Raw genomic sequence first — 72,089 nt, 5'->3', positions numbered from 1 at the left:
AGTGCACGTCCAAGTTTGCGATAAACCTTGATAAACAGAGTGTGTATAATCAGCTGTGAGAGTGCTTCACAGACGCGTTTGCGTTCCTGCGGTAATGGCCCCGTCCGCTCGTTTAGAAGCTCCTCTCACCGAGGAACACGAGAAGTACACAATGTTTCATTCTTCAGCAGCCGAGAGGACGCAGAGAGCGATTGACTCTGGGTCTGAGCAGCCTCCTCGGTTAGGGACATGATACTGTCTGTTCAAATGACAACATTCAACATGGAGAAACCGGCGGTGGTGCTGACGTTTTTTCTGTGATTACCGCCGCGCTGCGACTCTTTTGATGATTGAATTCATGTGACAATGATATGACAGTGTGTTGGCTTTGTAGAGGGACCCATTCAGAGCTTATTACATATATTTTACCACATCATTTGTGCCTAAAGAGAATCACTGAAGCAGCTTAGAGACACATGTCAAACCTTTTTCAATCACTCTCTAAATCTCCCTAAATGAAAGAAGGCTAACATTTAGTCTGTAATGTTTTTCTGTCAAAGTTCAGCTTCCTGTAAAACTTGAATCCAAACATATGGTGACAAAAGATCATGCTATTCTCAAATGTTCTGGACTACTAGCATAAATAAAGTCTCATCTGAAAGTTAAAACTATATAGGTTCAGAATGTGCGCCACAGTGCGTGGTCTGACTGGCTTAAAAAAACGTCTTCCTGCTTTCAGGATGCGAGCATATTCACATTTTGAAAATCACATTGGCTACGAGACACATCGGCTGGATCTCTTACGGGTTGGTCTTTGTCCATTAATTGACCTTTTTTGTTTTGGGAGTGCTAATTTCTTTTCCAACCTTGGTATCACCTGTTTTTTGTCGTTCACAGTGCTTTCAGTTGAGAACATCCCCACACTTTTCAATGACCCTCACCAACAATTAAACCATTATAAATCAAAATGGGGTGGGAACTCCAAAGTGTGTCAACCCTAATGGAGAAGGAGAAGCTAATCCTTCGCTCGCACACTTTTTTATTTTATGCACCAAGACTCACTTTTTCCAGGGTACCACTTCAAGTCCAGAGTTGCTGCTAATGCCAGGCCAAGCTTTCATTCTCCTGCTCTGCGTTTAATTTGTAAAATTACCTTAAATGAAATAAAATACTCAGCATAAGGAACAATTAAAAACACTAAACTAGAGGTCACGTGCGCTGCCATCGTAAAGAAGATCGCCATTAAAGAACGCAGGCTCTGAAGTCTTTACTATCCGATCAACACAAAAGTGATTAAGCCTTTAACCCCTGGATAGCAGCACTTGTATTTGCAGTATTATTTTGTAAAATGGACCGAGTATCAAGTCAATTTCTCAGGAACAAAAATCACAATCAGTTACCCGATAGTGGTTTGTCAGAGATTAGGCAGAAATGTGTGTTTGCTTTCTCTGGTTGTTGCTGAATTGCAGGTAACCTGTTACTATGTGTAGTAGTTTAAAACAGCATTGAGTGAATTCAAAACAGTCAGTGAGATCTCTGTCAGATGAAGGTTCTCAAACACACTTCAAATTTACTGCTTCATGTCAAAGACGCTGCAACGAGACAAAAACTCAGATCTTTGAGATTTCTACTTTTAGACACAAAGGAATAAATGAAATAAAAAAAACCTAACGTCGATCATTTGCTTCAGGCTCTCGCTGGAAATCCATGACCAACCAGGAGAAGCAGCCGTACTACGAGGAGCAGGCCCGCCTGAGCAAGATCCATCTGGAGAAATACCCCAACTACAAGTACAAGCCGAGGCCCAAGAGGACCTGTATCATCGACGGCAAGAAGCTGCGGATCGGAGAGTACAAGCAGATGATGCGGTCACGACGGCAGGAGATGAGGCAGTTCTTTGTGGGGTGAGTTCAAGTGTGGGTGCTAAGGTTGTCCTTGAACATCCCAGATGACTTTCTATAAATTTGGTGAATCATTTTTGTTTTTTTAAATTTGAGCTGTTGGTTTAGAAAGGACTCTTCATTCATGAGGAAACCACTTAATCACAGTCTCACACTGAATAAGCCAAACTCTTGAAAGTTTGAAAACATCTACTAAAACACAATGATCGATTTATGAAAAGGCGTTCTCCGTTAAAACAATTTTTCAAGAACAAGGTTTACTTTCAGATTTAACATCCTCACCATACTCCTCTTCTTTGATGCATCGCACATATTGTTAGAAAGAATTCTGAGCATGTGTGAAGAGTGGGCCCCGTGTATCGACAGCCATGAGCCTTTGATCATCATTTTTTATTCTTCCTAAAAAAGAGATTCATTTCACGCTGTTCCCGTGACCTTTGACGTGCTCTTTCATGAACATGCCGCACTCTCTCACCTCTGGCCTGAGTGAGGATGTTACAGCGACGAGGCAAGACAAAGCCACAATGTGTTATCATCCAATGCTTTTTATTTTGACATAACGCTGCTTTGTAGGTTTGAAATTCCAAAAATCCACAAGCTGCGGTACAACACGACATCTTCAGATCCAGTACCTGCAGAGGAGCTTTTTTAACTCTTAATAAGTGCATAATAAAGTATTTATTAACCTTTATAAGGCATTAATATGAACCTAATAAAGTCTTATCAATGTCAATAAACATCTTATGAATGTTGATAAGTGGTCTATAAACAAGTTTCTTTGTGTTAACTAATATCGCACAAGCCAATTATAAATTAATTTATAGTTTAATTAACACTCATGAAGTCTTATTAATGTTTATGAAGGTATATAAAGTGTTACCCTCTTTTCTTAACCCGCAGAGGGCGCTACCTGCTTTTGGCTTCTCTTGTTTGACATGATTATCTGCAGAATAAACACTTGGCGGGCGTGCAGGTGGCGCAGTGGTTAGTGCCCATGTATGGAGGCTGTCGTCCTCAAATCGAATCCCACCTGTGGCTCCTTTCCCGCATCCTCATCTCTCTCTCTCTCTCCCTGATTTCTGACTCTATCCACTGTCCTGTCTCTACATTAAAGGCACAAAAAACCCAAAAATAAATCTTAAAAAAATAAACACATGGCGGAAGAGCGTGAAGATTCAGCAGCATTCAGCAAAAGTACCGTCTTGTTTCAAAGTGTAGAGTGTGGCAGCACAGAATGGATGAGACATAAACAATGTTTGTGCAAATAGCTAAAGACGGATGAACAGCACAGATAGCACAACTAACATGATGCAGCGTGGAGAGGCTCCAGACGCCAAACATTTCCTTGTTACATACGCCGAGAAGAAGCCCCCAGAGTTTCTTTTTATTGAGAAGTCAGTGCGGCGAGGGGAAAAACAGTGGCATTGTCTTAATGGGAACCAGCTTTGGATGTGTTTAAAGCCATCACAGCAGCCTGTGTTTGAGATGGATTTACCAGAGGGCTTTGAATAGGAGTGATTTTTAATAGCTTGTCATTTATTAAATTAGGACAATGGCGGGCGCTTGCGGGCAGTGAAATTGGACACAGACAGACATGGTGGAATATGAAATGTAAGCAGATGTTTGAGCCGGAGCGAGAGAGAGAGAGGTAGACGTCACATGCTGAACGCCACATTTACTGCGTGTGGTCAAGCAAATGTAAAAAAACAAAAAAAGCATACGATTCCCCCGGCCTGGACTTTCAATCACGACACAATCAAACGGATTCCGGGAGCCAGTAAACTACCAGTCTCTGAGCCCGTTCCTTATAGCTACAGCAGTGTTGTTTTTAAAGTGCTTAATGTGAAAATGAGTCTGTCAGAGCGTCGGCAGTAATTGTTTCAGGAGACGGAGGAGGGGAAACTGTTAGGTGAGAGAAGTGACAGCAGTTTTTCCTGTTTCATGTGGCTCATTTGAGGAGCCGGAGGGTCCCGTTTGAGTGATGTGCGTTTACCCTCATTCCATCTCAATCTCAACAGGTTATTTAGGTGCTGAGAGCTGGCAGGGAGATCCGCGTCAGGACATGCCCAGCCAGATGAAATGCGCTGCCGGTTTAACTGAAGTGGGCTGAGAATTAATGTTTTGTTTAAAGCGGTTTGTTCAAAGGAAGTTACATAAATCATTCCAAAACAGAATCTACGAGCTGTTGCTGTGACCAAATCATACAATTTCTCTATTACAAAACCATTTTCAGTTGGTCAGTTTACCATTTTGGTCCAGACATAAATATCTCTACTCCATTCAAATGACATTTGACTCACAGGCTAAAGCTCCTCCTCCTGCTCCTCCAGTTCAGTGATGAACGGCTGAGGCATGCACAGAGAGAGTTACAATAATCTGATCAGGAGAAGATAAAAGTGTGTATGAAACTGTGAAGATCTGAGTGGGAGAGCATTGTTCTGATTCTGGGTTAAGATAAAGGATATTTTTTACCATACCATTTTTTTAATTGGCTGCGTTTCTTCTTCTCTTCTTTCTCAGGCCTCAGCCTACGATGCCTCTTGGCAGCAGCCCGGGCGGTGTAGGAGTTTACCCAGGCGCCATAACCATGGCAACGACAGCCACCCAATCGCCACACCTGACCTCAGACTGCTCCAGCAACTCCGCCAGCCCCGAACCCGCCATCCCCGTCATCCAGAGCACGTACGGGGTGAAGTCCGAGCCCGGTGGGGGCAGCAACGGGGGCGGGGTCGGAGTGCTGGATCACCTGCCCAGCGACCCCACCAATGGAGACGACGACATGGACATGTACGAGGACTTTGAGGACGAACCCAAGTCAGACTATAGCAGCGACCACGAGACGCGGGAGGCCGTGAGCGCCAACTGAGAGTACTGTTGTAAAAAAAAAAAAGAAAAAAGAAAAAAAAAGAGGAAAACAAAACCTCCTGTTATACTCAGAGACACTTTTTAAAAACACAGTTTATTACAAAGACCTTCAGGCGGACTTTCAGGACATGTTGCGTCATGCACTGAGCGGACACGCTCAGTATGGTCTTAAACCGTGTGGCGATGGATGGTTTGAGCGAGAAGGCTGATGGGAAAAAATGTGACCTGAGAAAACAACCTGAACAGACTTTGAGAACCGACGATGAACTTCAGCTCCCTTCACTTCGACAATCTTAACAGGAGCGAGGAAAAAGGAAGCCGAGAGAGAGAGAGACAGAGAGAGAGAGAGAGAGAGAGAGAGAGAGAAAAGAGAGAGACAGAAAAGAGAGAGAGAGAGAAGAAAGGAGCGATGGACACATTGCTGTGTGGTGTGTAAAGAGCATGCATGGATTTTGAAGCATCAGGAGATGGTCTTCAACAGCTATTTGGTCTTAAATGTTTAAGGAGTGATTTTTGTTTTGATCATTATGTATTGACTTTTTTGTGGGTTTTTATTTTTCTCGTCTTTTGTTTCTATCGACTCTCTCTGACAGGTCGCCGCCTGTACAAACTCTGGACTGTCGGAACTTGAAATTTGAAAAAGTTTTAATATAAATCCTAGCTATTGTAATCTTATAGTCTTACTTTTGTTTCTTACCAATACAGTGCATCGACATCTTTTTCTTTTTTTTTCTGACAAACTGCTTATATTACATGACTGTTTTTTTTTTTTTTTTTTTTAAATATCCCAGCTCAGGTATGATGTGCCAGCTTGTGAATGTTTTTATTTTTCATTTTCATACAAAAGGAGTGGTAGGACTTTTTAGACTGTCGATGAAATAAAGGGAGCAAAATCCCTTATATACCATTATTATTATTATTATTATTATTATTATTATTATTATTGAGTGAGTGAGTACCCAGGCATTGTACAGATCGACTTCAAATGTGCCAAACCTACATTCACATTCACTCGGGATGTTGTAGTCTTAACTTCCAATGCTGCAGAAAGTCTTACACAATCAGCTTTATTTTTTCCACCTCATGACACGAGTTTGTTCTCGGTAACTGCTGGCTGCCCTCCTGGCAGAGCTCAGGGAGGGTTGTGTCTTCATCCTACACACACACACACACACACACACACACACACACACACACACACACACATACACACACACACACACACACACACACAAACACACACTTTGTGTGTCAACCCCTCCAGCTTTGAGGTGTAGTCAGACGAGCATCAGCGTCATTCTACACACGGCTCCGGTGCTTTCATGAACCACATCTCCCATAGTTCCCTGAGGCCAAACGCTGCGCTACAAACATCTTACATTAGACTTCAGAGTTGAGTCAGTTCCCGCGGTAACCAGTAGTTTCAGGTTGTTTTTACTAAGATCTCTACATTTCTATTCATGTCTTTATCTCGGGATAACTACATAGTTTTTCTGTGATGAGTCATTTCCTCTGGATCGGGGGAAAACGACTGAACGTACCTCATCATCGCAGGAAAAGCAGCGTTGTTATCTGGAGATAGCGGCATGAATAAGTGGAGTCCTGAGAAAACAACAGCAAAAGTACCTCAGGAAGAGTCAAATGAGACGTATGGATGCATGTCCTCTCATGACGTCTTAGACCTCCTTAATCTGGATTAAGATGTGTACATTATTCTGCTCGGACACTTTCAGAGATCATGAGTCTTAAACATTAGCTCTGTTAGTTCAGCATTAAAGGAAAAGGTTTGAGCAGCCCCTACTGTAGGAGGAGAGTGTCTGATCCCTTCACTGTATTTGAATTTGTTTCCAATCGGTACTAAAGTGTAAGAAATGTTGATATTTTTGATTAGCCTGTTCATATTTGTAAATGTCTTTGACGCGTAACCGGGGGAAACACACCAAACAGGATTTATAAAAGTGCAGAGCTTGGGTTTATTAGGTCCTTGATTTCAAAAAGGGTACGTTTTTCTACATTGCATGTATATTTTGAAGACGAGTAAATTATTATGAGACAATGGAAGAAAAATAACTCTCACTCAGCCGCACACACAGGTTTTTTTTTCCACAGCGAGATGTTCCTCTTAAACGTCTCGGCGGTCGGCACCATGCTGGTCGCTCGCACACGCTTTTTCCTCTGTTTTCCTCCAGTGTCACATTCTTTTTCTAAAGACGCATCATATTTGTCTCGTTTTCTGGGTGCTCTGTCGCTGTGTTTTTTCAGACTCCTGATTTCTCTTCATGACCACCTCGGGGTGTTTGGACTCTCTTCACAAGCTAGGACTGAACTTTGGGTTTTGCTTGCATCACCTGAAAAAGAAGCCTCATGCATAGACATTTCTGTTAGTGTCACACACATCCTAAGCACTGGATATAAATTCTATGTTTTTTTTTAGTATTAACTAATGTGAAGTTGTTGTTTGATTTATAAAATGATAATCTAGAGCAGTCAAACGTTTGGACTCTATAGGAAGCCTCCAACACGGGAGGCACAACGTAAATTGCCATTTCTATTTTTTAGAAACTTTTCATTCATTGAAGCGATTTCTTTTGGGTTGTTGCCGCAGCTCTCGTGCCGCCTGATGGGGGGAAAAGGGGGGGAGGGAGGGGGGGGGGGGGGGGGGGGGGTCACATCACCTCTGATCTCGTTGAAAAAGGTAACCTCATGCTCTCGTCAGCTGTGACCTGCAGGAGTAGAACACACACGTTTCCTGGTCACGCTCACATTTTTGTGATGAGTATTGTATTTGAAATTCAATTGTGCGTTTTAACATTTCATTGTATTTATTAGCCAGCTTTGGCTCTAAAAAGTGTCAGTACAACTTGGTGAGAAAGACAATCAAAAAAATAAAGAAATAAATCAAAAGTAAAGACTTGGGATTTTCCTCACACATTTGTTTGTCCTTTATCTTTTCTTTGTGTTTTGTTGGAGCAGTTGAATACTTTGTGCACTGATGGTGTTGTGCTTGTGAACACTCTGTGTAACAGTTACAGGTAGAGCTGCATGATTTTTTATTTCCATCACTCTCACTAGCGCTCTGACTTTCCAGGGATCTAATAATTTCCAACACAAGGCGTTCTGTTTCCAACGTAAAGCTGTTCCACTGCGTCTTTATATTTTTGGTGGCCCATTACAGTAAATGTGGCCTATTGTTCCATTGTGTGTGTGTGTGTGTGTGTGTGTGTGTGTGTGTGTTTGTGTGAGGAAACGCCACACATTCACACTGCACTGTGGTGTATACGCCACGGCGCCGGTGTTCGCTGCAGCCAATCCCAGATTTTTCAGAGAGAGAAACAGAGAGCTCAGCCACATGCAGCCACATCATAAATCTAATTGTAATTCCCAAATCAACTGTAGCGTCACCCTGCGAGGGGCGCCGGAGAGTTTATCACACACTCCTTTGTGTGCATGTGTGTGTGTGTGTGTGTGTGTGTGTGTGTGAGCAATTCAACAGTTTTTGCTTGGGAGGGGTGTTTGAATCATACTTGTGCTGTTGCCATGTTCATCTCGTTAAATAAGTCATCATAATTTACACTTCCTCTTTCCTCTCTGCAGGATGAACACTCAGCTGTTTGCACGTTGACAGATTGTTTCTGTGTGTGTTTGTTGGTGTGAGCGTACGCAAAGCTTTCAGCGCCTTTTGAAAAGAAGCATGATGTTTAGTTCATTACTGTGGAGTCATAGTGTTAGAGTGGGGGGTGGGGGGGGGGGACAAACGGTCATACATGCAGACTTCATCCATCGCAGAAGAATAATTTTGCACTCCACAATGTTCCCCTCCGGTTTGCAGGATGTCCTCACCGCTGAAGCTGCTGGGAACTTAACGCGCAGAATGTGTAACCTTGAATAAAACAAGTGAATGAAATGGACATCAGTTTGTGATCTCAGAAGTTTTAGTGCGGCGTGGGCTGTATCTCAGAGGAGAAACATCCATAAACCAATTTAAAGGTTTTATATTATGAAGAATGCACTTTCCAATGTGTCTCTAACACTCATATGTGTCCCTAGAGTCTGTCTACAAACCCCTTAATGATGAGAAAAGTCCATCCTCTCCGTCTTTTGTGCCATCAAAATAATTTGTGATGTCATACAAAAAAGTATCACAGGTGTAAAAAATTGCAGCCATACATTGCATATGAAAAATGGTGAATGGACTTCAGCTTGTGTAGCACTTTTCTACTGTCGACTTCTGACTACTCAAAGTGCTTTTTACACCGCAGGTCACACCTACCCCTTCACACACTGATGGCAGAGGCTGCCATGTAAAGTCAACCAATCATTATTTGTATAGTGTCAATAACAAAGTATTATCTTGTAGATGTTTTACAAAAGAAATAATGGGATAAGATGCAGGAAGGATTTCTCCTTTGTATTCCTTGCTTACTTGTTGTCCACACTTCCTTCCTGCTGAGGTGGAGGTCGGAGCAGGCCGTGTGTGAATGAGGGCGGTGGTGGTTGAGGGACGACACAGTGTGATGGTGGAGTCTGGGCTTCGGGTGGTGGTAGAGGTGGTTCAACTGCACTTTTCCCTCTTTGGGTTCAGGATGTGCACAAACTCCTGTTACAGTAGCTCCAACTTTTGTTTATTAAACAAGAAACTTCAAGAGAAATGTGAGAGTGAAAAAGTGGATTTTCACAAGCAGAGTCTGACTAGCTCCTGTGCTAATTGTTCTTCTGATGGGAGGGAGAATTGGACAAAGTGTTAAAGTGAGCAGAGATGACTCCCTCTTTGAGTTCACCTCTCTCTTCTTGTGGGTTCGGGGTGTGTGAGGATGATGAGGGATAATAAAACACTTTCTTCTTAGAAGGTTGTGTTCAGGCCCTGTAGGCAAATTCACGTTTTGATTTTTTACAAACCCTACTTGAAGAGTAAGGAGAACACATTTTTCTTTCTTTTTTGTGTCCTCACATATCAGACCTTAAGATCAAGAGAATAATAAATTGTTATTATAAGGGAGGAGCCGCCTTCAGACGTGTTGGAGAGGCTCTTTCACTGAGGCATCAAAGTGTCCTGGTTTCTGATCATAGAGGCTCCACTGCTTATTGAAGTGTACTTAACGGTCATGGTGCAGCAGCTCACTACTATCCTCTCATGATGCTTAATCACTGAAACGCTTTTGATTTAAAATGGCTTAATTGAGCCTTTCACCTCCATGAAGCTAATCACATTTTTCACAAGCACTGTTTGATTTTGAAGGCTAAAATGTTCTTATTTGTGAAAACAGTGAAAAGTGATTTTTTTTTTTTTCCAAATTCAAGGTAGAGTCGGTAACTCAAAATATAGATAATACGAAAGTGATACCTCTCAATCATCACCAATGGGCCTCCATACATGTGGTTGTGACCGTGTCTGGGCGGGGAGCTGGTGTGTTTCCCCCGTCAATGACAGCACACAGGTGAGTTAATGAGTGGTCAGCGATTGGACGCGATTCAAACCGGCTCATATAACAAACGCAGACATAGTGGCAAAGAAGAGAAATTATGATCACAGTGAGGCAAAACCCCAAGCAGATAAAGCTTGTTTGAAGACCAGGGGGAGCCTTGTGTTAGCCTTTGCCCACTGACGAGGAGATATCCTGTTCCCTGTTGGACACACAGGTGCTTAGCTTGTGCTAGCGTGTGGTAGCAGTGCAGGTACAGACAGTAAACATACACACTATGTCCTCTAGTGAGAGTGTGCTTCTGGGGCCAATGAGCCCAGGAGGAGGGGCGCAGAGAGAATGTGTTTACAGGCTGCAACAAACAATGTAACTGACTCTACCTTTAAGGTTTTTACGATAGCCAGCCTTACACAAACAAAAAACACGTTTCAATCATTTTTATTGCAGAGCTCAACTTTCCAACGTGGGAGTGATTTTATCAGAGTTCTGGCACACTCTTATCATCTCAGTGTTCAGTGTAAGGTGGCCATAAGTCGACCACATTGGATAGCATATATTATAGTTTTTAGTAACAGCTTGTTGTACACAACCATTGTGTGCACTACATTAAAAGGAAATAGTAAACCAGGTAGATAGCAAACATGGAGGCGACTCACAGAAGGAGAGCTCCTTTTGTTCTGTCTTCAGATCGTTTTTCTTCTTGGGAATTTCTACAAAACGCAAGAGGGGGGAAATCTGCACAGACATGTCACTGTATTGTCTTGTAAATATTAACCCTGCAAAATAAGCGGTCTTCAAAAAATCTGCAGACTTCAAAGTCTTGGAAGTCAAGGTTTTTTATTGTATGACGGGCACTGACTGCATCTCAACGTGAGGCAGGATTCATTGAGGTCATGCTAAGTGAATTAAAAAGAAGCTCATCAAAGTTGGGGTCAATTTAGATCAGGCACACTGTTTTTTTTATATCAAACATATTTCTGTTTACTTCTGCAGTGTTTCATATTTGGTCGCATTGTTTCTTCTGCATTTAAAAAAAACCTGACCTTTATCTTCATTCAACAAACACACGATAAATGCTGCACAAAAGAAAGACACCACTGCGACTTTGTACGTTAGAATCTTAAATAAGCGAGTCATTGAGGTCTCCCTCATTTACAATGATGTCTAGATACAAATCACAATTTTCTGTCTTCAAAGTTATCAAAGTACAAAGACAAAATAGAGCCGAGGCTTCTGCTAATGTCGTTAGTATTTTGTCACTAACCAAAGTGATTATGGCTCCAGATGAAAAGTCTTTGCAGGGGATCAACAAAGTTCTTCAAATTTGGGTAAAAAATCTGTCGGCACCAAATCTTCCTGTTAAACCATCTCTGAGTTGAGACATTTCCCTCACAACCACAAAGCGTCAGCGTCATGTTGACAGAACAAAGAAGAACAGGGATTATGAAAGTTAGTGGGATTGATCCTCGGGGGAGTAATGACTGTCAACAAAAAAAAACATGAAATCTATCTAAATATGTTGTGTTTGTAGCGTGATGGGCAGACACTGCTGTCTTTAGCGCTATGATGCTAGCATAGATTCTCTATAATAATGACATCTTTACACGCTATGCTGTGATAAGACATGATAAACCTATCCCAGCTCTCAAAGGGGCGTGGTGTATTTCCTCTCCCCATAAATATCTGGTTTGAAAGAACTTCAGCACTTCAACAGACAGAAGATAGAGATTCCTGATTTTGAAGACCGTGTGAAAATGTGCTGCACAGATCGAGACAGGTTTTGAACCATTTCATTTTTTCTTTATTCGGCCACCCCTGACATTAAAGGAGGGACGGGGGGCCTGGACAGGGGGGTGTCCAATTGGGTGGCCTGGGCCCCCCCATGAAATCTGATTGGCCACCCCATGTTCCAAGCCAAAATAATAAACTATTAATGGATTTTTGCCTTTTTTTTTTTGTGGATTTGTGTTAAAATCAACTATTCTTGGCTTTCAATTCATTTCTGTTTTTTGAAACTTTAAACTATGACTTTGGACAAACATCTTAAACGCTTAAGCATACGTCATCAAAGAAAAAAGACTAGAAAGTTACAATCTTGAAAAATATAATCAGAATATTTCATCTTTAAGATTCTTGATTGTTAGCATTTGAAGTAGATAGTAGTGGAATACGGCAAAGGGTAAATAATGTGATTGATTCCTGTGTTTGCACTCACACATACTTAAAGGATGTTGACAGTCTTGATGGTATTTCAATACAATTTAACTTGGGGGTGGGGGTAGGGGGGGTATCATGTCCCTCCTCCAATGAAGGCATGACAGAAAACGTTTGAGAACCACTAGGAGACAGCTCTAACTTTACGCTTTATTAAATGGAAGTTTTGTGCCTTCCGAGGGTGTCTGCCTCCCTGACTGGGAGATGTTTCCACAGGAGAGGGGCGTGAAAACTACAGGCTCTACCTCCCATTATACTTTAGATACTTTAGGAATAGTCCTGCATTCTGGAAGAGAAATGTTTTTAGTGGTGCCATTGTGAGAGATAGAGTCTGCACTAACATTGTGTCCTTTCTTAACTGGTGAAGTTGGACAGATATGCACAGACGCTTCAACAGGCTGTGATAAAAGTGATTTTCTAAATGCAGGAATTGTCAATGCATCACTTAAACGCATAATGTGTAACCATGGAGAAAAGGTTTCTACTGATGTTTTTGTCTTGATAAAACTAAAGAATCATTATTTATTAAATGTAATGCACATTAGCAAGTGTTTTATTAAACCTAACCTTGGACACATTGTTGGAAAGTTTTAGAATATGAAAATTGATAACAATTGTAGATCCAGAAGGGTCTTATTAATATTCTAAGGGTCAGCAGCCTTGGGAAGCATTAAACAATAACCCAAAAGCTAAATGCAATACCTGAATAAAAGAAATGAGAGGAGGAAAAAAAAAACCTTTGAATGAACTTGCTTCAGCTGTCTATGTGTTTCAATGTCTTTGAAACATTGCATAAAGGCCTATACTTCTTTTTTTTTAAGCAATTAGAAGTGAAGAAAGAATCTACAGCACTTTTTGGACTGGCAATGGACAAAAGGCCAATCTTTCCCCTTTTCAGGCGGAGTCCTTGGGTCTTTCTAAGTGCATTAGTCCGCTAATTAAAATATGATATGTTTAACGAAAAATGCACTTTGAAAAGCGTCTGGATTGTTTGACTCAAAGACACGGCTGCAGCCTTGATGAGCAGAACTGAGCGCGACCATGAGGAGGTAAAGAGCATTGTTGTCGGCCCTCTCTCGTTTCAACCCATCATCCTTTCTGCCGATTTTACAATCACATTCTTCTTTGTGCCCGCCTCAGAGACAAAGCACCTCAGACACAGTTATGCAGAGGGAAAGGACTCGTTGACATTGCATCCCATCCATTTCGCACAGTCTGATGTGCCAACACATTGTTCGCTTTTGGAAAAGCTTCAGGCTACGTTTGTTTACAAGACAAACACAGCAGCCTTGGGTTGAAACAACAGACAGTGAAAGATGGTGGATCAAATGGGAAGTTTCACAGTTATCTCCCAGCAAACATGAAGCATGTCAGTGAGTTTCAGCATTAACTTAAAGGGGCGATATGTAACTTTCAAAAATACTGTGTTTGTAATGATACCACATGGCCGTTAGGCGAACTGCACCAGTAACCTGTCGCTCGCTCTCCCTCGCGTGCTCGTCATACATGCTCGTACGTACACAAACAAGCATCATCATCGGCCGCAAAACACTGGATATTTACCGGCATAATGTTTACAGAGGAGGTAAGTGGTCATACACATGTGAAAGTCTGTGAAGGAGTCTGTGTGTCTGTATTCATTCTCCATCCTACAAACCACAGTCTCTGCAGGCACTGGCTGAGAGCAGGAATGTGTGATGAGTTTGTCCGCCTTTGAGAGCTCCTCGGGTGGATAGAAGTGTGTGGAAGGCGGCCTTTGGCTGTAGCGGGAGTGTGTGATGAGTTTGTACTGTTGATCTCTGTATGAGGAGCGGAGTGAGGAGGACGTTAAGAACGTGCATAAAATGTCACTTCCTGGAGCTTTGGTGGAAAATACGACTCGGGGAAACTTTTTATACAGGCAACACAGATAGACAGTGAACATCTACTTTTTCACATCAGTTAACCGTTTGCTTATTAACGGGAGATAAAAAACGATTTATACATATAAAAAAAGTTACATATAGCCCCTTTAACTATACTTCCATGTTCAAATCTCAATAGACTTACAGTACTGGTAACTCCCCCTTCAAACCCCTCTATGCTGGTCTAGAAGGTCTTCTAACTTTATCTCTGAATACGTATTGTCTGTGTAGCGCTTGTTAAATGACTCCATTTCCTGTTGGTTTGTTTTTTGCTGTATTGATGAAAAATGCAGTGGTTTGGGCATCAGCTCTAACCACTGCACCACCGTGCAGCCCGCATTACAGCAAGCAGGTTTCTGGTTCAAATCCCTAGTGCATGTGTTGGTGCTCTCTGGGTAGTCCGGCTTCCTCCCTCAGTCCAAAGACTTGCTCGTCAGGTTAATTGGTCACCCTAAGTTGCCCATACTGTAGGTGTCTTTTGCATTTTTGCCATATTGGCATTTTTTTTTGTCTTTTGTTCTGGCTTGACACAAAACCAGTCGCCCTTCGGGGACAAATAAAGTTGATTTGAGGTGTGAGTGTGAGAGTTTGTCAGTCTCCATGTGATTGTCTGGTGAGCAGTCCAATGCAAGTTAGGAACAGCTCCAGCCACCTTTGACTATGACTTTGCCAATATATTTTTAAATGTTATGTTGTGATGATGAATGTTGTATTTCAACTTGAGGGTATTACAGCATGTCACTCAATTTTGGTGGCTGTGTCTCAGTGGTAGAGTCGGTCGTTTCTCGAAGTTAGCCGAGTAAAGTTCTGCCACCGTGTTAACGTAATATAAATCACAACATTTCAAGAACATCAAGAAACGTTCCTGTTGGACACTTCCGGCACTTTGTCCATCTCCTTGGTTCCTCGTTCCTTGTCCATTTCTACTCGAGCAATAGAAACGAAAATAGAAACACTGCGTCAGGGTCAAAATGGCATGTGGCATCGTGCTGCTTCTAAGATTGGAATCTGACACCCGGCCGCTGCAATGAGAACTCGCCCACATAGCCTCGAGGATGTCTGGCACCCCCAGGACCTCCTGAATGAGTTTCATAGGTCTAACAACTCGAGAAGTCAGAATGGAATTTGTGTTAAGAATTGAAACTTTAGTTAAAGCTAAGTCATTGTTAGATGCCGGCCATGAGTTATGGGATTATGTAATGGTGGATTGCATTCCTCATCTTTTGTCCTCCACAAGGACTGTCAGAGCCTGAAACGCTAGCGAGGACTAGCCTCTATCCTATAAGTTTTATTGTCACTTGTTGTCAAGAATAAATATTCCATCTCAAGTGGATAAGAAGTCCTTCTACCTCATACATACCACATAACTTTCTCATCTCTAACTCGGATAAACTTCAAATTCCAGTGAAAGTAAAGTTACTAAAAGCTTCAGAGAAGCTACTTCACCTTGGACATGCTGATGCAATTGTTGTGAAAGTTCTCTCTGAAGCTGCAGCCTCTGTTAAAAGTTGATTAATTGTGATGTTCCTGGTTGAGGCTTTGGAAATATTGTGGTAATGGAATATACATATAAGTAGGCAAGCAACGCATTTTGTTTAAGTCTTGGAGAAGTTAAGGTTCGGGTTTGAAATAGAAAGATTCAGCACTGAGTTGAACTGAGACTCAAATTAATGAGCACCCAAGATTACATCGTACTGCAAAATGTGTGACTATGAAGATTTGCACACAAAAGGTAAAAGAAGACAGAGAGTCACAGGTAACCACATGAGAAAATCTAACAATGAACTGAGAACAGGAGGGAGGGAACACTGAGACTAATGCTGCATTCATGTGGTGTCGGACACATCGGAAAAACAAGTTTCCGAGTTGTAAAATGCACATATACACATGCTCAAGTTGGAAGAATTAGGTGCCCGACTTCCCGACTTGATATCAGAATCGTCATCAAGTGGGAGGGGAAAAATATGTTTTGTTAATGTTATCATACTTTTTATTAATTCAACTATTGTACATCAACTTTTTGCTCAAATATAACTTTTAACAGTTACATTTGAATGTTCTTCTTCGTAGCATCAAGGCTTTTTTGTGCTGTTGTTACATCATTCAGACTTCCCAAACTGAAATCACATGAACACACTGAAGTTGGAAGAATGACTTACTAACTCGTAAAATTGGACCACCCGAGCAGCACATGAATGCAGCATTAACAGACACAGGTGTGATCAAACACATGTGAGACTAACGACACAGGTGAGGACACTCAGGGCAATCAAGACCAGAGGGAAACACACAGAGGCAGCCGAAGAAGAAAGACAAGAAACACTGAGGACAAGTAGAAAAATAAATACACGAAACACTAAAGACACACAGAGAACTCAAGAATGTAACAAAACACACTCGAACAGAGAGACAAGAATAAGAAATGACAAAAACAGGAAACACTGAAGACCAAACTAGTAAAACATCAACACTAGGAAAGGTAACTAACAAAACAAGGAATGAGCTGACTAAACAGAGTAGACTATGACACACTCACATGCACACCTACAGAGATTTAGAGTCACCAGTATAAGCAATTTAAAAGAGGACTGGGGGAGGAAGCCGGAGAGAACCCATGTATGCACAGGGAGAACATTCTCTCTCTCTCTCATTCTCGTCCCTCCTGCTCCCTCTCTTTTTTTTCTGTATCAGGTATTTATTGAGTTATACTGTTTTAGTGTTGTATTGGTAACTTTATCTTTGAATCATTGATTTGTATTGTATCAGTGTGATGGCCTTATAAAATGATTTCTTTAAATCTGTTATCCCATAAAGAACGAGGCCATTTGAGGCCAGACATGAAAATAAAAGATTCATTCATTTATTCAAACAAACTCACACAGAAAGGCATCTGCCCAGCTGGGGACTTGAACCAAGTACCTTCTTGCTGCGAGGTGGCAGGTGAAGCACTAATTTGAATATATGCACACCTACATATTCACCTATTTTTTTCTGTTTGTCTTAATCAATTTGGAGGTGATTTTGAATTATTATTTTTAATGTTCTTATAAAGCTGTATGAAACGTTTTGTGTTTTCTCCGTGTGTGAGGCACTTCGGGCTGGATGAAAGTGATACATATAGACGGTTCAGGAACTCAGATTTATATTCAACGAGGACTTCATGAGCCGCTCTTCACACAGAATAGGAGAAAGCTCCGCCTTCAATAAGAAGTCGAGGATGCTAATGTATAGCTGCCGGTCTTTACAAATGACTGAGGCTTCACTGCCTGGAGCTGCCGACACTTTCTTTCATTGACATGAACACGCAGTGTGCTGAAAGGAGAAGTTGTGAGGTGTGTAAAGACGCTTTGACGGGCGAGTTCTCCTCGGGTTAGATTCAGAGAGAGGGGATTCAGGGACACGTGGAGTCTGGAAGCTTCTCCCATAAATCAAAACGTGCTTTCTTTAATTGGTAAGATAAACTAAATTCATCAGTAATCACATTTCAGTAACAAATGGAGAATTGTTCACACAGTCACATGCTGTTTACTGATCCGATCAGACCCAGCAGGTTTTCACATAGACCCGTTCACATACTATAGACCAGGACGCTGCTGCAGTCTTCAAGCAGGATCTTGAATTTCTGGCTTCTTTTCAGAAAGAGGTGTGGTCAGAATATTGCTATTAATATCCCTTTATTATGATTGACTCACTCTATAGGCCTTTTCAGGGGAAATATTTTGACATGTAAAAGCAAGAAAAACCCAAGTTAACCTCTATCCTATAAGTGGATGTTACCTCAGGAGCCAAGGTGTGCCAGTGCAGGTGGCAGCCTCACACACCTGAGAGCTTTAGTGAGGACTTTTCATTTGGTTTCCATCTTAGTGATCCCACATTTTCAGAAAGCTAAGGAACCAGGGGCCAGACAAGCGAGCCCACCACAGCAGTTTTTTCCATCAACAACAAAAGCTTGTGATAGGCTGCGAGCACAGGACCAAAGATGTTCTATTAAACAGGAGCGCTCTTATGTTTTTAACACTGTACTGTGGCAACAATGACAGTCCTTCACAAGTTTTCCCACCTTGTTTATTATTTATTTATTTTATAATTGTAAATAGAAATGATCCGCGGGCCAGTCTAAGGTCATCAGGGGGCCGCAGTTGGTCCATGGGCCGCCACTTGAATGCTGGCCTGCTGTAGACCAATCACAAATGTTATCTTTTTGCTGATCTTGTCGTGTATGTAAAGAGTATTGTGTAATGAAAAAATCCTCCTACTGTCTTTTTACAGTCACATGTGTCTCTGTAAAAATTTAAACATATTAATAAAAGTTGATACGTTGATTTATTGTGTTAGTGCAACAAAATCTGGACTTTTAAAATACATGTAAAGATGTCAGTCCAGCTGTCGTACAAAGAGTTTTTTTTTAAGTCTGACTAACTGCTAGTGAGGTTTGGGGTTTGATTTACAGGTTCCCATGCCAGACTTTGACCCGGAAGTGAAACATCTTATCGGGAGAGTCGCCAAGGAAACAAGACGAAGGTATGAACATGGAGAGTGCTAGAATGAGAACCATGCATCTTTGGACAGACGAGGAGACACAGTTCATGCTGTGTCAGCTGAAGATTGAAACATATTGAATTTAGGATGGAAAGAAAAATGAACTGCTATGTGGAATGAATAGGGCAACATGGAAAGGTAACATTAAAGGGGGAGTATCGCCACCTCGCAGAGTCAGACATACTGAGAATAAAGTAAACCCAACCGAGTCCCTGTTGTCATTTGTCTGTTTTTTTGCATTCATTCAATTGAGGGTGCAGAAATTTAAAATGAGGGCAGCCTTTTGCTCCCTCGTAGAACCTGGCTTAGAAAGGACAGTGGATAGAGTCAGATATCAGAGAGAGAGAGAGAGCGAGAGGGGAGAGGGGGGAGAGGGGATGACCTGCAAGAAAGAAGCCACAGGTGGACCATCTGCTAGGATCACCACAGCCTCCATACCTGGGTATGCTACAAGCTAGGAATCATTTTAACTGTTTTTTTTTTATTTGTGGTATTTAAAATGTGTTCTCTAAGTTTGAAGATCTTCAGTGACAGTTGAGTGTTTTAACAGTAGAGATTTTTTGCTGATATAAAAACATGATCTATTGTTTGAAATAACCATTAACTGGTGGCTGTACAAGAACCCTGGAAAGATGCCCAATGATCCCAGAGGCTTTATTGTCGTCAGAAGAAAGCTGATTGGCTAACTAGAATTTAAAACATGTAAAATCTCTGAAAAAAAAAAAAAACAATAAATTATAGAACATTAACACTCATCGGTTATATTTAAATACATATTGATGTGACGCTTAACACTTATTGGACCATTGATTTAGTAAACATTTTGAATGTGATGTTTAAATGACGAGAGCAGGAAGTGCTGTTTCACACATCCTGTGGCAGCGCTCCAATCAGCGGTGTGTGTTTGTACATGTGAGTGTATCAGCAGTGAACTGTATGATTTGTGGACAAAGTGAAATAAAAAGCAGCTTTGTAACGTTATTCCTGAGGACCGAGAATTCAACTAACCCTCTGCATGCTTAAGTAAATAAGCTGAAATGGAAACTTGTTTTCCATCAGATCTGTGGGGCTCACTGAAATAAGCATGCAAATAACCGACTTATGGCTTTTATGATCGGGCTCAGTTTTTGTGGCTTCATGCGACTCTGCTAAATGTGGGAACAATTAATGTGTTTCTGGCATGAGGCTGATCTCAAGATGCCAAATAGGCTTATCGGCATACTGACTGTGGTAAAACACATATTTTAAAAAATCACAGTGATTGCAGAACTTAAGGACTCACTTTGCAGCTCCAAGAAGAAACAAACAATGGGAGGCTCATTTATCTGCTTATTCTATATGCCTTCATTTCCAGCATGGATTTGTATTGTGTGACAAAGGAGGACAGCTGCTTCTGGTTTTGAACATTTCTGGTCCTCTTTCCTCTGATTCTAGCTCAACATCAGTCCAAAATATTCCTCTTTCTTCTCAAAGTAGTAGTTGAGTCGTGACATGGCATACCTAAAAAAGAGAGCAGAGAAGAGCAGAACATCAAAAAATAACATTTTATTTGTACAAATCTGTGAATCTAAAAGAAGTCTTTATAACAATCCACTGTTGCTAAACTTTCTAAGTAGTTTAAGTGTTGTTTTCTGTCATAATCCTGTCTAGCTTTATGTGTGGGGCGGCTGTGGCTCAGTGGCCTTCTCAACTGGAACGTTGGGGGTTCAATCCCCAGCTCCTGCAGCCACATTTCCGATGTGTACTTGGGCAAGACACTTAACCTGAAGTTGCTCCCGCTGCCTCGTCAGCGTTGTATGAATGCGTATGAATGGGATCAGTTAATGATGGAGACTTTCCATAGCAGCCTCTACCATCAGTGTGTGAATGTGGAGGTTTGACCTGTGGTGTAAGGGTTCACGCATCACCCATAAAAGTCCAGTTCGTTTGACTAGCGTATTGAGCATGGTATGGGACATCTGGGCCTAGTGTAAGTGAACCCTAAAAGTGCTTAGCGTAGTAAGAAAACTAGAGAGGCGCTATACACACTCAAGTCCATTTACCATTTGCCTTTCTGTTCGATTTTCAGTGAATTCAGGAATTAATTAAAGTCCTGTTTCTGTGAATATCACAGTGCTTTTCATATTAAATATTTAACAGAGAATTAAAAAATCAGGTTCTGTGTGTTGTTCAAAAAGTAACTGAGGAAAGCCATTGTAGTTTTTTTGACCTTGATCAAAACTCATGTTCATCAAATTCTTCTCTAAAATGCAAAATACTTTGTGCTATCGGCAGCCTAGATATGCAATTTAAAACTTTCTAAATGAATGAATGGAGTTGTATTGCCAGTGTCTGTGGCAGGCCCCTGAAAGAACAGAATATGATTTAAAAATCAATGTATGCACATTTGATCATGACTGTTAGCACTAGCCTCCTAGCTAACATTAGCTCCCTCTGCCTGGCTCCCATCGGCCTTTGGAGCTGACTGAAATAAGTTTGCTAACAAGTTTTCGTTGGGCCAGCTCCCTCCCTTTCGTCTTTTTCTTTTCTAGCCTATCCTAACTTTGTGCAGGTCCTGGAATGGCTAAACTCAACAGAGAGAACTCCCTTGATTCCCCTTTGTTATTGCTTTGATCGAGAGCCCCCTGGCGGTAGAATTTACATACTGTTTGTTTAAAGAGCGATGTCTGATGAAGGTCTAGGGGCCCGAGGCGTCACAACTGGTGATGAGTTACATTAAACGTTAATCAGAGCATCTTCTGGTGTGCGGACTTAGTCTTCCTTCTGTCTCTTAAAGAGCAAACCAGCTGTCGGAAATGTACTCGAGCATTAGATTCATAATGAAGTACTCTGTCTGTTTATGATGATTTCTTCAGGTCATAAAAGATTTGAGGTTTTCTTTGCTGCAGTTTCCCTTTACCTCAAAGTCATCCGGGAGAACTTTCTACTTTGTGAGGAGGAATATTTGTATGGCCATTGACATGAACCTTGCTTATTATAAGTGTCAAATGTTGTGTGCGCATCTTGCCGTCAGTGTCTTTAATAGAAAAGATGTAAGAAATAATGGCATACATTCAAAAAGTGTAGACGTATTCATTGTTTCCTGTGTCGTTGACAGGTCACACTGCCGGCCCCGTTAATAGCTCAACGTGGGCAGTATGTTTTCTTTTTTCTTTTTTCTTTTTTTTCATAACTTGCATAACAATAAAGCATTAAAAACCTCGTTTCAATTAAAGCGCACAGACTGAAAGCTGTGTCAAAGCCTTGTCGCGTTTCAGAACTTAACTGTGAGGAAAGTGGTTTTGTATTTGTTCAAACCATATTATCGAAGGCTTCAATAAATCTGATGTCTGAGTACGCTGCTGCCCTTGGCCATTATACTATCCCCATTGAAATTAAGTGAAGTTTCAAAAGCACAGGAAAGAGAGGCACAGAGAGGAGTTTGTCCTTTAATCAGTGCTTTTACTGAACTCCTCAATGCCAAATCGGTTTTCTCTCTCGTAGCGCGCACCGAGACAAAAAGATAATTCTGACACATGCCTTTTAGTTACTTGTGTTCCGTCGCTCTGTTCCCCACCTGTAGCTCTACAGCAAACCACTCTCTAATTATTGTGTCAGACTCTGGTGTCTGTTGTCTGCGCTCTGCAGACTTGTTTCTTTACACCTGTAGCTTGTTGATGGAGGTAGCTGGTGCAGAGTGTGTCTGATCACTGCCACTGGAAAAAAAAGTTGGGAAATTTCAAGTCCTCAGCGGTAGCCTGCAGACGTTTTCACAGCTTTAATCGTTGTTGGAGATACTCAGAGGACAAACTTAATATATGGAAAACCTCACGCATGCTGCATCTTATGATTGACAGCTTTCTAATAGCAACACAAATCTTTCCTTAGCTTAACACAATTAAAGCCTGGTTATCCATATCAGATGCTCTTTATTCAGTCCATTTGTTCAGTTTGACGCATTCTTGCAGCGTGCTCTGTTGAAAATTGACTCTGTGCATATTTGCGTCGTAATAGAGCAAAGTGGGACCGCGACACGTACTGTGGAAACACAAACATTGACAAGAGAGGGCGCAACTAGCCTCGAGCTCTCCGGAGACGGAAGGTGTTACACATGGATCCTCTAGAAACTGCCAGATTCTTTTCAAACCTTGCTAGCTTTCCAGAATTACCAACCCTGCCTTTAAAATACAGAAATAAATGTAACGTCGGCTTGTTCACAAAGCTCATGAAAGCAAAAAGCTGTCCATAGTACTTCGTGTTGTTAGTCTAATAATGTGTCAACCCACACTCTTCCTAAGTAGAATCATACTTGAGTATACGTCTTTAATAGAACTGCAGCCTTCACAGGGGATCCCATTCATCCTTATTTTGATTAAGAGTGACACCTTAAACTAGCAGGCTTAACATTTATCATCATCACAGATGAAACTGAGACGTTTTCCTCTTTAGCACAAGTGGGGGAAAGTGAACTCCCTCAAAAGCAGGTATTCCATTTCACAATGTGCTTTTGTGCACAATTCCCTCAATTTAGCAGTCGGGCTTCTCCAAACAGTGGGCCTCCTCCTTCTTCATTTCCTCATAATAATGTCTTTGTCAAACAGCCGCTCACCTCGCCAACACGTCCACAAATCTAAACCGCTGACTCGCAGACACTTTCAACACATGAATAAAATCATATAAAGAAAAGTAAATAATGAGCGCAGAGGGAGGGAGGCTTGCATTCCCCTTGTGGCTCCCTATTGTCACTTCTACATCTGGCTCTGGTTAGAGCACAAGGCCTCGACGACGCCTGTCACTCGTTGGGAAGTCGGCAAGGACTTGGCTCAGGGGGAAAACAGTGGGAGGAAAACATAAACACACACACGCACAAAGACACACACATATTTCCAGGGTTTAACTCTAACTTCCTATCTGTTGCCTTTTCATCACAAAAGCTTGAAATGCAGTGTGTTGTGTGTTCTCCCTCCAGTTGTGGAGAAGAAACCCCAGCTTGGTTAACTCTGAGTAAGGCTGTGGTTATGACAAGAAAATTATGGTTAAAGCTGAATTAATCATGATATTTAAACCAAATCAAATGACTGTGTTTAATGCCGAAAAATGTCTCTTGCAGTAATCAACCCACAAAAACAAAAACAAAATCCAAATCTGCAGAACATTTACAGCAAATATACTTTCTGGTTCCATCTCATTGCCTCATAACTCTGTTTTCACAACGATAAGTAGACGGTTTGAATGATGTGGAAGGCTTTGATTCCCTCACTGAACTTAATCTGCACTTATTAGAATACTTAAAGGTAGTTTGAGTTTATAAAGAAAACCATGCATCGAATCACATTTAGCATCTCTGTGTGATAGCAGCTTGTTTTATAGAAGTCATGACCATCTAAAATGAGTGAGAAGTGTGAGTCCTGCTGGCTGTGGTGTTGTTGTTGGGGCGTGTTTACATCATGTGTACATGGACTGGACGGCCTTGTGTATAAAGCTGTTTGAGTCCAGGACTAGACAAACTGACGTTGTTTTTGCACTTTTGCATTGTCTTCATTTTTCAAAATCAGAGGCTGCAGCTTCTCCCTATTTATCTGCCTTTTGCTAACATATGCTAGCTAATGGCTAAAATTGACAAAAAAAAAAGGTCTGCAGATGCGCATATGTTCCCTTTACCTCCGGGGTGCAGCTCAGATGCTGCTTGAGTGCAAGGCATCCAGGTTCATGTAGACAGCATTGATCCAGAAGCAGGCGAAATCAGTTTTCTTAGCCAGCAAAACACATGCTTAAGAAGTTATTGCTTGGATTGTCTACATTAACTTCACTATGCAATTGGTTTATAAACTCAGGACAAGAATATTGACAGTCGACAGCACTCTTGACAGAACTTTAACTAATCAGAACAGGACAAGAAAAGAAAGAGAGGCTGACAGAGAACACGGGTAGACAGAAATGTCCTCTCAGTTTAGGTAGCGTCTCACACATTCAGAAAACAAAGTTGTATTGGCAAGCAACCAGAAGCTAACAATGTTGCCCCCCTGTCTTTCGCTTGTGAAGTGAAACACTGATGCTAGCTACCTTTGCTCCTTCCTTTGGTTCTTCCCTTTTCTTTTACTTCTCATTATTGCACACGATCCAGCGCTACCAAAGAGAAAAAAACAACTCTTTAAAGTGGACAAGCTCGCTAACTGTGAAGAGTAAGTAAGCTACATTTTGAATCCGGTCGTGACCTGCCCTTTATGCATCCAATTAAAACATCCTCTGTAAGAACATTTACAGAACAAAAAGAGGAAGCAACATTACTTACTGCTCTGCCATTGAATTGGAATGAAGCATGTTGCTTTATGCTGTTTAAAAAAAAAAAGCAAAGGACCATTTATGAAGATTATGTTCTGGTGTGTGCTCTTTGTAAATGTATTTAAATGAAAGGATGAAAGGAAGGACAAACTTGACCGTTGCCATCCGTATTGTCTCTTTCTTTACTACTTGATAGATCTTTTTTGAAAATAGTGTTGGCAAATGTAACTAGTATATAATGTGTGTATCCTCCATGTGTGTATTGTGGTACTTTGCAGGTTTTCAGGGTAGCGATACCTTTGAATCCACATCATTAATGTTGTTTTCATTTTTGTTGAGTTCATTTCAGCCCAGCCTTCCAGCAGAAGAAAAGGTAACCCGACCCTCATCGTGCACTTTAGGACAACCTCATGCCGGCGGCTTAGAGGAGCAGACGTCTAGCAGGCGCATGTGGCCCAGCCAGGGATGAGAGACGTATATGTAAGGGAGGACGGACGGCACGGGAACAATAGTGCCTCTGTGCCTCGGCACCCCTCTGGATCACATTTCCTCTGGGGTCCGGATCGAAATGAAGCGGGGGCCCTGTCGCTGATCTAGCAAGCGTGCAGAGAAAGCCACACAGAGGGGAGGGTGCCGTATGTCAATAGTGATTAGGATCACGATCACAACTGTGGCGGGTGTGGGGCGCGCAGAGAAGGGAGAGAGGAAGAAAGAGAGGGGGAGAAGGGAAACATTTTGCCCTCCTGAACTTTATTGTCTGGCTGCAAGAAGTGAGGAATGTCTCCTCCTGGACTTGTTTAAAGATAATTGCCCTGTGTGGATCATAATATACGCAAATAGAAAGTATATTTGTTTGGAATTATTTTCAGGAAGTTTGTGGAAAAGCTCAGCCTTTCATAACTTGGTAATTTTAAAGGTAAATCATATGTATGTAAAAAAATGTTAATTAATCTGTTTGCAGAAGCCACAAGACGAACAGAACAAAAAAAAACAGTGCTCGTCCTGCCTGCTTTCTGCCCAGTTTTGGGTACACCGAGTCTTGAAAATTCGAGTTAAGGGTGGAAGTGGGAATGAAACATTTTTTACACTATGGGCCGAAGTTTCCAGACCTTTGAAGGAATTCTTGGCTGACATAATTCTCTGTAAAACAATCCTAATGATGATACTGTTTTTATAAACATTGCAATTAAATTATGACTGCTTGAGTTCAGGGAGCGAGATACTATATATTTAATTAGAGATGAAGTCATGAGGTATCCTTTTTTGTGGTTGCATGTGTTTCAACATTAAACAGCTGTAGGTGTTAATGTGAAGGTTGTGCTTTGTGTCAGGAGGACAACATCGATTTAAAATTTGTATGAACAAAATATCAGAATCGCAGAGCTTTAGGAAACTGGAACAATGTTAATGCAAAGTGACACCAAGACGCAAGCCTCCAACCGTGGACACATGGTAAAGGTTTTTTTCTTTCTGTTTCATGGGACCTTTGAGTCGTCCATGTCTGAAATAAAACCCCACAAACCTTTGGAAGTCAAAGTCAATTGAGGAGAAGCGTGATTGCAGGATGGCCCAAAGACCCCAGAAGAAGTTGGATGCCTAGTGGGGAGAGAAAAACAACATTAAAGGACCAGATCAGTTGTTTTGTTATGTTTTACACTAGCATTTTGTAAGTTTTAGATGTTTCAAAATATTTTAAAATATGTCTTAAATATCTGTATAAAACTCTAAAATAAAGTATTATTTGTTTAGTGACAGTAAAGTGATCTGCTAACTCTGTGAAATAGACTGTATCCGTTGTAGCTGCTGCAGTAGGGGGCAATCATAAATTGCATTAAATCAAAGCACTCTTGCGATAATTGCTTGTGATATTTCATTTATTTGGACCCTTCTCCCAGGGTAGCAACTACTCCTCTCAGGGCCAACACATTTAAACCTGACATTAAATTATACCAGAGTTATCTGATTAAAATTCCAAGGTTAAAGGAGTAGAAATAAAAAGATGACATAAAAATGATGATAATAAAAAGCAGGTTTTCAATTTGAATCAATATTAATTCAAATGTAAATTAAATATTCATTTAGATTGACATGGACAAAATGCAATTTATTCTCCCTCCCTATTTAAAACAATTCCTCAGTTGATACTGCTTGAAAATAACTTGTTGTATCATCTGCATAAAGACACATTTTTTTCATCATTTAGAAAAGGAGGACAATCATTGCTGACGGAAGAGAATAGAAATGGTCCTAAACCACTTCCTTGAGGTATACCATATTGTAACACTTTCACATTTTGTAAATAACCGTTACAAAATCCATAATGTTTTATTAGACTGGTCTGGTAACTTTTAACCATCTAAGTATAACAATTAAGTTGAGAATATCTATGTGTTGCCATTCTTTCCACTTTGACAGTGTTTTTGAACATATATTTGGGTAACCTGAGTGTCTACCGACCCACAAAATGTGAAATAAATCCATCCAATCCTTTGTTTGTGGTCTGCATAAGTCTTACAATGCTGAGAAAAGTGCTCCGTTTCAAATTTGCTCTCCTTGTGATGTCACAGTGGGATTCTGGTAAAAAAAATACCTTCCCCTCCCCTGATATCTCCACTCATGGACTCCACCCTCAGCCTAGAACTAAACTTTTGCGCAGGTCCGCCATTTTTATTCTTGCTACAGAGGAGTGATGTCTACCAGGAAAACTGAGGGGGGGCTCAGTGCATTTAAAGAGACACACACACCAAAACGGAGCGTTCTGAGAGAGCTGGTTTATACAGGGTCACAAACCTCCTCTGGTACTTGACTCATGTTATATTTTGACCAAAGCACAGCACAGATGTTTCATTCAGACCACAGGGGACTGTTTGAAAAGGGGGATAATATGTCCTCTTGTACATATGATTAGAGGAGGTAAAGGGTAATTAAACCAATTGATGATGTGTACATACAAACTTCATACCCCCTTGCATAAGTCAGTTCCCGATTTGGGCCACCGCAGACAAAAAAGTCTGGACATGCCCTGGTCTGATAGACATAAAATTACTAAATAATATTTGATACTGTCTTTACAGATCAGAAGAGAAGACTATGACTGACATAGACATCTACATGCAAATAGGTCCTTTCCATAATCTGGTTCAGGCTTAAAGAAAAACATCTCTTTTCCCCCTCTGCAGGGAGGGAGGAGGTCACTGTGGGGTCAGATGATTCGCCTGAAACACTTGAGCCAAAGCTTAATGTCAGAGAGTGAACTGGAGCCCTCTTATTGAATAACAGACTCATAAATAACCACATTTATCTTGTCCGTGATACTCCTGTGAGGCTGTGTGTTACCAAAGCGTATAAAGGAAAAGTGCAAACCCTGGATTATTTTTTGTTTTGTCACTTTAGAAAAATGTGTTGATGTGTGGTTCCACTGGCGTTATGCTTTGTTGATCTTTGATGTTGTGTTACTTTCTCCTGTGCCACAGAGCAGAACTGTAAAAACACACTCGAGTGGCCTCCAGTTGTCGTGTATAACGGCTCCCCTAACTGATGCTGCTGCTTGCCAGTTGTAGCTGCTCCGTCAGAATGACAAACCTCTGTATTGAATGGTTCCCTCCTTAATGGCTTTGCTCACTTAGGATTGCGGACTTCCATGCCTCCATAAATTTCTGTTGTTCTCCACCCTTATTGTAAATCTTCATGGTAGGACCACTAATAGCAAGTCCTAATAAGATCCAGACAGGCCTCTGTTCTGCGGCCCAGTGATATAATCACATTTTTATTTGATAATCAAATAAAGGGTGGAATGAAATACTTGAAGAGCGATGTGCGGTTTTCCCTTGGCTTTCTCCCCTCACTGGCAGATTTTCATCTCTAATCTCTGTCTTTGGTAGGAGGGAGAGATCGAGCGTGTTTCCATTATGATTAATAACTGCTCTCCATTAAGAGAGCATTACTCTAACACTAAGCAGAGACCAGCAGTGACAGGGACTCATTGAGAAAAAAAGCAGAGATGAGAGGCGTGTGGGGGGGTGACATCACAGAGCCGCGGGCCTCAGCCTCCACATGACGGGGATCCCTGGCGAGGAGAGGACGAGTGGTAAAGACTCACTGCGACTTGGCACAGTTTGCCAGAGATTACGATGTGAAGGAGGCAGCTTCACGGCACGCCGCACAAGCTTTGGCACCGGGCCAGGCTTTGTGGATGGCACACAGTGCAGACACATAACTTCCCTCAGAGCAGACTGGTTTCATTGGTGCCTGATTTAAAAAATTTTTTTTTACTATTCATCTGTATTCTCCTCTACGGAGTCTTAACTATAGAGTGAATTCAATGTAGTTTGATTATTGCAATTATCAAGAGCTATGACAGCGATGCACACGATAAGGTGCCTTTTAATCCTCTTCACAAAAGAGGGGAAAAAAAATAAATCGACAACTATTTAAAAAGCCATCAGACTGAATTGTTAATTATGACAGTTTTGGAAATGTTCCAAAGGCCATTACAGATAACCAATATATCATCTGTTGTGCCAGATGTGCTATGAAATAGGGGTGGGACAAAATATCAATACGGCAATGTATCGTCTTCCTGACTCGTGTGGTAGCATTGTCAAATCGCTGGTGCCAAATATCCATTTTTTTTTATTTTTTTTTTAAAGACCAACACTCTGAAAAGATTTCCTTGCCAATTTGACTCACTGTGGACATCAAAAAGCCCCAGCAGTATTTGTTGTATAAACAGAGGTGCTGCTTTTCAACAGGCAAGGCAGCCAACTGCTTGTGGCCCCAGACCAGTAGGGGGCCCCAAAGCAAATTTGGCAATGACGGTAGGAAACCTCCCTAAGGGGGCCCCATCTGACAGACCTCATTCTCGTTGCCCTGATGAATGTTGGTTGGAGGGCCCCCCCAATTGATTTTTGCTTTGGGCCCCAACAGGCTCTAGAATTGTGACTGAGTACAAGGATCAACTTTATAAACTAATTAGACTGAGGTGTTTCTGCTCATTGTCTTCATCAGGGTCATCGAGGCCACGAGCCGAAATTCGTCAGAATAATTAGTTAATAAAGTAAAGTAAAATATTAATTCTAATTTATGAAGCGATAGCCCCTTGAGAAGCATCACCTAATTTTCGAAGGGCGTCCTAACACAAATACAAAGTAAAACACAAGCATACAAAACAGGATTACTTAACAGACATAAATACAAATACACAAAGCTCTCTCTCAACCTCTCCCAACCCCCTCCACCCCCTCCTTTTCCCACCCCACCCCCAGCTCTCAGCTGTTAAACAAGACCAGGTTCAGAAATAGAGTACAACACTGAGCGTGTTTACATGGACTTGAGTATCCCGGTTAGGAGCCTTGATCATATTTAGGATATGATGTTTACATGCAAAACAAATTATTCTAGTCTGAAGGAGCTTTATGTTTAAATGACCTGCTACCTATTTCTTTATGGATTCTGAGAATGGTGAAAAGGGATGGTTCATGTGTCTGAGTGGATGTGAGGATGTGTGTGGAACCAAGAAGTGTTTGAGTTATGACGGAACATGAAAACACATTTTGATTTCACTGCGTCGCTCCTTAATGACTTCTCACCATGGTGCTTATCAAATGAACGAGAGTAAAGTGAACAGAAGCTGACAGCAGGATGATACGGAGCCCCAGAAGTCCCAAATAAAGAAAATATCAATTACTGTATTGTTGACTGTTTGGGACTTCAGAGGCTCTGTCTGATTATATTGGAGAGTAAAAAGAAGTGAAAAGATGAGGCATGAAACGAGGTGAAGGTGACACCAAATGAATTGATAAAAACATAAATAATTGTTACCCTTTGAGGGGCATTTTGTACCCCTCCATTATTCAGATATTGTGCTGTATCATGTTAGGATTGTCTCGACATCAATTATCAGAGAATAACTTGTGTTGTGATATCGTTATCATCGTCCACGTTTCATGAGTTTTGCTCTGATTCCAAACTTCAACTACAATGAAATAATTTAAACGTCGGAGTCGGATCGTTGAAAGTCAAAGAGCACAGAATAAATGTTTGATCTTTAAAATGTCAGAAATAGTGAGGCGGGCACAAGGTGAATTATTTTTCTTATATTTAGTTTTTCAAAATGATGGAAAAACTAAACCCTGATAGGGCAGGATAAAACACATAAAGACAACCATATTCAACAAAACAAAAAACCAAACATAAACAAACAAACAATAAAAGACAAAAGTGATATCCTCGTTCTGTGATGACCTGACCGATCACACCTCGGATCAGCAGCTGCCTCTCAACAGGACAGAGACGTGGAAGGAGAGGGGGTGGGGGATATCTATTCTATCATGGTTATAAAAATGATAAAGAATACAGATTGATCCATATACATACCTACACTACATGTACTCATATGAATGTTCAGTCATAAATAAACAAATGAATTTGCCACATATATATTGGTTTCAAATTGTGGTATAAAGATGGGGAATTTCTTGAAATAGATTTTTTTTTCTCTCTGACAAACTCCAAAAGCTCAAAGAGCTACAGGTGGAAGCGATGATTATTCCATTAGAGAAGAATCACAGAGGAAAGAGAAAAGAGAAAGGTCAGCACACTGTTCAGTTCTCAGTGAGCGACTTTAAACAGGGCAACATTTCACTGGCAATTCTTGGTCTGCTTCCTCACTGTCTATGTGTTTTTATCATGCAGAAGAGTACCGGACAGTATTATTTGCATTCTCAGGACCTCTTTATGCTCTCTGTCCCAAACGCTCGGACAGAAATTGAGAAAAAGGGCTTTGGGGTTTTTCTGCACAGTGACTTCAAACTCAAGGAGCTGATGTCCTTACATTTTTTTTTAATCTAAAATGAAACAGATTCTAAAGGATGCTGATGTTTTTAGCTCGACTGCTTGAACTACTGACTCCTAGATTTGACTCAAAGATGGATCTCTCTTAATGTAAATTTTAGAATTTTGTAAATTGTTCCTTGTCTCTCTTTGTGTCTCGGTCTGTAACTTTGTGTTATTTTGCTGCTGCCTGTATCGGCCATTTCTCCCTTGAAAAAGAGGTTTTTAATCTCAATGGGACCAACCTGGTTAAATAAATGTTAAATTAAATGAACTAAAATAAAATAAAAATAGATCTTCTTCAGGCTCATTGGGAACTGAACAGTGTGCAGACCTTTCTCTCTGTAGTTCATACTCTGTTTGTCCTGCACCTGTACTGTGCTAAAATGTCAATCTTATAGCAAGAGTATATCAGTCAAAGTTTATCATTACACTTAACACAAACAATGTTCACCGTTCGGGTCCATATTTCAAGATATTAGTTGGATAAAAAGTCCTGACTTGTTTGTAAAAAGTCAAACTGGCTATGAGCTCTGCAAGTTTAGAAGAATTTACAGAAGGTTCCTGAATGTGATGTTTGATTTAAAGAAACCTCACTTCAGGACATTTTGTTTTCCGCTTTGGCCGACAGTTTCACCCATTTACAAATAAATCCAGGTCTCATTTTCCACTTCTAATATGTTGACATAAGATGTTTCTCGGGCCCTCTCAGGTGGATGTGGCTTTAATGAAGTTTAATGAAAAGAAATGAGACATACACACTTGCTTAGATTTGACTTTGTTGCACAGATTTTTAGCTGTTTGATCGATAAAATCCACTTAAGTAAAAAGTCATCTTTGCATTCACCCAGAGCCCCGAGAAGAATTCTTGAAATATCTTGTTTTCTTTGACATACCCTCTAAAACACAAATGATCGATGCTCCATCATAGAAAACAGAGAGCACATAGACCCTTTTAGGGGACAGAGTTTTTGGTCCTTTGTTTGTATTTAGGCCGTGAAGATCACTGAGGAGGAAAACTGTTGGATATTTAGGAATCAGAAGCCTTTGCTGTCGGACAATGAAATATAAATGCTTCACCTTAAAGTGAATGAACAAACAGGGAGCCATGAGCAGCAAAACCCCCTGTGAGAAGAGAGACGATGTGCATACATATATATATATGAAGATTTACAGCTCATATAATGCACTGTAAAAAAAAGAACTGCCATGTGTAAAAAATATCAATAAATAAATATCAATCAGGCAGAAATGTAAATATTGCACATCTCTGAGGGAGAGCATTTTGGCTTGAAACATCACTGAATAAATCCTTCACAGCTTCTTGGTGTGCCGACCGTGTCTTGCTTTTCTTTTTTACCTTTTTGTGTTTTTTAGATCCAGCACCCACTGAGGGATGTGTGTGTCTTTTTTGATTTTTCTATATTGCACTGGTAAGTAATATGTACTCTGTAGCAGATATATAAATGTATATGTGTGTATAGCTGAGATTAAAAGTGTAAACAGTACAGGTAGGATTTTGTATTTTTAACCTTTTATTCACAACATAAAGAAACCGAGTAATAAAAAGCTTTGAGGGTAAAATGGTAATATATAAAGTCTACATAAATACTACATTTAAGAGGGAGCATGTGGTGATATTTGTGAATGTGTTTGAAGAAGGATGTTTCAGTTTGAGTCCCTGAAATGATAAAAAAATAAAATAAACCGTTATTTTCTCAATTAACAGGCTCAGTCTCCCTCGCTTTGACAAGCTGCTCGTCAGAACGAGTCGAGCTGGAAACTTGGCCCGTTTAGCGTCAGTGATCAATTTCTCTCTCGTCTTCCCCCGAGCCGAGTCGTCCTCGGTTTGTCATAGAAAATCTGATTTCAATCAACATGATGTTATCGCCTCCCTCGCTCCATTCCAGGCTTTATTTCTTTTCCCTCCTTGCGCTGCTCCCTGTCTGCGTTTTGGCCGGGGGAGCGAGTTATTTTAAAAAGTAATATGCTTCCTCATCATTTCTGGGCTATTTCAAGAGACATTCACACCAGCCCAAAATTGCTGGGACAATTCTGCGTATTGTGTCGAGCTCTGAAAGCACTTTGAGACTGATAGCCCGGCACCACTTGAGCCACCAAAGAATGAAAATTGTGGTCATAAGAAAAATAATTCTGGCTGCTGTCTTTCATTTTTCCCTGCGGCAGCTTCTAATCAACTCGGATGGAGTCCATCAAAGTTTGGTGGGTCAGCTGCGGAGCTGCTTTGGATTTCTTTGGGGATCCTTTTTTTTTCTTTTCAGGGTGCTGGAAAAGTAAATTGTTAAAATGTGATGGCGGGGTGTAGCCGCCCTGTCATTTCAGCGATCTGCACACATATGGATGTTGATGAAACGCACACTAATCTCATAATGTTGAGATATCTGAATCCCTCCAAGAGAACAACTTTCAAAAAGGAAATAACTGTTGAGAGATTTGTCACTTTTGGAAGTCTTTCCAAAGTGTTGAGGTACTTCATAATGACAGATGGAGTTTGGACACTTACCAGGGAGAACTTGCAGACTTGGATGTAAAGCTGTGTAACTTCTGCCTCTGTAACGGCGACCTCACGGCCTGAGCTATGTTTGTAACTCTCCAGATACGCCGTCAGCCAGTCTCTCTGCAGCTCCCAGCTCGGGTACAGGCTGTAGTTCACGTCGTTCACACCTCCAAACATTGAAGACACACACACACACACACACACACGTACACATGTTAGCAGATCTACTGTCAGTGTTTGAATTCATTCAATGCTTCAGAGATCTAGCTGCTGAACATCAGCTCTACTGCCCTGTCAACACGTGTCGGTTTCACTTAAACTCTTCAGATAATGCTTGAACAACTGTGAACAGTACGTCAAAATCACAGAAACAAACACAGACGAATTATCAAAAGAGAGGAAACATTGGAAACAGAAAATCAGTAACCAGATTTTAAAATCTTAGGAACATAAATTTGATTTAGATAAAAACAGAAATTGTGGACACACTTTTTAATTTCTGCTGGAAAGTAAAAAAAAATACAACATATATTTAAATTATTTTACATCAAACTTTCAATGTTATAGTCAGACTTACATTTAAAAAATGAACACAAACATGGCCTCAATAGTGAAATAAAAGTAATTTAATTGTCCGTGCTAAATCGAGGAGCTTGTGCTCTGCTCAAGGATTTCTATTTGATTGCTTAAATCTGTGCTTTGAATTATTTCAGTTCTTACACTTTGATTTAATTTAACAGATGACATATTCATACTTTTACTAATTAGAATGATTGATGCAGGACGTGACCTTAAATACCTCCTCGACCTTCCCTCTACACACTACATATTTTATACATATATATTTAATTTCACAATACTCCAAGAAGTCATTAACATTTTCATGAAATCTGCAGCAGCTGCAGCTGACAATCGATTTATTAAAATGAAAATGTAACATCTCCTCTACAGAAACAACAGATAAGTAGACCCGGTGTGCATCATCTCAGAGTGTTTTAGCTGTATTGTTGCTTTATTAATAGATGTATGCTAAATGTGTGTGTTAGTGCATGAGTTTTGGCTCATTTAATTTGCATCACAAAGACATTTATTATTACATTATTGCCGTTAAATTCAGTTGGAGCTGTGTGGACATGAAAAGCTGTAAAGTAGATCCAGCGGTGTATTTTAGCCGTATGGTTGATTTATAAAAAGATAAATGGTGAGTTTTGTGTGTCTGAGCTATGCATTCCAGAAACTTGCATCATGCAGCAGTTTCAGGCTCAGAGTAAGTTTGCATTAAACAGAAATATTTCCAACATAGTTGCTTCAAGTTGTGTTGATGTAAAGATTGCTAAGACGTTGGACAGCCCAGCAGTTATATCACATGTCTCATGTACTTATAGGATATGCAGGATGCCTCGGTTAGATTCTAACCCTCTGTGTTCTGCAGCATGTTATTCCCCTCTCTCTATCCAGAGTCCGACTCTATCCACACCGTCTTCTCCTCTGAATAAAGAGCCATACACTCCTCCAAGAGTAAAGTGAACAAAACATGGACAGATGTAAGATCTGAGTTGCACATATGATGGAAGAGTAGATCCAGCATTGATCATCTGACTGACTTTTACCCATACACTTGTGTTGTAAAAATATGTATGCTAAATGTGTGTTTGTGCATTTTAGCCACTCTTTTTGCATCACTACTATTTTAGGGTTTGAACAAGTTTGCATCACTTCAAAATTGTGTTGATTGAAAGAGTGCAAAGTAGAACCAGCAGTGATCTTTGTCTGTGCATTTTAGCAGTTTTGTTGCTTTATAAAAAGATAACTGCAACGTATTTGTGTTTGTGCATCATTTGAGCAAGTCTGCGTTATACAGAAATGTTTCCGACAGAGTTGCTTTTACAATCGCTGTTTCTTTACAGATTGCTGATTTGTTAAATCTCTCGCACCATATAGGCTTTATGGAGGCTTTAGCTGGATGCCTAGGTTCGATTTCGACCCTCAGGGCTTTGCAGCATTTCAGTCTGCATTCTGTCATTTCACTTTATCCCCTCCCCCCAAAAAAATTGCATTAAAAGCCCCCCCAAAAAAATACAATAAAAGAGAGTGCAAAGTAGATCAAGGAGTGACCATTTTAGTGCATTTTAGCTGTTATGTTGTTTTATAAAAAAGTTAACTGCAATATACTGTGCACACAGTTTGTTTTTGTATTTTTTTTAGACCCTTTTAGGGGACAAAAGGGTTTCTGACATGTTTCTGACATTATTGCACTTCCAATCGCTCTTTCAGGGTGCGGCCGAGTTTGCATTACACAGAAATATCTCCAACATTATTGCAGTCACAATCAGTCAGAGTTGTGCTGACGTGAAAGCTGCAACTATACGGTTAAATTGATGATTGTTCCATAAATGTTCAACATTAACCCTGACAGGCTTTGCCGGGACACAGCTGGTACATCAAAGAAACATTTATCACCACGCAGAAAAACACTAGCAACACGCCAATTTGTGCCGGCTGCATCAGAAGGAGGACATAGTTCCATTATGGCAGAAAGATAAACGATCTCATAGTCACAGAGGCATCTCAAACTGGACATTGATTCTGCTCATCACACACTGTACAAACAACTTGTGCTTCTCTCAATATTCCATGTTAGATCAAAAATATGCGCGGGCAAATTGAGGTTATTTTTCATAACAACACACACCTACCAGCAAATTCATTGAAGTGATTGCCAATATCGAAGGCCTGGTAGTTGTAATCGGCATACTCGTAGTCAATGAATTTCACCATTCCTGATGGGGGGAGGATAGGGGAGAGAAGCAGCGGTTACCACGACAACTTGGCGAGCACTTCTGTACTCGGGCGCAAGTCTGAAACCTGAAAACTCCCTGGTTTTTATTGAAAAGTGCAGAACCTTGTGGGAGTCAAAGGAACAAGGAGTCTCTGTCTGACTGAGAGTCACCCCGAGCATCCTTGTAAAAATATGTGAGAGAAAAGAAAACATAATAAAAAGATGAGGTAAGATTTACAATAAAGAAACAAGTTTGGAGAGGTGCAAAGGTTTCCTTCTGTGAGTACAATAAAGGAAAGCGGTATAAAGACTCTGTGAGCTGCATTATTTCTGTCTGATGTGAAAGATCTATTTTAATTTGTAAGAAAAGACCGCTCCACCTTTACAGTATTTAGCTTTTTTTAAAGCTTCTAAGATAGAAATCTGCTTCTATTACTACAAAAGTAGCTTTTTCAGTTGATGAAAATGGAGTTAGCGACTCGTGCGGCTGCTCCTCACCCTCTTTGTGGTTGTAGATGATGTTTTTGGTCAGGAGGTCGTTGTGACAGAGGACGGTGGGCGAGTCGATCTGGCAGAGGTGTCTCTGCAGCGAGTCCATTTCCTCTGACAGAGTCTCAAAGCTCGGGACCTCTCGCACAGCTGCAGCACTGCGAGAAGGGAAACTAATGAAATTAAATTTTTATTCATGATGGATGAGCCAAGACTGACATGTGTCATGCTCCAAGAAGAGTCGCTTACAGTTAACTGCACACATCACATTCATGAATGCAAAATACGTCGTGTGAGGTGAGCTGCTGTTTCCAAAGGCTGCAGACAGACAGGAACTTTAGGTATTATGTACCAATAAGATGTAAGCACTCAGTGTTTCATTTTGGTAATTAGACTCAGTTTGAGCCGGATACAGTTGTAGTATTTGTTGTAAATGATCAGAAAATATCAAAAAGCAGTCCTCAGGTTTAATGTTCTGCAGCTGGTATATCCTCAAAGAGATCAACTAGAAAGACGCTTCAATGTTTCCTCATTTAAATCCAGATCTCTGCTTGTTTGTAACTGCAGTCCTGATGTTTTATTGTACGGTAGAGAAGCAAGTTTTTCAGATTCCTCACATGGTCAAACGTGGCCCAACAACAGTATAAATCCTCCAATGCCACCAAAAAGATATTAAAGCTCCTGTGAGGAGTTTCTAACTAATTATGAAACACTTAGAAATGAACACTGCTGTTTCTTTATGACATCACAAATGCAGAAAAGATCATTGCAGCAAGACAAACATCTCCATGTTGATATTTTAGAGGCCTGAAACAGCTGAGGAGGGGGTAGGTGTCGAGTGATTAACTGCACGCTGACAAAGCAGCACTATTTAGTATTCTCCATGGCAGAGTCTTAGTGAGTGATACATTTGACTGTTTAAAGAAAGCAGGATTAGATTTTTGTGGATTTGATTTCACTTTGTTTCATGACCAGCAAAAAAAAAAAATCCCTGGAGCATTGTTAACTGGTACTGGGATTTCTTGCTTGCAAAAGTTCTTCAAAAAGCGCAATAAAATGGGGCGCTGGTGGTACAGTGGTTGGTGCGCCCCATGTATGGAGGCTGTTGTCCAAGTGGGCGGCCCGGGTTCGGGTCCGGCCTGTGGCTCCTTTCCCGCATGTCATTCCTCACTCTCTCGCTCTCTGATTTCCGACTCTGTCAACTGTCCTATCTCTCCATTAAAGGCACAAAAAGCCAAAAAATACATCTTTAAACAAAAAAGAAAAAAGCTCAATAAATTGAAAACTTCCTCTGACACACGGTGACTCACCTGAATCCCAGTACTGGTCAACTCTAAAGAATTTGATCCGTCTGGATTGTAGACGAATTATTGTTCTGTAAACGCTGTTAGAGGGCCGACACAATATGGAACAAAAATGTTATAAAGAGACGTTCTGAACATTTCTGTCAGTGGCTGTCATTTTAGTGACCTGTAGAAACCCCTTTGGGTTAATATGGTGTCCTTATTTAAAAAAAGAAAATTAATAAAGTTCTATATAAATCAAATGTACATCATTGCAGCATCTTAAAGACAAACTAAACTTGTGTGAATTTAGAGAAATGTCGACTCAAGTGTGAGAAAAAGTTTCCTTAAAGCCTGAAAACACTGAAGACTAAGAAGGCTCCACATGTTTGTAAACTGCAGCAGCTCAATGAGCCTCCACAAGAGGTCACAAGCCTCGTTTTCTCTCTCCTGAGGACTCCATTCATCACACAGAGCGTCCTTGGACGTCTGGAGTAAATGCTGCACAAGAAGAAGCGCCCGTCTCCTAACAAACTGTCATGTTTCTCTTTTCTATTTCAACACCACCTATTTATTCAAAGGGGAACAAACAGACGCTCTGGTATTATACACACTCGCAGACATAATTTAGTGAGGCCTGTAAGGAACGCACAATAAAAGCAGAGGAGCCCGGCCTTGTTTATCATCTTGATACAGAGGCTCTGCTGCCTTAAACAACTCTCCTACACATCCTCATCAGCACTGCTCATTTCTCTACATCTCCTCTCGTCTTCCTCTCTGCTTTGGAATTATCAAGGGAGGATTGATTTAATAAATAGGACGTCAAAATGTAAAATATCCGCCTGTTAGCCTGCAGACGAGTGTGCAAAAATATACTGTATGCATCCTTTGGAAAATAGAAGTTTTCTGCTTGAGCTGAGATCTGTTTTTTATGAAGTAAAGTTTACTGTGCTAGTTGTGCAAATACTGACAATTTAATTCCAAATAGCACTTGAGAAAATAATCTCTGCACAGAATATATCTGTCAGAGTGTTCCTCTCAAACATATCGGCCTACCAGATCGTTGTTTTGAACTCGACCCCCTCTGACATGCATAATTCATCGATCCCCTTTCTGAGATGAACTCAAAAACAGTAGAATGTTGAATCACCCTGATTCCTTTTCAACCCTTTGCATTTCTTAAAAACCTAACAAAACCTCGACTTTATCATAGAAACCCACGATTACCAGGAGTCGCAAAAAGCGAAATGAAAGACTTGAAGCGTCGACTTGAAATGGAAACCTGTCGTCTTGCCATCAGATCTTTTCCTCTCTCTTTTTCTGGCCTTTTCATGCGAGACAGTGCGTCAAGTGCGTTCGCCTCCTGCTCCTTGTCAAGTCTCTGTAAGGTAATTAGTGGAATTTCCTCCTCTGGCGCTTCATTATCAATGTGCCTTATTTACATATGATTTCAAAACACCAGCCGAGCACTGCTGATTCTTTTTTTCTCCCCCTATCTGCAGTTTTATTCGATTCATGGGAGAGCAAGCGGGAATCACAGCGGGGGGCCTTTTAGGAGGAGAAGAAGATGCTGCACTCTTGCTTTTCTCTCTGACTCCTTGGTCTGTGCACTCTCTCTCTCTCTCTCTCTCTCTCTCTCTCTCTCTCTCTCTCTCTCTCTCTGAGCCGTGCAGCTGCCTCCCTCTCTCTCTCTTTCTTTGCACAGCGGGTGGCTTGAGAGCTGAAGACCTCCTCTGCAGGTGCAGCCTCTTCCTGCTCTCTCTCTCTCTCTCTCCCTCTCTGCCTTTCTTTCACCGTTTCCTCTGAAGATCACATTCATAGCAGCCCCTCGTACATTCTCAAGCACAAAAGTTTCTCTGATGCCTGTTTAAAACGTCTTTTTTATCCCTCTTAATCCTCACTGTGTGTGTGTGTGTGTGTGTGTGTGTGTGTGTGTGTGTGTCTCATGCACTCTCGAGACCAGTAAATATGCAAACAGACACACACCCCATAGATGTGAGTTTTAACCATAAATTAGCCTCTCATAAATTATGCTTTAGCACTTTTCTTTTCCAACAGTATGTATTCTTTTATGTATCAAATTATTTATATTTTCTTAATTCATCTTTTCTGAGTTGTTTTCTCGTCTGTGTCTGAGCAGCAGTGGACTCTGTAAAGCCTCTCCTTCACACAAAAGCCTCACAATATAGCACCATCTATTGGGCCTCATAATGAGGTGCAGTCTGAGTCTTCAGCCGCATTAAAGAGCGTCCTGATTCAACCATAAACTCGTCACTTCTGGTGTCACATTGTAGCAGGCAAAGAATAACACTTTGTGCAAATAAAGACTCTTAAAGTACTTGTGACTCATGATTATAAACGGATCTGCACTGAGAGACAGTTCAGTTAAAAAATAAAGAAAATAGTCGATGTAAAGTCAGACAAAGGCCTTCAGTAATAAGATAAAAATAAATCCTTTCAGAAATTGTATGAAATATCTCAAGTGAGAGTCAGAGTTTCTTTCCTTATCAGTTTATGTTTCTAACATAATCATGTCATTCTTACAGTCACTGTCTGAGGTCATATCAGGTTGTGTTTCTTCACTATATGTGGTCAGGTTTAGGGTTTTCACGGTATCTCATATTTAAACTTGAAGGTCTAACTACCTGTTTTGATACTACGGCAACAAATATAGAAGTCATAGCAACCAGCTCGTGATGATTTCTTGTTTTCAATTTTTGTGTCAGGCTAACTCCTGCACAGCGTCTGAACGTTGCTCTCTCTTTTCTTGCCTGCAGCAGCTTTTAGTTATGACTGAAGATCGGAGGTTTTTTTTATTTTTTTTAAGCTTTGGTGCCTTTTCATTCTTTTTGATCGAATATTAAAATAACTGAGATGTGATTGTGTTAAATCACATGTTGTCAAAAAGTATCAAGGTATCAAAAATCCTTACAAACCACAAAAATTTAAATTGTCCATCCTTTAAAAAGCCTCCAAAAAATAGAAGTCACTCAATCCACGCTTTTTTAATCACAGCAGAAATTGACAAAAATATTTGAATTAAAAACTTCTCTTGAGATGCTAATCTTAAAGGATGTGTGAACTCTGAGATTTGGGGAAGAACAAATTGCACAATAAGAAAAGAAAGCTTTAAGATTCAGATTATCTGCAGAAAGGAATAACCTCTGATCCTAAAGGTCTAACTTCAGTTACTCTGAATGTTTTTAAATCTCTACCCCCCCAACCCCCCCGCCGAAGAGTAACCCAAAAGCCCCTAACACTTCACACTAATGTCACTTTATACAGACTTTATAACTTCTCATCAGTAACACAGAATCATGAGTCACTTTAAAAAGACAAAAGGATTGAAAACACAAATTCAATTCTTTCATTTAGTTTTAGAGTCTTTGCCTTCATTTTTATGTTTATTTCATGTCCATGCACCTTTCTTGTTGCTGTTGTTGTTTTTTTGAATGCACATCTTTTGCATATAGTCTTGTACTTCTGTTTATCTGTTCTTTATCCATAATTGGTTATTTTAGATTTTTAAATACGTCCAGGACATGACAAAAAAAATGACAATAAAGATTACTTTGACTTTTATGTTGTCTCTTCATCTTTTTATTTTTTTTTAAAGATATGGACAGCTGAAGAGAGACAGGAAGCGTTGAGAGGAGAGAGAGGGGGGCTGACATGCAGCAAAGGGGCTGAGGTCGGACTAGAACCCACAGCCACTGAAATGAGGACTAAAGCCTCTGCACATGGGGCACGCAGTATACCCACTTGGCCATCAGCGCCTCATGTTGTCTCCTAATTTTTCCTGCATTTGTCTTTAATGTAGCACTACTCTCTAACGTGATGCATATGGAAGAAGATGGGTCACAGCACATACCGTCATTGACGTTAACGATTGGCATCAGCATAGTTTTAAGGAGATTAAATCCATTGCTCATTAAATTGTTAATTGATTTGTCATCGATGTAATACACAGAGAAACAGCTAACATCTATGATCTCTCAGCGTTTTTCTTTTTGGACACTAATCTGTGAGTGTGATGAGACCGGACATGTTGCCATGCGGTGAAACTAAAAGATGTTGGAGGTCAGGTTATTGCACAAACCTGATCTCTGAGGTTTTGCCTCTTCTATTCTTTTCCACTCAGTGTGATAAACCTAAAGCTTAAACTAAAGACATGTAAAACTGGATTTCTTTTGAACTTGTTGGACTTTTGTCCGTCTGCATCCAAGAAGCTCAGACGTTTTATCATAAGAGACTGTCTCCTCCACAATCCTTGTTTTTTTTAACAGAAGCCTCTCTCTGGAGCTAAACTGCTTTTGGTCTATTTGATAAAACTCAAAGATGAAACTCCAGCCGCTCCGAAGCGACTCTCCAGCTTGAGTTTGCGTGGACTTCCGACCCCTCCACACAAACATAAACATGTCTGAACGTTTGACCGATAAGGGAGAGCTCTGCAGGAAGCTTGTGGCCGAGCTCTGTTTCTTTGTACTGTCTGAAAGCCCCACACTCACCTCTAACCCTGTGAACCCCTGTCAGAGATAACGCAATGTCAATGCCACGCAGGCCCCGCCCCCGCCTCCTCCCCCAGACCAATGACAGCTCAGTGTGAGCGGCTCTATCCACATGGGGAGAGAGGTGAATGTGCAAACTCGATCTGATCTCCAGCTGCTAAAAGTTGAGGTTTAGGTGGGCAGGTTTGATAAATGTGCTTTATGCATGTGAGAAAATGATAAGACATCAGTGGAAGTGCTGCTGCCTGGAAGCTAGAGATGTGGAGAATGTTGCTGGTTTCCATCAAAAAGATGACGTGAAGCTGATCAGTTGGCCTCCCAACACAAGCTGGATATTCAAACTGATCTTATTTGCAGTGTTGTCCAAAAAAAGAGACATCTCTCTCATCTCGATCAATCCGTCCCTCACCTGATAGAACAAGTGACCATGCTAAGACCCGCACCCTCATACTTACTGTGGCCAAGGTTCACACAGGCGGCACCCTCTGATGTTGAAAAGTAAAACAAACTGTAAATATTAATGGACAAAGCCATCTGTTCCTGCAGGGGGCTTCGGAGGATCATCAGCAGCAGCCGCCATAATGGATATGCTGTCTCAGCCTAACTTTGAGTCAACCTAACGACAGGCTGAGAGCTGGAGCTGAGGCGGGTTTTAAGCCCCTTAACAAACCGTAACATCGCGCCCACCTGTCGATCATTTCTGCTACAAGACTAACTATGGATAACACGTATCGTTAATAAAATCAAAACGGAGACGTTTAAAAAAAAATATCACCCCCTTACAGTGTGTGACCATGATGACAATAACTAATCAGCTCTATTTAGTTTTTTTCAACCAGGCTGTAAACATGTTAATCTAGGCTGTAAAAACTGTTTTTTTTTTCAGTCATGTGTTTGTGACTTTCAGTGTTTCCTGCATTCAGCCTCAAGTGGACACTCAAGGAACTGCAGGATTTTGCACTTGGCTTCATTTTCAAGACCGGAGGATGCCGCTTGGAAAAAAAAACTGCAGTTGTTCAAGTGTCAACTTGAGGTTGGCTCCACAAGACCCAGAAGTTACATACACCCTCCATTGCAATGTAATGGTTTGTCAATAGGCTTAAAAACCCGCCTCAGCTCCAGCTCTCAGCTGAAAGTTAGGTTAGACAGCATTTTCAGCCAGGTGACTGCCATCTAAGGGCTTACAAAGGGCCTCTGCAGTAACAGATGCGTTACACCACTAAGGCTTCATTCACTATTATTTACAGTCTATGGTTTTACATCTTCAGAGCACATTATGGAGTTCTGAATGAGTCGATGGTGGATAATGATTCTACATTTCTGAAACAAAAGTTTGATCCTTCTTCGACCTGTGATAAAATCCTTCTCATACTATCAATTAATAACGATTACCTGCTATTAATTAATACAAAGTCTGTAATTAGTTTTTCTTCAATCGATTGTCAGCAGTACTTTCTAATTTAATCTATCCATGACAGTTTAATAGTTGTCATGGTTAAGGATGGCGGTTTATTTCTTTAACCAAAATTCTGTTAGCCACAAAAAAAGGATTTCAAACTTCATACAAAGTTATTGACCAGCTGTAAAACTTTGCTTTTATAACTACAGAAAATGTCATTAAAATCACACTGTATCTGTTTCATGTCCTGCTAATACTTAGTGACGCAGATTCCAGAGCTGACTTAGGAAAGTTTAGGCTTAAGCTTTGCAGAAATCTAAAAAAAAGAAAAACAATCTCCACTCTTTGTCATCACCTGAAAACCCCCATTCACAACAAGACTGAGCCTCTCTCTCTGTTTGCTCCACATTACTTTGTGTGTTGCAGGTGTTCTATCTGGAAATTATTGTTAACACACATCATTATTAAATTAATAGTGAAAAAACTGATCATGCAAAATGTAATGTGGCTCAGCGAAGCTACAGCTGGAGTGAGCAGTGAAAGAGAAAATCATTCCTAGTGCTGCTGCACAGCTGTTGGAGGCTCTGGTTGCATTTCAAATATTCAGAGACATTGAATGTTTGAGGAGAAAAAATGCTCAGAAGACCATCAGAAATCCGACATTTTGCCGGTACCTTTTCACGCAGCGCTGCTGAGCCGGGCTGCTGTTCGCGCTGCTCTGCACCAGTGTGAGAAAGCGGGACATTTTGCTCCAGAGTAGAGGTTCAACGGGACGACCACATTTTGGCTGGATGGAGTGGATTCTCCCCATCTCAGCCGCGATCAATCTGCAGAGAGAAAACATTTTGTCAGATGAGCCTGGCTGACACTGTTATTGCACAAAACAACCATTATCAGAGGAGCAACACAACTCCCTTTCCATTTAGCGCTCTTATCTTCTTCTGCTTCTCAAGAAATGGGCCTCGTTGCACTCGTGACCTTTTGACTACTTAAGAGCTCGTTCTTTACGCTTCTTAGTCGTGTCATAAAGTTCTCTGGGTTCCCCCACACGGGGTATCAGGCACAGCGAGGAGATTGATGTGTGTCGTGGCCCTGACTGCGCCGCCTCGGCTGGCTGTGTTGTGTCCCTCCGTCCCGAGCTGAGAGTTATGATGCCGATCATGTTATCATGGGGATGATGAATTAAATGTGGGGCACGGCTTAACAACATTGCTCAATTTGAAACATGACTCAGCTGAAATAATAATAAAAAAACACCTGCGTCAGCACAATTGAAATGCTCAACATAAATATGGACACGCATACAATCACACACCAATGACCTGCAACATACATCAACTGTTTTCCGAGTGAATGGATGTTCAAGGCTTTCACTTTAATCTAAATAAACCTGATGAATGTTTAAAGTTTGACTGCCGCATGGACCTGAGAGTAGGGATGTTCCCAGCAACTCATTTCCCTGTTGATTAAACTGAAATTAAAATTCAGGCAAGTCGACTAAAGGTGAGAAAATGCTCAGAAAACCGTCTAAAATGAGCATAATAAACGCGGCTAAATCTGTCAAAAGCAGCATACATGTAGTCTATTTATTTGCTGTTCAAACTGTTCATCACAGCCTTCATTTGCTAAATTGATGGCTATTTTAAACGAGCTGAAACGTAAATGGTAAATGAACTTGAGCTTGTATAACTCTTTTCTTGTCTTCTGACGACTCAAAGCATTTTTACACCACAGGTCACACCTACACATTCACACACTGATAGCAGAGGCTGCTGAGTAAATTGACCATCAGTATGAATTCATTCAGCAACTTGGGGTTAAGTGTCTTGAGCCCCCAACCCTCCAGTTGAGAGATGACAGACTCTACCGCTGAGCCACAGCCAGCTGCGACGTGCATTACTCTGCAGGTCAACAATGTCAAAATTGATTTGCAGAGTGTAGCTAACGTTAGCAGTTCTAGCAACTGGTCCTCCCCGCAGGTTAACGTCCTCATGCCTGTTACTGAATGTGGTCACGTATTTCTCCAAAAGACGCTGCTCCTACAAGATGACATCCATCCACAGTGCTGGTTTACATTCAGGAAGTGGAGCGGGGAGACCTGCAGAGCTACAGCCCCATCTTGTGGCAGGTGGCTGCACTACAGCTTCGACACAACATGTAATCAGCGTTGTGGGACTACATTCATGAAATGTATTAAGAAGTGGTTAAAAGGACGAGGAATTCTGGTGCCGACTGGCAAGGGTGACACTGTTTTTATTTGATTAGTCGGTTGCCTGAAAGTCTGATGTTTAGCTCTTGTTTTATATTAAAGGCGTTGTCAAGCCAGCTCAAATTTATTTTATTTTTTTCTGTTTTCTTTCTGTATAGAATTGAGACAAACATGTTTCATACAACCAAACAATTGATTATAGAATAGCACTCAGTGCATGTTTCTAGCTTTATGAACGATATCTTCAATAAATTCAATTTCTATGCTCTAATATTTCATTTACAGGATCCTATGACGTTAACAGTCTTTATAACACTGCCTTCAAATTCAATTTTTAATGTGCTTGATACTTTTTTTTTGGTTTCTTTTCATAACAGAAATTTATTAAAAACTTTATTTATTATAAATAAAGACCAGCTTTATCAAAAAAGGTGTGTTTTTTTTTTAGAACATTGATTTCTATTTGAAGATCTGGATGATTTTGAATAGTTTTTTTATAATGATGTTATACAAATACTTTTTCTTTTAGAATTATTAGCTATTTCCAGTTTTGTTTTATACTACCGAATACACTTTTTTAAAGGCAAACTTTAGGGTAAAGTTGAATCTCATGCCAGTTACCACTGGGAATTTGAACTCAGATGTTAAAACAAACAGTTCATTCAGGCTCAGCTCACCATCTCTGATCACATCCAGCTCACAAAACGAAATGAGTGAAACTTTAAAAGCTGTTCTGGCAGAGACCTGTAGATGGAGGGCTGTCGGAGCAGCTCGTCGTCCAGCACTGTCCCTCTCACAAACTCGTAACAGATGCCGTTCTGGAAGCTGCAGTAGATCTGCGGACCGCATCCGTGGGCGTGGAGCACCTGGAACATTTCCACCTCCCGGTCCCTGTTCACGTAGAGCTCCGTCATGCGGCCGTAGAGACGCACCAGAACACAGCCCGGCTCCTGCAGAGAGCCCACAAAGCAGCCGATCAGCTGGTTGGTGATTCCCTCAGTGAAGGTCTGAAATCACAAAGTGGAGAACACATTTAGCTGGTGAACAGCAGTTAAACAGTCTAAGGGAACTAGGGTCACAAAACCAGAATTTGAAACTTCATACAGTTAAAATCTAATGATATTGGTACCTGTTTGGATACTACAGGAACAAAAATATAAATCTTACGGGCCCACTATTGAGTCACTTCTTGTTTTTTATGACCTGAAATTGCATCCAAGTCCTGAAAACAGTCTGACTTTGACATTAAAAACATCAGTATTTACCAATTTGTGAATTTGAATGGACAGCCACAGCTCTCTCTCTCTATAGAGTTTAGCAGTGACTGCCCACTTTTACATCGGCTCTGGTTCTGGAACAGAGAAATAGGAAACGGTACAGGACTGGGTACACGTTTTTTTACACAGAGTGAAGGAACTACCCATCACACAGTCCATTTCTTTTTAAATGTAACATTTGACAATGTTAGAGTTTATACTGTAAATATAAGTGTTGTAATATCTTGTAGTTTGTGTTGTTGAATATTTAAATTACATTCACTGCGGCATAACAAGGTTAATACTACAATTCATGCTAGCTAACTGATTAGCTAGCCTGCTAGCGAAACTAACTGTTCGCATACTATTTTTGAGGGTTGATTTAAAAGATGTCACTAATTCTTTGAGCCTGATCTCCTCAGACAGGTTGTTCCCCAGCTGATGAGCCCTGAAGGTAAAAACACGACCTCCTTTAGATTTAACCCTTAACCTACAGGAATAGCCAGAAGGGCCCCACCTGAGTATCTGAGGCAGCTAGCCGGCTCTTAAGAACTCACTTCTGTAGTCTTTGAAGAGCCCATTAAACTTCAATCAACTATGACTTTCTAAGAAGATTGTAAAGTGGTTCTTTAGTGCTACATTACAGATAACGATGATAAGACTCTGACAACACAAACTACTGTAAAAGAGGAGAATGCCCTTTTATGATCTCATGTTTTGGTAATTAAAGACAATAAATGACCCGATATTGGTTATCAAGGACTTTTATATTTGTTGCTGTGGTATCAGAACAAGTATAGATATCTTTGGACTTTTACAAGTATTATATCCAAGTTCGAAATTCTGTTGTCATGGTGACAACCTGACAACAGACAAGTAAACTGATGGCAAATCCAGATTCATGTTGATCAGAGGTCAAAGTATTATTGGGTTTGAACTACTCAAAAGAAAGTTTTTCGTTTTTCTCGAATGATATTTCATCTTGAGTTATGGGTTGTTCTATTGATGTTTCTTTAGACTGAATCAAAAAACACAACAGAAAGTGAATTAATCTAGGCTTAACTTGTAAGTGAAAAAAATAACAGACAAATGTGTCGAGGTATAAAAGCAAAAGCAGGTTAATGAAGGTTAAACAGATGTTGAACGTCAGAGCGCTGAACCTGTTACAGATCACACTCCCTCCACAGTGTGTGTGTGTGTGTGTGTGTGTGTTACTGTGTCTGTGTCTGTGTGTGTGTGTGTATGTGTGTGTGTGTGTGTGTGTGTGTGTGTGTGTGTGTGTGTGTGTGTGTGTGTGTGTGTTTGTGTATATTACAGACCCACTGTGACCACTGTTTGCTTGCTAAGGCCTCATCGGGCTTTTGTTGTCATTCAGTGGTTTCTCTCTCATTCTCTGCCGCAGTCCCTGAGCTGCTCTCTGAGCCTCAGACGGACTCAGCACACAACAGCTTTTCATCAAGACGCAGAAAGAACAAACACGTCCACCTTGACATCTGATAAAGTATTTATGATGTGAAGTCAGAGACAATTTACTCCCTAACACTGCCTTTGACATGATTTCCTTTTGCCATTGAGTTCCATGCATTACTTCACAAGTCAGTCAAGTTTTACTGTGTGATGTACTATCCCTATCTTCAAAAATATATAACAGAGTGTTGACCTCAAAACTAGGGCTGTCCACATCAGCACCGCCTTGATCGTGATGCCATTAAGGTCAGGAATAAAATTAAAGCATTAATATCTTAATTGCATTAATCGTGAGCCATTTTGTCCCATTCGGTGCACCATCTTTAATCCACTGTATATTGTGTTCTTGCAGGCAAAGTGATGGAAAAACTTGACAACTCGGAGTCATTGAATGCCTCATTTGACTTAAAAAAAAAACTCCCACACTGCTCAGTTGATGAATCGAAAGTACATATATCCACCTTCTGACATCAAACATTTATAATCACTCACTTTTATAATGTTCCCATTAACTATTTTCTTTAACTTTTGGATCTGTAAGGATTTCCTTTTACTGTGGTTAAGTTACGGCCGTAACATTCGATCTACCAGTTCCTTATTTTATTTCAAAGAAAAGCAGGTTTGGATCCAAACAGGAAGGAAAGCAAACCTAGCTTAAGAGAGTACAAAACACAGAATGAAAGCGTAACAAAAACTGTTCTGAAATGAAAAGTAATGGAACTTCAAATATGTGATTAAAAATTGAATAAACATTTAGCCATTATCTTACAGACCTACTAATAAAAAAACTATTTTATGCTATAGTGCCAAACAAGCAATGCAAAAATTAACCATGGGTAGGCTTTCACAACCTTGGGGTTGTGGATTGGGCGTTTCATGGAAGACTCGGTAAGTGACCTAGCACCAACTTCCATATTTTGGTCCGCACTGGGACCAAACTGGGAACCGGTGACCTTCTGGTACCCAACCCAAGTTCCTACAGACTGAGTTACTGCCGCCCCCTTTACTTACAGTCTATCAAACACTCCACTGCAGCATCCAGGCCATCTGTTTCCACAAATTCACTTTCTCTGTGACGATCATCTGACAAGCATCTCTCTGCTGTGTTACCTTGGCGACGTTATCATGAATAAAAGAGAATAACATGGAGCTTTTAAAACGGACATAAGAGTCACAACCGAGGGAAGCAGAAGTTCACTTTTGGAAGCAATGAGTGCAAGTGAGAAGCACTTTGGGCACTGCCAGCACAAATAGCGCCTTCAGTGGACATAGGGTTTTATAGCGTTAATCTGAAAGACTAGGGGGTTTAGAGAAAACCAGGCATGCACTGCTTTTCTCCTCATTCTGCTGCCTAGCTCACCAGGGCTGTTTTTTTCTGTAAACAGGTAAAGCGTCACAATTTATGTATCCAAGGGATAAAAAAATATATTTTTTTAATCATTCGTTAAAAAAATCCAGATACTTTAGTGAAATGATTTTTCCTGAGCCCTAGCGGACAGTACGGTACCAAAAGAAAATGTATTTTCCTTTACATACAAGTGAACACAATACATCATTAAAGGGCCTGCTTGGGGTCCAAGGACTGAAGGGAAACATCCACTCTTTTGTGTACATTTCTGGACCTGCTGCAGATTGAGAGGTCACTCACCCAACGTGCTGTCACCTGACAAACAGAAACCCTATTTCTCTAAAAGATTGGACCTTGTGTTTGCACATGGGACCAGAAAGGAATTATTGTGTTCTGAACAGCTGCTCCGGCAACACTGCTCATCTGTTCCCAGGGTCATGAAAATAATAATAATCATATGGTCAACTGTTGTATCCAGTTACCTTGGATTATCTTGCAGTTTTAAAATGTGTTTTTGCCATACAGTATGTACAGAGGTGATATTTCAGGTTTTTTTGGAAAATGTATTTTTCATTTATACAAAAGCATGCTGTTATTTTGTGTTCCTTAGAATAAATCTTAAGAAATGATCACAATGTAATTAAAAAAAAAAGAGTTTGTAGGTGTTTAAGAAGGGGTAAGATGAAGAAAACAGAAAATCTGTTAGTGTGCAGTCTGGACCAAAATGTGTGCTTGAAAAAAACAGGATTAAGAACGTAATCCATCCTGCTACACAGAGGATCAAAACATGCAAAAAAAGAAAAGGGTTGCCAATCAACAAGTTGGATGCCAACCACATGCTGCATGAAGATGTTTGAAAACAGCGTAGCATCTATGGGTTGTTTTCCCTGAATTGTATGAAATGGTGTGCAATCTTTTTCTGTGGGTGTGTCTGATGTTTAATCTTTTCAGCTACACTCAGTTTAAAGGATTTTGTGATTGATCTCCTCAACATAATCAGCAACAGGCCATTTGTTTTCTCAGTTGAACCAAGGGGCATTCTCTGGTGTGGATGAATGAAGCCAATGCATAAGTTCAGAAAACCTGCAGTTCGTCGAGTGTCCACTTGGGGTTGGCTGCAGAAGCCCTGAAAGTCATCCATTCAAAAACGTCAGTTTTTACACCAGAAATTGACAGGTTTCCAGCCTAGTTAAAACAAATAGGTCTGATTATCTCATGTCTCGATTGTTTAGTTGATAAGGTGCGTAGCTGCTCTGATTGACAGGTGGGTCATGTAACAGTTCGTCAAAAGGCTTAAAAACCCGCCTCAGCTCCAGCTCTTAGCCTGTTGTTAGGTTGACTGAAGGTTAGTTTGAGACAGGATTTCCAGCATGGAGACTGCTATCAATGGGACTCCGAAGCCCCCTTTAGTAACAGATGGGTGACGTCACTCACGGTTCATCCCTTAATATTTACAATCTTTGACTCTGACCTTTTGATTGAAACCTCATTTGGCCAATAAAAACCTTTCAACCACTGATCATAGGCTTCTGTAGCCAATGAGAGCCGAAGTAGAAACAGGCAACTCAGTAGTGCTGCACACTGGCGCCTTGTAGTGGTGAGAAGTTTTAACATCTTTCTCAGGAGGATGCCGGTATATGATACAGATGTGACTGTTAATTAAAGAGTTAAAACAGGATGTGCAGTCTAGCCTCCTCGGAAAATCAGGAGCAAATGAGGTCAGCTTGGCCAAAGATGAGGTCAGCTTGGCCAAAGTGAATACATGTTACGTAAAACAGGCATTGAGAGAACAGACTTACCAGAAGTTAAATGTTCCAATAGTCGTTTTTTTAAAATGACCATCCACTTTTAAAAACGTATTTTAAAAAATGCTGATAATTCACAATTAACAAACGTGTGCCCAGCTAGTTGTTTTAGTTTGAAATATGACCTGATGTTACAAATCGTCACCATGTACTGGCTTTTTTAAAATGCTGATCAATTCTAAAGTGGGGAAAATACTAATTTGTCAGAAAATCCATAATTTACAGGATTTGCGTTTTAGACACATAACAAGAGCATCTGACTTTTCAACCTTGACTATAAAGTCATAGAAGTTTCTGCTGTGTGAACATGATCCATTTTTACTAATGTATGAGTACCTTTAAATTAGATTCAGTCAGTATTGAATAACTGGTGTTGAGAACTCGGGGTCAACCAAACAATCACTTGCCTTAATCTGAACGTCTTCTGCCTTCCAATGAGGACGGAGTCTGCTGAGGAGCTCCAGGATTCCTCGAAGAGATTCCTGCTCATCAATGTGGATGTCCACATGTAGAAGTGGATTCCCAACACAAGCAGAACGTCTGTCCATTTTCAAACTTCCAAACTTTTAAGTCTAGATTGTGTTGAGAAGCTGTTCCAACAAAGTCCTACTCAGGTTATAAGAACAGCTGAGTTATGTTCAGTTTAGCCAGGCCATTAAAACGTCATCCAAACATTTGTCAAGAACCTGGAGAGCCAAATGCACAAAATCCAGTGAAGTAACCAAAAAAGTGAACAACAAGCTCCAAGATCTGCTTTATCTGAATAACCTGAGAGCCATCAGTGGTATCTCAAATGGTCCACGCGTGTGTCCAGTGACTCAGCAGTCAAGCTTGCTTATCAGGGGCCAATGTTCCTATGGGCATCTTCACAGCCGCACTGCAGAGTTTACACATTAACCACTGGTGGTCAGAGCTCTAGGTGTAGTGTTAAACACAACTCAGTGGGAAAAGTAACCAACCAAGGAAAACAAACATGGAGTTACATTCCCTGTAATGATCGTGCTCCAGTTAAACCAGACTCTCTCAAGACTTCTATTTGATCATTTAACCATAATGCACCTTTATATAAAAAAGAAAATTCCTGAGTACATAAAATTGCTAATTAATTCTGTTGTTAGAAATCTTCAGTTTGTTTTGATTTTTGCGACCACTGTTAAAAAGACGCAGCACATTTTATCTCTTGGTTGATCTGGTCCTGTACATGTTCTTTGTTTAAAACACTCAGTTTGAGCAGTCAAACACATTACTCTAATAGCACTTTCGCTCTTGCAGAAAACTCCTGAAAAACTCCAGATATTACCAGGAGGAGCTGCATGTGTGAACGCAAACAGTCATATTTTTCACTCGGACTTTACTTGGAGTATCCGCTAAAATGCCAAATTAGCTGATGTGAGAATACAACAGGACATTATCCGCAGACTGCACCTCAAATCAGTGGGAGGGGGTGGTGACATTTATATCCTGTGACCGATGCATGGTGCATAGATCGTATGCACTAGATGCTACGATCTCTGTGCACGTAATTTAACTTCTGCATTATATTTTCTGTTCGTCAGTTTGTTCTTGATTCTGTTGAACTACACGTAGCATTGGTATGAAGGCAAATTACATAGCGCCGTACTGTATAGCGGACTCTGTTGCTTTGTCTGCCAGTTTCGTGCTGATTATTCTCTGTGTTGATACCTTCGTTTAAATGCTTTATTCGTAATCTGCTACGGAGAACAAAAAAAAGGTCTGCATGCTGAAAATGGCTTACACTGACCTGGAATCAGTAGTTACAGGCATTAATATATATATACAGTATATGCTCAATTGGAGCTGTAGCAGTGATGAAGGGGGACAGAACAGTAGGTTAGAAGAGCAGACAGGAAAAGGAGAGCAGCTTTGAAACATCGTCATCATCATATTACAACAAGGCTAGCTAAGGAAAAACGAGCTAGCTGTAGCTCACATGCGTAAGCTGAGAATGTAAAGGTTAAAAATGTGCACTGAGGTAGTAACTAAGTTGAACAATCGAGTCAAAATATGCCTTACAGCAGATATATTTAGGTCATATTTAATGTTTTTCACCATATAGCACATATTATATTGCATATGGTTGAACATGAAATAACCCTGCAAATTGTTTGAGTGCATTGTAGCATCTGTATTAATTTCAATCTGTGGTATAATAACTAAAACTCCTCACTCTGTGTGTAAATAATATACATTTCAAGTGTCAGTGACCTGCAAGAAAGAAAGTCTTCAATTTAATTACCTTTTAATGACTAGATGTTTAAACAGTCTACACTGTCTGGAACAAAGATGAGAAAACTTGTCTCCAAATTGAGCTCCACATATTCTCTCTGCTTAAACTGAATCTCTCTCTCTTTCTCTCTGCAGTCATTTCAACACAGATACTTGATGCCCCTCCACGCTGCTCCAACATCACAAACTGGGCAAGCTGCAAACATCACTGCGGCAAGTCCCACAAGGTTTATGCAGAATTTTGGTGACAGTTTCCTTCATTGAATTTCAGTCAAGCTTAAAAGTATGCAAACGACAAAAGATGGGGCCACTAAAATGAGTTTAGATTCTGTTAATATTTTTCAGATGCTTTACTTTTGGCCTCTGTGCAGCACCACTTTTAATGGGTGGAGTCTATTGTCCGCCCCAAGTGGTGGTGACATCCAGAGGACCCATTTAAACATCAAACAATTACTTCATTCAAACATGACCTTTTATGCTCCTTCAATGCCACAGAACATTTCAACATGATCATTCTGTAAACACAAAATGAAAATTTCATAAACATTGGAGCAGCATGTTTTTCAGCCTGTTAAATTATTTAGATGTTGGGCCAATGTTTTCCATTTTGCATCATTACAGTAATTGCCTAGAAGTCACGAATGCGGTGATCATCTTGAACCGAATACTTTGCAAGCTTTTAGACGCAAATGAAATTCGCCTGCCATCAAAGGACGTCTCATCATCAAAGATGTTGTGCATTGAACGAGAGATGAGTGTGGAGATTAAAAATGTAAGGGTCAGGCTGTAGAATGGAGCAGGGGAGTGGGTGTTTGTGTTGCTGCATGCACCTCTCCAATAATGCTGAACAAGAGGGCCGGCTGAAAAGAGATGACACAGACAATAACCCATGCATGCATTAATATACTGTTCTGACACTTTTCAGACTCATTCACTCACCGTGCGCCTGGCTCCTTTTCTTCTCCTTCCTGCCGATTGTTGACGTGGAGAATGCAGACATTAACTTTTGGGCCTTTGAGCCTTGAAAATTAATCATTTATAAAAGGATCAACAAAGTATCAGTTGTGTTGAAGACAGCATGAAAGAGTAACAAAACGAAGTTAGTGTTGCTGGAGTTTCTCTAGACTCCTTGACATTGCTTTGACGATAGATTTTTTTTCACTGAAGTCAAGCAATAAAACATGAGCTACATCTATTCAACGTCATGTGGAAATCAAAAGAGAGGAAGGAGAAACGAGGAGAGCAATAGACTATTTTTATTATTTGCATATTTTTATATACTGTATAACCTCATTTATATATCCTCACCTTTCCGTCTATTCAGAATTCAAATTCAAATGTTCTGGAGCAGTGCAGAATTTTGATGGAGAAAATCCGTACAGGAAATTTCAATAGAGCAGAGGTCAGCCAAATATGAGCCTAAAAAAGATACCCTGGACTAACAGGAGCTACAGTAAATTAAAGAGGACATATTATCCCCCTTTTCCACCTTTTCAAACAGTCCCCTTTAGTCTTAATGAAACATCTGTGCTGTGCTTTGGTCAAAATATAACATGAATCAAGCACCAGAGGAGGTTTGTGACCCTGTATAAACCAGCTCTCTCAGAACGCTCCGTTTTGGTGTGTGTGTCTCTTTAAATGCAATGAGCTTCCCCTGAGTTTTCCCGGTAGACATCACTCCTCTGTAGCGAGAATAAAAATGGTGGACCTGTACAAAAGTTTTGCTCTAGGCTGGGGGTGGAGTCCATGGGTGGAGATACCCAGGGGAGGGGAGGGTAATTTTTAAATCAAGAATCCCACTGTGACATCACAAGGAGAGCAAATTTGAAATGGAGCATTTTTCTCTGTGTTGTAAGACTTATGCAGACCACAAACAAAGGACTGGATGGATTTATTTTACATTTTTATTGGGTCAGTAGACACTCAAATATATGTTCAAGAACACTTTCAAAGTGGATTTTTCATAATATGTCCTCTTTAAATCATTTGAAAACACATGCTGCTTCAAAAAATAAAAAAATAAAATCGGGTTGCAATGTTGTATGTATGTCTACTGACAAATATGTCCAGGTTACTAATAGGGATGTTGGACTTGTTCAAAGGTTAGAAAACTCACAAGCACAACTTATTTAACAATGCTAAACACAGGATCACAGCATCTGCGGGTAAACAATATCAAAATGGTTTGCAGCGTATGGCTAGCCATAAGCGTCCACACTCCTGCGCTGCTTACACACTGCTGCAATTGATATGCTAGTTTAACCCGACACAGCCTACATACAACTATATCTCCATTTTACCGATCGATTATGTACTCCGCCAACTGTGCTGGTTAACATCAGGTCTTAAAACATTATGAAGCTATTAAATGGAGCTACAGCCCCGGCTAGTGGTGGATGATTGCGTTATAGCTTAGACACAACATGTGATGGGCATTGTGGGCCCATGGGTTAGGGTTAGGGTTAGTAACACAAAATATAAATACCATAAAATCTGAATTTAAGTAGCACTGGTAAATGAGACATGGTCTGGTTTTGGGGGGGTCTCCTGGAAAGAAAATAGGTCCAAACTGTCTTCCTGCTTGACCATTTCAGTTGCATTCAGCAAAGCCCACAACGTGCAGTTTTTGGCTTTTTTACTACCAACTGATTTCTCCATGTGGATTTTGCACGCTCCATCTAGCTAGCGTGCTGGTAATTTATCTCTCAGCATGCAGTGATTGTTCAGTACATAACCGCCATAGCGCTGCCTCCCTCTGCTGGTCTCTATTCTTTAACTGAGGAGCCCTTTCAATCAAACCCACAGTTTTCCTTAAACACATAATTATCTAATGAAGAAGAAAAGCTGTTAATAGGTGGCACAGCCAACCTGTTCTAGCAGTACTTAAGTTAACTGACTTGTTAGATGTTCCCAAGGAAACATTGAACATGTGGCTGCAGGAGCTGATTATCGAACCCCCAACCTTTTGGTTCAGAGACGTCCGACTCTACCAACTGAGCCACGGCCGCCCCTATTGAGGTGCAATACCACCTCTTTATTTGGATCATTTGAAGTGTATATTACAGATGATAAGTGTAAATAGAATCTCAGTAATGCTTGGAGATGCAACCTAAGAGCCGTTACAGAATTGGAAAAATGTGATGTTTTTGATGCATTTTTGGCTTGAGATGACCAGTTTTAGACCATTTTGCAACAAACTTGCCCAACAGAACAAGTTTAGATAAATGTTTTCTTTTTCTCAGGTAATATTTAATTATTTTTTCTCTAATGCATACAGAATACTCAGTCCATTACAGCTGAACTCTAGCAAAAAAAAATCCCTTGTAAAGAAACATAAATAACATTTATAAAATGTATTTCTAGATTATTAACATGACCAACTCAACTCAACATCAAGTAAAAAAATTCATTTTTTATTTTCTAAATATTCCCATATCAGATACATTTCCTGAATGCCAAAAAAATAGATTTTATCTACTGCTAAAACATTTTAATATACATATAAATGAAACCTCTTCATCAACTAACTTAACAACTTCTGATGAGTTTGTCCTTCACAGAAAAGCATTTATGCACCACAATTGCACGTCTCCCTCCCCCCTCGCCCCTGTCCAGGTTCTTGCCGTCTTTCAGAAGTTTTTGAAAAGAGAAAATCCCTTTTATTAGAGGCAAACAGTTGTTGGTGTCCTTTATCAAACAGCTATGTGAAGAGAAAAAGAGAGAGGGAGCTGTGCAGACATTTAACCTTTTTATATGGTCTTACAATTGGGGCTGTCAAGGCCTTTCATTTGTGAAGTTCCTGTGGAAAAATCAGGGAGCTTGGACTCATTACATCCACCGGTACAGTATATTTATATTTCAGCTCCAATCAAAGCTAGCCAATATGCCATCCCTATGTATTTTCTCCTCTGAGCCCTGCCTCCCCACTATAATTTCCACCGACATTTTGTGTGCAAATGCAGTAATAGACACATTTATCACATCAAAAGGGATTCAATTTTCTTTTCAATCATCCACCGGTATGAATAGCGCCACATCCTCTGCGGCCAACAATGAGGGGCCATTACCGAGAGCCAAAGGATGGCTCGCCGTCTCTTTGCATTCAAGGGGAAAGTGTGTCAAACTGTTTGCCAACGTTTGTTCTAGGCAAATGGAGACTGCTTTCAGACAGGTTAGTATCCAATTTTATTGTCAGACAAATGTCATTTTTGTTTGGGGCGGCTGTAATCATTGGCTTCACACTCCGGTGTTCTTCTGCCGTAAAGCCAGCAGTTAGTCCATTTAATACTCTAACTCTCATGTCAGGGGCAGATTGCAAAGTCCACACATGACACCCGCTGTCTCTTCATTATGTGAAGAGGGTGACATGCAGGATTCAGGCCTCAGTGTGAGGGAGGGGGAGGGATCCTAATTGCTAAAGACATTGTTGATCTACATGAAGATAAGAAAATACTTCACAGCTGCAATTAATTGTCTCCGAGCTCTGACAGATCAGAGAAGAGGATGGAAGATTTTCTGTCACATGTTCTGTGCCCTGACGCCTGTCTCCTCTTGGTGTTGATACTGTTACATTAAATGCTGCACTAACAGCCGGACAACTTTTTTTAGCCTCTCCACGTCATCCCGAGGCTCACAGTGAAGCCAGTAGCTATCTTCAAAAACTGCCAAAGGCTTCCTCTTCTGTATGTAGCATTTTTAAAACCTGTTAACACCAGACTTTAGAATACAGGGCGGCTGTGACACAGCTGGCAGTCAGTCAACCAGAGGGTTGGGGGTTTGATTTGGCCTGGGCGATAAAACAATAACAATGATTATCGCAATATAATTTCTGAATATAAATATGAATTAAAAAAATTATCGATAAAAGTTTGATAGATTTAAACCTGTAATTACATTGCCCAACTACTAGTGAAAGGGGGGTCGCTAATGAGCCTCAAACAGTAGTTGCCACACGACATTAAAGAGAAGAAGATAAAGATGGCAAACAGCCAATCATGTAGCAGGGATATGGGTGGGCAGGCTTACAGACGTTTGGAGCGTGATGGAAACACAGCCGAAATGAGTGATAGCGACACCGAAAAACGCTGAGTGTACCAGCTCAAAGCAGGGAGAAAACATCATCGACAAGACGACAAGAAACGACAAGAGACATTTTGGATATTTACAGTCCGACATGAAACACAGTAAAGTGTTCTGTTAACTGTGCCGAAGAGAAGTGCAGCTTAAACCAACAACACCACAAACCTGTTCCCCATTTGAAACAATATGACCCGTTAGAACACACCGAAGGAAATACATTTCAAAACCCAAATGAGTGTTAGTGTGGACCGTATTGCAAATAAATAAACAGTCTATGGTATGGTGTGCCTACTCAGCAAACACCGGTCCAGTAAGAGTTACTGCCCAGCAGCATACTGTTATATCAGCGTTTTCCAGCACCCTGCTCTGAGCTTATGATTGTGAAATGTTCCATTTTAATTATAATTCATCATGTTCTGACAATAAAGAATAATTAAAGAATAATTAACCATCTGGTTTCTTCAACTTTCACTCAGGAGCAAAAATAAGACTTTCAACTTGAAAGAAAAAATTATTTAACATTTATCGTGATAATTATCCATATCGACTGACATGACATTTTTTATCGTGATAACATTTTTTGTCATATCGCCCAGGCTTTTAGGTTTGATCCCCGCTCCTGCAGCAACATGTCTGATGTGTCCTTGGGCAAGACACTTAACCCTGTATGGATTTATATGAATGGGTGTGAATGTGTAGGTGTGACCTTCGGTGTAAAAAGCACTTTGAGTAGTCAGGAGACTAGAAAAGAGCTATACAAGTTCAAGTCCATTTACCATTTCAAGTCCACAAAGATATCATCCACAGCCCAGTTTTTACAGGCCTTCATATGCAGATGCAGTTTTATAAAGATCACTTAAAAGCTCTGTTGTTGTCAGATGATAGCTGACTTGTTTAGGTATTTCTGTGCATTCAGTCCCTTTGCTCTGTACATACATTTTATCCTTGTATGCAAAGCCTGCTTAGCTTGATTTGTCAACACTACTCATGACTATAGATAAACTACAAACCAATTTTTTCCTGATTTAAAAATCGTTCTGCATTCTTCTGTAGGGATCTTTTTGAAGAATTTTAAAGCCTTCGCCTATGTATTTTTTAAATGATCCTTCTTGTGAAATGTTAAGTTGTGCATCTTCCTCCAAACTGTCCCTTTGTACAAAGCTTCTGAATAATGCAGGAAATGACAGAATAATAGTTTAACTTGTGTATGTTTCTTTGAAGGCTTCAGGTCTCCGTATGCTTCCAAACCTTTACTCTTGCCGACTTAATTGCATCACATAAAGCATCCAACCTTTTGCCAGTGTCTGCACCAACACACTCTTCTTGCAGAAAATGTCTCTGCTGTGTGTTCTGTCATCTCCTGCCACTGCTTACACACGCTCCCCTGCTGCCAAACCGCCCGAGCCACATCAGATGAGGTCATCCCCGCAACCAGCACCGGACGGGCCCCCGAAAAGCCAGACTTAATCTGATCTCATTGGCAGGCAGGGAGGGAGACGCTCAAACAGCTCCATCGCTCACCGCACTCTTTTTAGGGGGTGTTCACCATCCAACAATGCTGTCTTGTCTTTGCCAGCGGGGATTCTGAGTGAAGCTAAATCATTCTTCTTTTGTACGTTTGAAGTCCATTTAAGGCTCGGGCTTATGATGCCGTTTGCAAGAGGGAGCAAGAGTGGTGGTTTGGGAGAGCGTTTATAGAGCGTGGCGGGATCGCTGCAACAATTTTAAAAAGAAAAATGAGCCACAAAACCACGTCAGCACACGAGGCAGAGGGAGCCCATTTACTCTTATGTTAAGCAGAGTGCGTTTTTTAGTTGTGGTCTGGCTACCGAAGGATGTTGGAAGTCAAGGAAATAAACGATCATCCTCTGAATGGACACTCTACTAAAACATTTCTTATTAATGACAAATTAAAAAATTATAAATACTGCATTGTTAAGATTCTACGCAGTGATTTATCCTACTAGGTTATTTATTTCACAGTCCCAAAATTAGCAGCAGAAGCATGGAGAATGTTTTAAAACACAGTATCCAGTCACACATGTTCACATTCTCTCTTTCTGCATTAAATATGCATCACATAGGATCGGGCCTCTGACCTTGGCCAGGGAAAGTGAGCTCGCATCACTTCATCTTGAAATAAAAGAGAAGAGAGACTGCCAGCAATTACAGCATGTGTTAATTACATATTCACTTTCATCTGCTGGAAAATCATACAGATCTGCCCTCAATGCTGCTGTTGGGTCTCGTTTGATGGAGAGGGGGGAAAAAAGCGCTGTACTGTATTTAAAAAACATCTGTCGAGTTCTCCGTGTAGTTAATAACCACCAGTCCTTACCTGGTGTGGTTCCTCTCCGTAAATCTTTAGATATGAGGCTTGGAAATGTTTGATAGGGATAAATAAAGTGGGCAGTGTTTGTGCACACATGGAGGGGTAGTCTTGAGTCATTTTTTTATTTAAAAAAGAGGCTTGCAGGACAGTAGAATCTTTGCAAACACACACACACAGAGTCGCTCTCTTCTCCTCTTAATAACGACTATGTCTTCATGTGTCTAATAGAGAAAGGCCAGAGTGGTCTGTTGTGATTATCCCCATCAGGGCACATAAGGAGGAGGGGGAGGGGTCAGACACTTTGACAGATTTACATGGAGATGGTAGGGCTGGGAAATTAATCCAGTTTCAACTTCATAACTGTATGTTAGGATACAGTACGATCAATAGATAGGATGTCTGATATAATATACAATATGATTTGTTACGAACCAATACACTATGTTTTGATTCCAGACGATACGTATTTTTGATTCATTAAAACCAGCCTTGGATTTGAATACTGCACACAGTTTAGCTGCCTCCACAGTAGAACTTATTCATTTTCTTTAATAAAAAAATAAACTCACTTTATTACATTTCAAAGAATCGTTAAGGGCAGGTCCTCATGAGTCATAGGAAGTGTTGGCCTGTGGGAGTTTGATCGAAAGCTAATTACTAGACCGTGTTGAGCAGTGACTTTGACACCAGTTTCTTATAGAAGTTATATATGATGGCATTTTGCCAATGAAGGCTTTATTAATAAATTTAAAACAAACTGTTCTCACACATGCACTCCTAAACATTTGAGGACCAGGGAGGGGGGAATAAAAATAAAAGGGGCAAAAGAATGATGCAGAAGTGGCAACAAGGTCTGATGCTTTAATGGAGATTTTTGCTTTTATATCAATGCAATGTGTATTTTTATTTTCATTTCCCATGGTACACAACTACAATGAGCAAAAGGTTCTTGTCAAACCGACTTTAATAAAATGTTACAGAGCTCACACGGTTACACATGTTCAAACATCTACTCCAAGAGGGCATACACAATCAGCCACTCGACTTAATGTTTAACCACGAGTGTCACTTAAGGACGCAGGAGGTTATATACATGGCACAGACTCTGTATTTATTTTTCCCCTGCAGGGAAGATCTGAAATCAGCTGTCGCTTTGATTGAGTTTGTCTTACTGGCATCAAAAATCTGTGTGTAATCATTCACACCAGCAATGACGATTACATTAATTCAAATTACATAAAAAATAGACGATATACTTTTAAAAACATATTGGCATTTCAGCTGCTGGCCTTTCTCTCATCTAGCACAATTTCTTCTTTTTTTTTTTAAACATATTTTTATTAAAGCAAGTCCAAACATACAGAGCAATCGGGATCTAGCACAATTTCTGAATAATTCTGACATGACATGTCACAAAAAATATAAACACCCCGGGGACCTGAAGCTCCTCCTGCCAATCCCAAACAGTGTCAAACACACTCAGCCTCGTCAGACATAAAAAAAAAGCTAAAGTCCACAGAGCTTCTGTTAGATGATACATTCTGTCAGAACTGTGGACACAGACAGTTAACACACACACACACACACACACACACACACACAGCCCGGCGGTTGACTACTGTCTGCAGCTACAGGCAGCGAGATCAAGAAAACAAATACAGCCGCTTGTCTGCAGGAGAAACAATCTCTCCACAAATCCTTCGAGACGCTGCATGGAAAGAGAGGAAAGAGGAGACGTGTGTGATGTGTGTGTGTGTGTGTGATACAATGTATGTGTACAGTAGATGAAGGGGGGAGGGGGCGAAGGCTCGTTGGCCTGTTAATGGAGAGAGAGAGGGGCACAGAGCACCAGAGAGGGAAGGAGTGTATGTGCGTGTGATTACGGGCCTTGATGATAAGATGTGTGTGTATGGTGTTAACAGGCGCAGTAAACATGGGTTAAGTGAGGTTGATGGTTTATAAAAGAGACGCTGCACTGAAAAAAAAAAAATTGGGGGCTGCAGTCTAGGGACTTAGGATGGGAACCGGAGGGTTGCAGGTTCAAGTCCGGTGCGGACCAAATATGGAAATTGGTCTGGTAGCTGGAGAGGTGCCAGTTCTCTTCCTAAGCACTGCAGAGGTACCCTTGAGCAAGGCACTGAAACCCCACCAGCTCAGAGGCACTCGCTATGTGCAGCCCCCTCACTCTGACATTTCTCCATTGGTGCATGCTGTCCATAAAATCCTGTTTGTGCATGTGTGTGTTTCTGTGTAGCATATCACAACAACAGAGTGTAAAATAGAATTTCCACTCGCAGGATAAATTCATTTTATCTTCTTCTTTTCAACAAGCAAACCCCTTTTGTTCCAGCTCATACTAAGCTCCATTATGTGAATGATGGTCCTGTTTGAGGGTCCTTTTTCTTCCTTGGGGGTGGCCTGATTAAAAAAATATAGAAAGTCGTGCTCCAGTGGATCACTACAGGAAGTTTGAAAACAGACAGTAAATGTCTGACACATTATGAAAAGGAGCCCTGCTTCTCTCTCCTATATCGACTCATGTTTTAACTATCATCTTCCTGCAACTTATGATGACATTCAGGTGTTAAGTACAGAGGTACATACTTGTGTTAACATGGATGTGTATGTGGGAAGTTAAAGACAGTTTTTCTCTGCAGGAGCGACCTCTGCCCTCAAAGTGGAGCAGTCTCACTCGTTCTGTGTATCTCACTAAAGCACACAATTTAAAAAAAAACTGCAGACTTCATAAAAACACCCTTTGAAACTAACAAGACTGTGGCTGCACAAATTTTAATCACCACATTTCATTCATTCATTCCTTTTCCAACAAGCATTCTGCTCTGTGTGCAAAGAGCTGCAGCGCTCCACACACCGGAGATATTCTAGTCGTAGAAAAGATTAAAAATGCAGATTTTCTGTAAATGAAAATTAATCACCATTGTTTATCTTTCACTTTATGCAATCAAAAATGAAAGTGCAACCTTGAATACTCCTAACATCCGATCAAGGCTGCACGTCTTGGGACAAAAAGGAACGTTTATTTGAGAGTCAATCCTGACCCACACAGAGCGACCTCCCGCCGTCCTGCCTGCCACAAACAAATTAAGGTGCACTCAGGCAACAATGAACAAATTCATGGCAGTCTAGTAGGAATTCTGTTGAACACAAAGAGAAACGGTTTTGTTTTACCTTGAGGGTCGAGGAAGTTAAGTGTTCTGTACATTTCCTATTGCCTGAAATGCTTTTAGTTGAAGCAAAAATGAACTTGCCGATGCCACATCCAATTATTTTCTGTTAATCTTTGTCAGCAGAGTTTCATTGTACTGATTTTAAAAGGTGCACCGGGTGGTTTCTTTCCCCGAAGTGATCTACACTATAAAAAATAATCAGGATAAAGTCATGTTTTCTGGGGTTTACTGAGCGGATGCTGGCTTAATACTCACAGGGAAATAAGGGTTCACCCTTCCATGCATAATCTATTTAAACAATGATATGTATTAATATTTGTTTTAATTCAAACAAAGCCAGCAATACGTCATCCAATTTAATGGACGGATGATTGACTGGTGATCAGTCCAGGGTATGCTCCGCCTCTCAGCCAATGACAGCTGGGATCGGCTCTGGCCCCCTGAGACCCCAAACAGTATAGATCAGTGATACTCAACCCGAGGCTCTCGAGCCACATGTGGCTCATTTGGGACTAGTTGTGGCTCTTTTAAGTCCTACTTGGGAAAAACATTGTCAGCAGAAATTATTCTTTGCAAGTCATGTCTCTGTTTTTCCACACATATTTTAGGAAAGAAAGAGGTTTTTTGACTGTGGCTCTTAAGTCTTACAAGAGCCACACAAACCGCTACTCTTCACCCAGATCTTGGTTTAAGACATTTCCAGTACACTTATAACATCTGGCCAGTGGGTGGCAGTGTATGTAAGGACTTTCTGACGCCCACTGAAGTGACTTGTGTTTAGTAATCAGAAAATTGATTGGCTGCACATAAGCATTTAGTAAAAACACAGCTTCTGAATAGCTGTCCACTGTGGTGACCACTGAGCATGAAAGGGTTAAAATACGTTATGAAAGACATGATGCAATAAAAGGCATCTTGATACAATGAAAGATTTCCCAAGTCTGTTATCTCTTCTAAATGAACACCACCTTTGCAATATTGTATTTATACCACAGTCGATAAAATATCACAAAGCAAAATAGAATGAGTTGAATTTAAAGTGTGGATATTATTCAAAGTGTTTCTTATTCAACACGGCCATATGCGATAAATAACGATATAAGCCTATAAAAAATGTACAACTCCCAAGATACATTCAATGAAGAGACATCCACAATGCTTCACCTTGAGCTCATAATTCTGTTGCCTCGCAGCACCACCAACAGGGAGAAGCACGTTCAATACACTTGAGACACCTGGGTCAGTCCTGGAGGAATTCAGCTTTTGTAGTCCAGCGATTTGCTCCCACTTGAATTAACAAAGTGATTAGAATTTATACATGACCTCTGACCTCAGCTTCTCATACACTGCAATGAAACTCATAAGTGCCGACATATTGGAGACAGCTATTTCAAACAAGGAGAAGCCCTGATTTCAAAGACACACTGGTGAAGTAAGAAAAACACATGACTACAGGTGGGGGGGAAAAACAGTTCACGTAAACATGTTTTAAATAGATTCATAACTTCCAAAAATCTTTATTTTTTTGGCTAATCAGTCCCTCCCTGCTAAGTTTTAATGCTAGCTCTTTAACTCGGTAGAATGCCAAATGGAGCAGCAGGAAATTCAACCAGTCTCACAGATGACTGGAGTAGATACTGAAATATGTAATTCAAAAATAGACTTCGAATCCAGAATTGTTTTGAATCGAAAATAGATTCTGAATCGAATTGTGACCCCAAGAATAGAAATCTAATTGAATCATGGACACCCAGCCCTACATATTGCAATAAAACATTTTTTTTAAGATTCATTTTTGGGTGTCAGAAATCAGGTAGAAAGAGAGAGTGGGTAATGACATGCGAGGAAGAAGCCACGGGTTGGGTTGAAACCTGGACTGCCCAAAAGGACTACAGCCTCCATACTCACCACTGCCCCACCAGCGCCCCTTGCCTTGCCATAACACACACACACACACACACACACACACATATATATATATATAAAAAACATAACAATATAATTATATATCCATATATAACAATATAGAGGTTTAATTACTCAAGTCAATTAAAATCCATCCAAGCTTCTTCTACCAAATATCCACCTCCATGATCCCAACTCTCCAACTGATACACACTGCAGAAATTACAACAATACCTTTAAGATCTCTAAACAGTGTGATGATGCTGCCAACTGTAATGCAGCATGGACCACAGATAAGATCCAGACAACATTCCCCAGTGAATGAATACAAAAAGTAAAGGAAGTGGTGTGAAACGGTTTGCATGCATGGTTCATCTGTGCATCTAGGACATTAAAGACATTAAATTTCATTAAAGATACTTAACCTGCTCTCATGAACATTAGCTTTTGTATTAACATCAGTACATGCAAGCAGCTGTTACTAAGTAAGCGATAATCTGAGCATGTTAAACACTGTCATTTGTGTTTTCAGTCAATGGCATAATGTAATTATTTAATAGATTCTCTTTGAACAAAAAAAAAATTAAAAAGATGTTTTATTTTTCCATGATATTTGATATTCTTATCTCGACAGTTTCAGGGAACAAAGTCGAGAACAAAACTGGCAAGTAAAATTTAATGTAAGATGAACTCGTGTGGCTGACGTACTTAAACTTTTTTGGCATTATGTTGTTACCCTCCACTGACTTTTAAGTGACAGTAAAGGTGGAGGCAGGAGCATTTTTAGTTGCAGCTTGTAAACAACATTCACGCTGCATTCCTCCTCCTGGGCTCATCGCCACCAGAAGCAAGCACTGTAAAAAAAAAAAAAACTCTAGTTGTTATAACTTAAAATAGTTAGTGTCTGGGCTGCCTTAAAACTTTAAGTTAACTGAACTTAAAAAGATAAGTTCAGATACATTTGTGATTATTTCAAAGAAATACAATTTTCTAGTCAAATAAACTTGACATCAAGTCAGTTGTACTTCAATCTTTAAGTACAACACCAATTCAGTTCCTGTGAAATTTAAAAAAAGGGTATCATCTCTTCAGGTTATTCGTTTTATCATAAAAAAACCAACCAACTTTAGTTCTTCAAACTTTAATAGCAAATCAGATCAAATAGCACACTTTAACATTTACAAATGTTTTTAGATAAAATACTGTGCTGGCTTGTTGGTAAAAACATTTCCACACAAGAATGTGCAAAAAAACAATTGTCTTTCTTTTGCTACATTTACCATTTATCGGTCTCTTTCTCAGCATTTTCAGATGTAATAAACTTGTAAACTCAAGTAATTTACACATTTAATGAGGTGATCTTACTGTGGTAAAAGAAACACTTCAGAAAAGATCTGAGAGATTTCTTGGCAGCTTTCAGAAAACTTAACATTGTGACAAAGTGGGTGAGAAGCTCTTTTCTTACTCATCACTTGTCATTTAAATCTTCATTCAATATCAAATTGCAGCACTTACTTTCCCAGGTTTGTTTGTGTTAGCATGAAGTTACAGTTCACATCAAAGTATAAATTAACTTAAAGCAAACACACAGTCTTGATTTAGTTCAGTCATTTGTATTTAGTTTCTGGAATTGCAAAATATCATTGTTTGTCTCTTATCTGTACTTAGCTCTGTTTGTTCAGTTTCCCATGTGGTCCCATGCAGCTAAAAGGGGAAAGCCAAGCACTTTCTGGGTATTTATCAGATTGATCATGTCATCGCTGACATCACTGGGGCAGACCATCTGAAGGGGGTTTATTTCTGAAAAATGTTTTCTTTCTAATAATTTCTTTCATGTTTAAGTTACTGGTGGAATTTAATTTAATTATTTCAAGTTAATCTAGTTGAGTAAATGATCTGAGGTTAATTTAAGGGTTTATTTAGATTTCTTTGCTCTAAGAGAAAAGTGTAAACCCACTATTTGAGTTGTGGTGCACCCAGGGCAGCCATTTTATTAATGGGGCCTACTATAAAGCCAGGAGACGTGGGCCCTTTTTCAAACCGGCCACTACACCCTACCCCCTACCCCCTACCCCCTACCCCCTACCCACTACCCACTACCCACTACCCACTACCCACTACCCCTCTGTGCGTCCCCGCGGAGGGTCCACCATATTAAGTCCGTCCCAAACCAATAAGCGGGGAGTGGTAGTGGGTTATAAAACCCTCTACTAGCGAGTGTGCACCGATGCCGACTTTCGGATCAAGTGCAACACCTATAGTGTCCGGTCGTCATGGATGAAGCAACCTGTGAGTTCAAACACTGCTCCAACTAAGATAGACATTTAATATCGTCATACAGACGTTAATAACTTCAAATGTGTATTGTATTGAGGATCAAATATATCGTTTATTTATTGTAAAGTGTTTTATATTTACAGGGAGTGTTGCAAAAACAAAAGAATATTAAATGATGTTGCAGACAACTTTTCACTGTTAATATTTATTTCTTATTTTCTACTAAAAAATACACTTTTTGCTGCTCTGATGTTCAACGATATTATCCTTGTATTTGCATTAATTTAGGACACCCTGATCTAAAAATTACAATAAATTAACTTAAATTATAAATTACAATAAACAATGTAGGCTCAATCTAATAGTTTTGTTATAAGTCTACACTAATATAACTAAAGAAGAAGAAGAATCTAGGCTACATAAATATTTTTACAGAATGCATTAGCTACAAAAATAAAGCCGTTCCCGCAAGATACCGCTGAGTAGCCATGGTAACACACAGTTCCTGTTTCCGTATGAGAGAGGGAAGTTTGTCCCAAAGCTTGCCGCTGTATTTCTACCCTACACCTTGATGAAGGGGGCTTCATTCAGCTGCGAGTGTGACTTCTAATGGAGTGCACTCCGTCACGGAGGGGGAGTGTGTAGGGGTTGGTTTGAAAAAGGGCCTTTGGTGCTTCCCAGTTCCCTTAATTGCATTCAAGTGTCCTCCACTTGCCTCCTCCACTTGTGTCTTAGTCCCTCCCACCAGAGATACATGGAGAGATGCAAGGAAACGAAGCAGAGGAGAGAGGAAATGAGGAGATATGTTTTAAGAGACATGAGACGTCCTTTCCTCTGTAGTGTTTGGTGAAGATTCAAGATTCAAGATTTTTATTTGTCACATGCTCATACAGATGTGCAGTGAAATGTAAAGACTGTTCCGCAAGGCCATGCAATAACGCTCAAATTACTAATACACATATATACAGTAAAATAGAAATATAATGTAAAATTTTAAAAGAAATATTTGAATATACAAAATATAGAATATAGAATAATGTAAACAGTGTAAAGTGTCAGTGTGTAAAGTGTCCAGGGTGTCAAAGTGCAATGTGCAGATTGGAATGTATGGTGTGTGTGCATCATGTAGTCACAGTTCTGTTTTGTTTTTAACTGAGGAGAGTGGAGTTAACAGTCCGGACAGCCTGAGGAAAGAAGCTCTTCCTGAGTCTTGTTGTTCGCCTTGATGTGTCGAAGGCGCCTGCCAGAGGGTAGCCACGTAAACAGTCCGTTACCTGGGTGGTGGGGATCACTCATGATCCTGTTTGCCCTGGCTGTGCTCCTCCTTGTGAAGATGTCCTGGAGGGTGGGGAGTGTTGTACCCATGGTACGCTCTGCTGATTTCAGCACCCTCTGCAGGGCTCTTCGGTCACGTGCAGTGCTGTTCCCGTACCACTGGGTGATGTTTCCAGTCAGCACACTCTCCACCGCTCCGGAATAAAAAGTCTTCAGGACCTTCTCAGAGACTTTGAATATCCTCAGCTGTCTGAGGTGATAGAGGCGCTGCCTCGCCCTCTTCACCTGACTGTCTATGTGGGTTGTCCATGTTAAATCCTCAGAGATGTGCACCCCCAGGTACTTGAAGCTGCACACCCTGTCCATCCCATCAATTCTCAGTGGGGTGTAATCCCTCTGCAGTCCTCTCCTGTAGTCCACAATCAACTCCTTGGTTTTGCTGACGTTCAGGAGCAGGTTGTTGTCCTGGCACCACTGTGACAGGTTTCCAACCTCCCCTGTATACGTCTACTTATCATTGTTGTGTCATCTGCAAATTTCACAATGATGTTGGAGCTGCTTGTGGCCACACAGTCATGTGTGTACAGGGTGAAGAGCAGGGGGCTGAGGACACAGCCCTGTGGTGCTCCGGTGTTGAGGGTGCAGGGGCTGGAGGTGTGTCTGCCCACTTTGACCACTTGGGTCTGTTCATCAGGAAGTCCAGGATCCAAGCACACAGGGAGGTGTTAAGTCCGAGGTTGATCAGCTTGGAATGGAGGTTGGCGGGGACTATGGTGTTGAAAGCTGAACTAAAATCAATGAACAGCAGTCT

At 40.6% G+C, this 72,089-nt stretch overlaps 2 protein-coding genes across 3 annotated transcripts in view; one reads left to right on the top strand and one right to left on the bottom strand.

Moving 5' to 3' along the window:
• LOC109985962 (transcription factor SOX-6-like) overlaps nt 1–7,654 on the top strand; it is a 125,583-nt gene extending 117,929 nt beyond the window's left edge. Inside the window, exons 15-16 of the mRNA XM_065956885.1 lie at nt 1,670–1,883; nt 4,401–7,654. Coding sequence (XP_065812957.1) covers nt 1,670–1,883; nt 4,401–4,746 — 560 coding nt within the window. The 3' untranslated portion in view covers nt 4,747–7,654. The remainder of the gene's footprint in view (nt 1–1,669; nt 1,884–4,400) is intronic.
• Nucleotides 7,655–18,330: 10,676 nt separating this feature from the next.
• On the bottom strand, nt 18,331–53,831 carry zgc:113516 (uncharacterized protein LOC541449 homolog). 2 transcript variants are annotated; one of them, XM_065956884.1, is made up of 8 exons: nt 53,383–53,831; nt 47,844–48,106; nt 45,565–45,717; nt 37,710–37,873; nt 37,129–37,212; nt 34,439–34,599; nt 26,606–26,679; nt 18,331–20,322 (listed from the first exon to the last, which is right to left on the bottom strand). In XM_065956884.1, the coding sequence occupies exons 1-8, from the start codon at nt 53,521–53,523 to the stop codon at nt 20,253–20,255; spliced, it is 1,110 nt and encodes a 369-aa protein (XP_065812956.1). In that variant the 5' UTR covers nt 53,524–53,831; the 3' UTR covers nt 18,331–20,252. The 2 variants fall into 2 exon arrangements, with proteins under 2 accessions (XP_065812956.1, XP_020492201.2); XM_020636545.3 differs by having other exon boundaries at nt 37,710–37,858; nt 53,383–53,827.
• Between the last annotated feature and the right edge of the window lie 18,258 nt (nt 53,832–72,089).

The sequence above is a fragment of the Labrus bergylta genome, chromosome 7 (genome assembly GCF_963930695.1).
Source record: "Labrus bergylta chromosome 7, fLabBer1.1, whole genome shotgun sequence".
Taxonomy (NCBI): domain Eukaryota; kingdom Metazoa; phylum Chordata; class Actinopteri; order Labriformes; family Labridae; genus Labrus; species Labrus bergylta.
This window is presented reverse-complemented; position numbering and strand designations above follow the sequence as displayed.

Bases quoted from the DNA above. Each gene is read 5' to 3' on its own strand.
- zgc:113516 (XM_065956884.1), bottom strand. From the start codon at position 53,523: ATGGACAGACGTTCTGCTTGTGTTGGGAATCCACTTCTACATGTGGAC. The intron at 37,874-45,564 runs GTACCGGCAAAA...TAATTTCATTAG, and splicing joins CAGCAGCGCTGCGTGAAAAG to TTTCCCTTCTCGCAGTGCTG. The intron at 37,213-37,709 runs GTGAGGAGCAGC...TCCCCCCATCAG, and splicing joins CATCTACAACCACAAAGAGG to GAATGGTGAAATTCATTGAC.